General features: G+C 39.4%; 1 long non-coding RNA gene and 1 other non-coding gene across 2 annotated transcripts; one reads left to right on the top strand and one right to left on the bottom strand.

Moving 5' to 3' along the window:
* Positions 1-20,396: 20,396 nt before the first annotated feature.
* Positions 20,397-20,673, bottom strand: LOC131256233 (uncharacterized). Its single transcript, XR_009176684.1, has 2 exons — positions 20,552-20,673; positions 20,397-20,468 (listed from the first exon to the last, which is right to left on the bottom strand). It is a non-coding gene; the product is annotated as an uncharacterized LOC131256233 (long non-coding RNA).
* Positions 20,674-48,258: 27,585 nt separating this feature from the next.
* On the top strand, positions 48,259-48,365 carry LOC131257208 (small nucleolar RNA R71). Its single transcript, XR_009177221.1, has one exon. It is a non-coding gene; the product is annotated as a small nucleolar RNA R71 (small nucleolar RNA).
* The last annotated feature ends 23,724 nt before the right edge of the window (positions 48,366-72,089 follow it).

The raw sequence follows: 72,089 nt of genomic DNA, 5'->3' as shown, positions 1-72,089 counted from the left end.
AAAGATTTAAAGTTTTTAGAAAACATTTAATCTTTCCCTTTTGAGTTTAAGATCTCTCCCTTTACAAATGTGGGAGAAGTATTCTTTGGTTTAGGAGGAACACTCTTATCATAGTCTAGACCGGATCGATCGCCACATTTTCTCAATCCAGATAAGAGCTTTTCTGATTTACGATCACCTTGGGCATATTTCCAGGTTTCCTTTAAACTCAAGAGAGAAGAGACTTCATGTTTTAGTTGTTCATTTTCAGATTTAAGATTTTTAAACTATAAGGTTTTAAAATCTAAATCGCATTTTATCTTTTCAAAACAGTCTGAAATATGAGACTTTTCTAAAACAAGAAATTCATAATTTTTTTTGAGTTTAGAAATTTTCTCTTTTTGAAGTTTCAATTTCACAGCAATTTTACAACTTTCTTTGTATAGGGCATTGTAAGCATCTTGAAGATCATCTTCATTTTCATATTCACTATTCAGATTTTCTTCATTAGTCGAGTCATCATTATTTGAAAAAGTGAATTTGGCTAGAGTCATAAGGGCCTTAACATCACACCTTAACTCAATTTCAGAATCTTCTGATTCAGAAGAGACTTCAGAATCAGAGGACTCATCCCAAGTAGCCATCATACTTTTCTTTTTTGACTTACCCTTATTAGGACATTTGTTAGCCAAATGCCCATACTCATGGCAGTTGTAACATTGACTATCTTTTAATGATTTTCTAGTTTTAGGTTTAGGTTTCTTTTTATCAAATGCTTTTTGAAAATCAACCCTCTTTTTACTTTTAAAATTTTTATAAAATCTCTTTGCCAAAAGAGCCATATCATCCTCAGAGTTTTCTAAATTAGAGTTTAAATCATTTTCATGAAAACCATTTTTAGAAGTTTTTAAAGCTATAGACTTACCTTTTGGAGCTTTAAAGGTTAACTTATAAGTCTGTAGTAAGCCAACTAATTCCTCAACTCTCATATTGTCTGTATCACGAAGTTCTTGGATTGCGTTTACTTTAGAATTGAACCGTTCAGGAAGTGAACGTAGTATTTTAGCACATATCTTGCTTTCAGGAATTTTATCGCCTAGACCCCACATAGATTTTACAATGTCATTTAATCTGGTATAGAAGTCCATGAACATTTCATTTTCTTCCATATGTATTCCTTAAATTTAGTTATGAGGATTTGTATCTTAGATTTCTTGACAATTGAAGTACCCTCGTGCGTCATTTCTAATATATCTCAAGCATGTTTTGCAAAATCACAGGATATAATTCTTTTGAATTCATCCGGTGATAGTGCACAAGTAATTGCATTTAGTGCTTTAGCATTTGCACTACTCTCAGTTTTCTGAAGTGTGGTCTAATAAGAAAAATATGGTGTAATTTTCATAGATTTTGAACCATCAATCCTGGTTACTTCAGTGGTAGGAGGGGTCCATTCATTCACTGTGGATAGCCACACACTTTCATCCATGGATTTGAGGAAGATCCTCATCTTGGCTTTCCAATAGGCATAGTTGGAGTCATCAAAGGGTGGAGGCCTAGTGACTGATAGGCTATCAAAATTTGATATCTTTTATATAGCTGAGATCGTTAGCTCAGGAATTAAATCCAAAGAAAAAGCAATAAGAGCGAGCTATTAGGCTCTGATACCACTTGAAATGGCCAAGCTATATGTCCTAGAGGGGGAGTGAATAGGACTATGCCAAATTTTAAGATAAATACAGTGGAAATATAGAAAGATAGAACTGAATAAATAAATCAATTCACACTATTGAATGCTAGCTCAAAATATTGATTGTTCTAAGGACAACCATGCACCATAAAAATGGCAGGGCAACCTTACTAGAACAAATAGAGAAACTGAAGCTCAAAGCAATAAAGAGATAGAAAAAATATAACGCTGAAATGTAAATCTAAATTATTACAACATTCCCCACTGTGCTTGAAATGTAAAATTTACAACATTCACATCCACAAATAGATTCCACAATTCTGAATGATAAAAGATAGGAAATATAAATCACACATCCACAGCACAAAGAATTATAGTGGTTCGCCTATGTGTTTGTAACACCTAGTACTTTTCAGTACTCAGGTGTTACCAGGAAGACCAAATAATTCATTTTAAATGGGATATAATTGTATGTATATATTATAATACAAAATAATTTTACAATTATTTGTAATAATATATATGTTACTTAAATCATTTGTAATAATATATATGTTACTTAAATTATTCAAATTAAGTATACTATTTATTTCACATTATTTAAACTATATATAAAATAAATTGTATGTCAACACATTGTCATAAAATTTACGTATATTGATTAATATTTACATTTTTAAATTTAAACTACGTATTATTGTATTATATCATATATAAAAAATATACATCACTTAGAATAATTAATGTTTATAAAGTGTAAAAGAAATACACACACACACACACACACACACACACACACACATATATACTTATAGGTAATTATAACAAAAATTAAATTTAATATACTATTCAAATAGTAAGATGTGATGGAGTCCTTAGACACACAAATGATCTCTTTGGGCGTTTTGACTGTTGATGGTCGAGATGGAACTAATCCGGCCGCTGATTGACGCAATCGACAATAAAGGACCTAAATTCTATTAGTATGGCCCACCTAAGTCTTGGATCGGCCTCATTCTTTAGGCTGGACCCTAATTTAACCCGTCAAGGCAAATGAACGGGATGGATTGCTGTTGGACCAACTCTGTGGGCCCCACTTTCGATGTGCGTGCTCGGCCCATGTGTGCACTCGCCATGCACTGGTCTAAGAGACCCAGTCGAATCGGGTCTGACCGATATTTCAAAATAGGAGAGATTTCTCCCTCCCTTCTCCCGCGCCAGGCGCATGTTTAAATGAACGCAGGACCGTCCGTTTGTAACCTTTGTGGCCCACCATCTTAGACCCACACTCAATCCAAACAGTCCATGTTGTAGAGGACCCAAACTTGTGCAACTCTGCTTAGTTTCATGTGATTCCTCACACACGTGCGAGCACAAATGCCGGCGAAAACACACTGATTGTGTTTCTTTCCCTTCCAAAAATGGAAAGTCTCCACGCTGGTAATCCACGTGAGATTTCCTCCTCCAATCCCGACTGTCCAGTGCAAGCAATCTTAACCATTCGTTTCTATTCACACGGATTTGGGTTTTCGGTGGAAAATCGGCACCCAAAAACCAAACCGTGACCGGTTTTATGCGCCAACTGTTTCTTCTCTGACATGGAATGAATTCGGACCATTTGTCGTCAATCCGACGGTCCCAGGAGCTATGGCAAGCAATATAATGTGGGTGAATCGAGCAGCGATGAGACCCAAATGCATTCCTTGTAGTCGCACTAAAAAATGGCCGCCATCTTCTTCCTTCGAACCCACCAAGAAAATGTTGTTAGAGCTCCACTCCGACTATCCCCCAAGCTCCATTACACCCCCAGAAATTCTCCCATGCAGTCGGATTGAAGAAAGAAGCATTCATTAGAGATCCGCCATTAATGACGACCATCTTCTCCGCCGTTCCAACTGAGTCAGACTCAGTTCGGGATGCTGTTTTCAGGCTCTCACCATCTGTTGATGGTGTTGGGAAAGGAGATTGGAGAAAAGAAAGGAAGAAAAGAGGAAGAAATGAAGAAGAAAGAATAAGGAGAGTGGTGCGGCTGTTGCACCGCTCGAACACAACCAACTCAAACCGGGCCGAATCTGGACTGACTCCAGATCGAGTCACACGTGGGACTGATTCAGTCCAGGCACCGCTGGTCCTTTGCACGTCCAGGGTTGGTCATTGATGTAAGCCTACCATCCAGGGTTATTGTGTCCAAATGGTTTTGAAGGATGGTCTTTTATCGCATTATTTTGACACTCGCCCTATTAAGCCTATTTTGATAATTGCCCTATGTGGCTTGTTTGATATCGCCCTATGTAGCTTTGTTCTAATATTTTTTTATATGGGTTAGATGTTTTATACTGTGTAACCATGCGATGGTAAGCCCCATATACTGTAATATGATTGGCCACTAGTCAATGGGTTTCCATTAAACATCCTAAGATGGTAGCCTCATGAGCCGGGGATGGTGGTAATGGGACACTATGCCTGAGTTGTCGGCCTACGCTGGGCCCTGCGCTCCCCGTAGTGACCGTGAGCTTATTCTAAAATGGCTGATTGTAATTGGACTAATGATGGGTTGTCAAATCATGCACGCATAGCATACTACGACGGCTTGGATTATTATGCCCATACGATTACGTTGCGAGTTGCGCTAATGACCAGCCGATCGATTTATGATGATGACTTGGATCACTCATGCCTATACGATTACGTCGCATGTTGCGCTGATGACCAGTCACATCCTTGGGTGATGACCCCATTGCTTGTCTGAATGTTTTTCCTGGGGCACCGACCGTCCGGATGATTTACCCGGGTCAATGATTGTATTCATGCATCCATGCACCTAATAAGACTGCATTTACTCTGTTTTAGTTGTCTGGATGTTTTATACTATTTCTTACCTAATGCGGCGGTGTGTAATCTTGAGAGAAATTCACACTGAGTTGGTCACTCATCCATCAAATATACAACTGTACAGGTAGTACAGGTGGCTTTAGTGATATATATGTTTAGACTTGATAAGGAGCAGGGTACGATTGTCATGGATGCATGGCTATATTTACCTAGAGGAGCTGCGTGATCTTACGACTTATATTTATATGCTTTCCGCTATTCTTCATGTATTAAATTCTTGTAAATCTTGTACTTGTTAAATTCAGAGACATTGGTTTGTATAAGTCATTATGGGCAGCTTCTTGTAAATTTGAATGATAATGAAATTTTTCTTTATATTGATTTGTCCACACTATGCTCATTTGCTTACTCTGATGAAGGAAAAAAAATGTACACTCGAATTTGACCATCCTTTAAAGCTAACACTCGGGTTTTTAGGACTCGGGTCATATACTCGGGTCTTGAAAAGTCCAGGCGTTACAAGTTGGTATCGGAGCATAGTTTGGACAAACTTGGCCTTGGGAAATGATCTTATACAAGCCTTAATTGTCTCAAGTTAGGATGTTGGAATTAGAAATTTGAACTTAGGTGAATTTTCCTTAGACTTAGAAGAACAATTGCGAACGTAGAAACCCAAACTTAGGTCCCCTTAGTAATTACTAGAACATCCTTTGAATTTGTGTGAAATTCCCTTACAGTAAAGGGAAATTTGAGAAGATAGAGACTTCAACCTTATGCTCCCTTGAAATTTTAGGTTAGGCCTTTAGATGTTAACTTTTGTATAAATCCCTTAGAATTAGGAAGAAACGAAAATGTAGAAGCTCAAATATAGGCTCCCTAGAACATTGTTTGGAGAATTTTAGAACTTAGAAATGATCTTAGGTTCCCTTGAAAATTTTAGGCTTAAACCTTTTAACTTAGAAGTAAAAACTTGGTTCCCATGTAAACCACCAAAACTATTATTTGAACTTAGAATTAAACGTAGGTCCCTTTAGAAATTATTAGAATAACCATTTGAACTTATATGAATCTCCTCTGTAGCTAGGATAATATAGGGACTCAAAATTTTAGGCCCCTAGATGATTGTTTTGGACGATCATAAAACTTAGAAATGATATAAGGTTCTTTAAAAAAATATAGATATTCAATGTTTTAGGTCCCTTAAGAAAGTTGTTGGAAAATCTTAGAAACTTCAAACTGGACCTAAGTCCCTTTAACATTCTAGGTTAGCCATTTGAACTTAGAGACAAAGCTTAGCTCCCCATTATAGAATATCAGAGTAGTTGCTTAAACTTGGAACTAAACCTAAATATTGTAGGAGGACAACTTGAGAACATAAGTACTTCAAACTTTAGACCCTTGAAATTTTTAGGACTAGACCTTTAGACTTCAAACTCATGTAAAGATCCTTGGAAACTATTAAGTTAGCCATTTGAAATTACGAGGAATTGAGAACATAGTGATTCAAAATTTTAGGCCCCTAGGAGAGTTGTTTGAATGACTGGAGAGCATAGAAATGAACTTAGGACCCTTAGAACATTTAGTCATTGAACTTATGGAAAGTTCTCTGTAAAAGTTATAGCTTTGAAAATATAGATACTTCAAAATGTTAAGCTCCCTGGAAGATTGTTTTGGTAACTATAGGATGTAAAAATGTGTAGGTTCCCTTGAGAGATTTTAGGTTTAGTCATTTGAAATTAGAAACTAAACTTAAGTATTGTGGATGTGCAAATGGCCACTATGATGTATAAAAGGACCAAACCAGAACATTTTTATACTTAACTTCCAAATGAAGATTTGCTAGAAATTCAGGATATGAAATTCCTTGAGATTTCATGGTTAGGGATAACGTCATCGTAGTAATCAATCAAATGGATTGAATTTAGGCTTCGTAGGAAATTCCTTATCCACCACATTGCACGCTAGGTTGAACATGAGCACTTCCTAAAATCTAAGGAATTAGGCTAGCAATTGTTGTTTGAATTTCTCAATACATCTTTTACTTAGAAGTAACATTTTCCACAAATTTTAGCATGCAAGAATTAACTAGAGATGAAGTTATATGATCTTAGGTAAAAGTTTCAACCCTAGGCTAGGCATCTTGAAATTAGATTAGAAATCTTAAATAAACTCGGCAACCTTTAAACTCAGGTTCCACGTAGAAATCTGTCTTGAGATTTCCAAGTAGTACTTAGATAATCAGAGTGCGCATTAGAAGCGTAATGGGCCACATAGTTTTATCTGTCGTGAAATTAGATGATCACATGATAATTCCCAAGGGTCTAGACCAATCGGGGTCGCGGATTGATGGAACCATATATATGGAAAGCTACATGGTTTGGCTCAAGTTCTAAGTCCTAGCAAATCTCAACGATCTCGTTGCCCTGATCAAGCAAAGGATCGAGATTTAACAGGATTGTGAATTGATACCAAAATCCTCTGTCCTGCAGGCAGGAGATCGACGTATCGGGCTCAAACCCACTACAACCATTTGTCCATGACAGCTCGAACACTGAAAAATCGTATTGCACTTTAGGTAGTGGGGAACTATTAATAGAGATAAACAGGGGTAAAAGGAAAGAAAAGAGATGGATATTGGCCACCAAAATGAACTTATAATCTTAGTAATCTCGTTGTTGGCCAGCATTAGAATAATTTCCAAGCTCTAGTTAATACATAAATGATTTACGACATTTAGTAGAACCTAAACACACCAGTCAATCTACTAGATTATAGGCATAAGGGTCGTGAAAACTTTCGATGTTGCTTGTTGAGAATATATGAAACATGATTTAACACTTATACATATGTGAAATAGGGTAAAATGTTTAGGATAACTAAATCACTCACAATGCAAATAATCGAACAACGTGTTACCAAATCTCGAGGTCGAGATTTTCTTTAAGGGGGTAGATTGTAACGACCTCAGTTTTGGGCGCTTCGCGGCATAAGTTTAGAAAAATAATGGATATTATCATCATCCCTAATAATAATAGAAGCACTGAATTTTGAGGACGAAATTCTCTTTAAGGAGGGTAGATTGTAACACCCCGTACTTTTCAGTACTCAGGTGTTACCAGGAAGACCAAATAATTCATTTTAAATGGGATATAATTGTATGTATATATTATAATACAAAATAATTTTACAATTATTTGTAATAATATATATGTTACTTAAATCATTTGTAATAATATATATGTTACTTAAATTATTCAAATTAGGTATACTACTTATTTCACATTATTTAAACTATATATAAAATAAATTGTATGTCAACACATTGTCATAAAATTTACGTATATTGACTAATATTTACATTTTTAAATTTAAACTACGTATTATTGTATTATATCATATAGAAAAAATATACATCACTTAGAATAATTAATGTTTATATATGTGTAAAAGAAAAATACACACACACACACACACACACACACACACACACACACACACACATATATATACTTATAGGTAATTATAACAAAAATTAAATTTAATATACTATTCAAATAGTAAGATGTGATGGAGTCCTTAGACACACAAATGATCCCTTTGGGCGTTTTGACTGTTGATGGTCGAGATGGAACTAATCCAGCCGCTGATTGACGCGATCGACAATAAAAGACCTAAATTCTATTAGTATGGCCCACCTAAGTCTTGGATCGGCCTCATTCTTTGGGCCGGGCCCTAATTTAACCCGTCAAGGCAAATGAACGGGATGGATTGCTGTTGGACCAACTCTGTGGGCCCCACTTTCGATGTGCGTTCTCGGCCCATGTGTGCACTCGCCGTGCACTGGTCTAAGAGACCCAATCAAATCGGTCTGACCGATATTCCAAAATAGGAGAGATTTCTCCCTCCCTTCTCCCGTGCCAGGCGCGTGTTTGAACAAACGCAGGACCGTCCGTTTGCAACCGTTGTGGCCCACCATCTTAGACCCACACTCAATCCAAACTGTCCATGTTGTAGAGGACCCAAACTCGTGCAACTCTGCTTGGTTTCATGTGATTCCTCAAACACGTGCGAGCACAAATGCCGGTGAAAACGGACTGATTTTGTTTCTTTCCCTTCTAAAAATGGAAAGTCTCCACGCTGGCAATCCGCGTGAGATTTCCTCCTTCAATCCCGACTGTCCAGTGCAAGCAATCTTAACCATTCGTTTCTATTCACATGGATTTGGGTTTTCGGTGGAAAACCGACACCGAAAAACCAAACCGCGACCGGTTTTATGCGCCAACTGTTTCTTCTCTGACACGGAATGAATCCGGACCGTTTTTTGTCAATCCGACGGTCCCAGGAGCTACGGCAAGCCATATAATGTGGGTGAATCGAGCAGCGATGAGACCCAAATGCATTCCTTGTAGTCGCACTCAAAAACGGCCGCCATCTTCTTCCTTCGAACCCACCAAGAAAATGTTGTTAGAGCTCCACTCCGACTATCCCCCAAGCTCCATTACACCCCCAGAAATTCTCCCATGCGGTCGGATTGAAGAAAGAAGCATTCATTAGAGATCCGCCATTAATAGCGACCATCTTCTCCGCCGTTCCAACTAAGTCAGACTCAGTTCAGGATGCTATTTTCAGGCTCTCACCATCTGTTGATGGTGCTGGGAAAGGAGATTGGAGAAAAGAAATGAAGAAAAGAGGAAGAAATGAAGAAGAAAGAATAAGGAGAGTGGTGCGGCTGTTGCACCGTTCCAACACAACCAACTCAAACCGGGCCGAATCTGGACCGACTCCAGATCGAGTCACACGTGGGACTGATTCAGTCCAGGCACCGCTGGTCCTTTGCACGTCCAGGAGGAGGAAGGAAAAAGAGAAGTCAGTGAGAGAGAAGGAGCAGAGAAAGAAGAAAAAAATGGGGAAAGAATAGGTGCGGCTGCACCATCACCAAGCTGCTGCACTAGCTCGACTCGAGCTGAGTCTTGCGTCTGGCCCAGTCCAGACATTTCTAATTTCCAGCTTATTGAAAACAGAGAAAGAAGAGGAGAGAGTTAGGGAGAGAAGAAGACAAGGTGAGAGAGTGAGTTGTGTAGCTAGCGAGTCGACTCGACTCACCTGAGTTGAGTTGGCCCATCCTTGAGTCGAGTCCAGCTACCTCTGGACTTCCCAGAAGCAGAAATGAAGAAGGAGAGAGAATGTAGGGAAGAGTGGTTGTGTTGGGCCGGTCAACTCGGTACGAACCGAGTCATCAAGGTGAGTCAACCTTTCCTCTCCATTCTAGCCTTGTTCCGATGCACTGTTATCATTTGTTACCATTGTTGTTATTTGGATTATTAATATTAGATATGGTTAGCCATTAGTAGACCATTATGCTAAACTAGTTATTACAAACAAATTTCAATTATTAAATATTAGTATCCTGTTTATTATTCTTAAATATTCATTTTGGATAGTCGTTGGTGTCACCACAATGATTATTTTGCTACATTAACTAATATTAATTATAATACTAATGTTAACAATTATTTTTTAATTATTAAATTAACATGCTTACTATTTCCATTATTAATAGGATTGTTAAATATTAAGATGCATGACCATTAGTAAATTATCCATTCTAATGATAGTTATTATATACAAGAAATTAAAATTAATGCATTGTCTTATCATAGATAGAATATTATAATATTAATTATCATCATAATAATTATTAACCAATATTAACTATAACACTAATGTTAGTAAATATTTTATAACTATTAAATTAACATTATAAATAATTACACACTACTAGGGTTCAACCTTAAAAATCTAGCCTAAACCCAAACTCTAGGATGAAGACCCTAATTCCACATTAAAAACCCTAAGATAGATGACTCAAACCCTAGGATATGATCTTAAACCTAGGAAGTGTGTGGAACTTGGATCTAATGATGTACGCTCATGATCTGTGGTAGGATTCAATTCTAAGGGCGCAAGCACTTAGCGACACTAGTAGGCGATTCAAAGTCTAAGGTGATGATTCTTCCCCTTGAGCTTTCTATCTTCTCATTAGCTTAAGTTATAGTTTTTATTAAAAATTATAATTGATATCTCTCTCTTAGAATCACATGTGTTAGCTGGTGGAAATTGAATTGCTATATTGCCTGCTTAATGTTCATCCTGTATATTTGTTCATGCTTGTGGATTATTCGTGTATTGCTTATGGACTTTAAACTGATACATTAGTGGAAAACCCCCACCTATAAATGTACACCCATACTTGGGATGTAACCCGACTGGTTGTGATTAAAATGGACCTTCGACTTAGTGGTTATTGAGTGGTGGTCTAAGTGGATCATTGATGTGGGCCTACCATCCAGGGTTATTATGTCCAAATGGTTTTCAACGATGGTCTTTTATCACATGGTTTTGACACTCGCCCTATGAGGCCTATTTTGATAATTGCCTTATGTGGCTTGTTTGATATCGCCCTATGTGGCTTTGTTCTGATATTTTTCCTATATGGGTTCGATGTTTTATACTGTGTAACCATGCGATGGTAAGCCCCATATACTGTAATATGATTGGCCACTAGTCAATGGATTTCCATTAAACATCCTAAGATAGTAGCCTCATGAGCCGGGGATGGTGGTAATGGGACACTATGCCCGAGCTGTCGGCCTACGCTGGGCCCTGCGCTCCCTGTAGTGACCATGAGCTTATTCTAAAATGGTTGATTACAATTGGACTAATAATGGGTTGGCAAATCATGCACGCATAGCATACTATGACGGCTTGGATCATTATGCCCATATGATTACGCTACGAGTTGCGCTAATGACCAGCCGATCGATTTATGATGATGACTTGGATCACTCATGCTCATACGATTACGCCGCGTGTTGCGCTGATGACCAGTCACATCCTTGGGTGACGACCCCATTGCCTGTCTGGATGTTTTTCCTGGGGCACCGACCGTCCGAATGATTTACCCGGGTCGATGATTGCATTCATGCATCTATGCACCTAATAAGACTGCATTTACTCTGTTTTGGTTGTCTGGATGTTTTATACTATTTCTTACCTAATGCAGCAGTGTGTAATCTTAAGGGGAATTCACACTGAGTTGGCCACTCATCAATTAAATATACAACCGTACAGGTAGTACAGGTGGCTTTAGTAATATGTGTGTTCAGACTTGATGAGGAGCAGGGTACGATTGTCAGGGATGCATGACTGTATTTACCTGGAGGAGCTGCGTGATCTTGCGGCTCATATTTATATGCTTTTCGTTATTCTTCATGTATTAAATTCTTGTAAATCTTGTACTTGTTAAATTCAGAGACATTGGTTTGTATAAGTCATTATAGGCAGCTTCTTGTAAATTTGAATGATAATGAAATTTTTCTTTATGTCGATTTGTCCACACTACATTCATTTGCTTACTCTGATGAAGGAAAAAAATGTACACTCAAATTTGACCTTCCTTTAAAGTTAACACTCGGGTTTTTGGGACACGGGTCTTGAAAAGTCGGGGCGTTACAGTGTTCACCAACTGTTAAACAACAGCCACACAGAATGCTACTCCACTCCTAATATCCTCACACAGGGGATATTAGTGTTCACTATCAAATAGGTTTTCACAGGTTCACCCAAAACCTTCACAATTGTGTCTTTTTCAAAGGGCTTACACAATTCAAAAACCCTCACTTCTGAGTTTTCTGGCTCTCCTCAGATAACCAACAACTTTGAGATTTTTCTGGCTTAACCTCAAATAAAACCAAACAATGCAAATTAGATAAATTATAAAATACCTGATTTTCTCCTTCGTTGTAGCAGCCAAGAAGAACCAAGTGGAGTAGAGATTTGAATGTCAAAGTTCAAAGTTCAATGTCCAATAGTCACTTTATAATGGTTCTAGGTTCTAATAGATTTTAAATTAAAATCAAAGGGCTAGCTGTAATTGATTTTGATTACAGAAAAAGGAAAACAACAATTCCTTTTTTTAGATTAGATTGAAATATAAGAAACAAAATCAATTAAGAAAGCTAAAGAAAGATAATATCAAATATGCAAACTTAGCTTATATGGAGCACCGACTTATCTCTCAGAAGACCGAATTAATTTAGCTTGGAGTTCTTTAATTTCCATGTATAATTCTAAGATTCGTGCTCTATTTATAGGTGAGCAAATCACGCTTTTGACTGGTCTAAGGACCTCTACGATTGGTCGTAAAACCAACAAATATTTAAAAATTTGGGCGCGATAAGATTTGGTAGTTTCACGACTAGTCGTAGGTTTCCTTCGACTGGTCGTAGGATCCCTTTGACTGGTCATAGGTGGCCAAATTTTAACGCTGTTCTTTGAGTCGTAGGTCTACAACTGGTCGAAGATGCAGTCGACACTGTTCCTACGACTGGTCGAACAGTCCCCAGGACTAGTCGAAGCCTAACAAAAAATTTCTGATTTTTGTAACAAACTTAAGACTGATCCAGGAAATGTTTAGACAGGTCGAAGTAGTGCTAGGACTAGTCGAACAAAGTCTAGGACTAGTCTTAGAACAGATCAAACTCACTTATATAAAACATATGAATTATGTATCCAAAATGGCCTACTCTAAAGGTCAACCTAAGGTCAGTCATACCTTAATAGTGAAGTAAGGACATTGAAACTTTAGAGACGAGTGACCTTTGAAAGTAATGGAGCTTGAAGTCTTGATGTCGTTTAAACTTGAGAGCTTTTTGAGATCTTGAGATTGAACTTGAAAGCTTCTTGAGATCTTGAGGTTGAACTTGAAAGCTTCTTGAGATTCTTGACTTATGAACAGTGCTTGTCAACCTAAGTTGATCTTGAGTAGAACATTGTTCTTCACAGATGCAAGCTTCATAACAGTGTCTTTGGCACCACAAATTTGACAACACAAAGGGCTATAAACTATGACACTTACAGAAGGCCAGAAAGACTCAATGCCTTCTTTGAATATTTCCTTCATGATTTTTGTTAAAGGTTCTTGAAACCCACGTATCACTTTTATAGGCTGGTCAGATTGATGGATCAACATGCCGATTCCGAAGGGTCGTGCATTTTCTGAACAGTCGCAGGGATTCCGAAGGGTCACGTTCGATTCCCAACAGATTGCGTGGAGGAAGCAACATCAATACGACTTCCTGAAATGACTGCAGTAGTTGTGGCTACTTTATTACAAGGTCGTTGTTGTTATCTTATATGGATCGTGGTTGTTACGTTATATGAGTCTGGTATGTCATAACATAAAACACGATATATAAAGTAACAAACATGATCCATAAAACATGGTTCACGGTTCTTGTGTTATATTGGTCATTGTTATAAGGTTATATGGGTCGTGGTTGCCATTTCTAGTTTCAACGATCCAGTGTGCATGTGAACCACGATCGGTTTGGTTTCTGGACCGAATTGGCTTAAAACCCAATTACCATTCTATGTCTTGTCATTCAATGGTCAAGGCTTTAATTCTGAAGGGTCACGCATGATTCTGTACAGTCGCTGGTTCCCTATGGATTGCGTGGAGGAAGCGACATTAACGCGATTTCCTGAAAAAACTGTGGCGATTGTGTAACGCCCCGGATTTCGAGGGTCGAGCAAAGCTCAACTCTCGAGATCTAACGCATCACTTATGCAACATAGGTAATGAAGTTTAAATGTTGTCCATATTAGTGCATTAAACATGAGTGGGATTATACTAAATCATTATATCATACTCCAGAGGTAATTTGATTAAGCAAGCGGAAGTCTGTAACATACATATTTGAAAAAGTGATTTACAACCTCCAGAGTATACGTATGTAACTGAGCTGAATGTTTACATGTATTGTTTCCAAAAATTACAAAATGGTAAAAACATAAGGTGTCCAACTATTCCATAACCCTGTAATCCCGGCGTCGCAGCTCTAAGTCTATATAGACCCGCCTGAGAGCTGCACGTAGGAGAACTCCTCCTCGTTTACAAAATTCGGCTTCGTCGCGTAAGACACATCGTTATCTGTAACTAAAATAAGGTTTGGTTGGTGTTTTAAAACACCATCCTAGAGTAGGAGTGAGTGATTAACTCAGTGGTACTATAAGGCAAAGGTTAATATGTTATCAATTCAGTCAAGTAGTAATGATAAAGCAATACAACAATCACTTCCTAACTACTCTTGTTAATGTAGGAATGATATGCAGTAATGATGCATGCCCTCGCTTGTACTCCCTCAACGACTTCATCTCACGATTGCACATGGCAAACTCCCTAAACGTACGCTTCCTCGCCAAGGCAATGCAATGTGGTGCATGGTCGTGTTAGCCAAGTAATTGATTAGGCTTGTTCATACAGCAGATTTGGGAAGCTAAGGTACCTCCCTTTATATCATTAACTCAAACGGGGATCCATCTACGGTCGTCAATCCTAGTTAATCACATACGATAGGCAAGTTGTAGGACATCACCCCTAATGAAAGTAGTGGATAGGCAAATTCAATTGATTATACTCAAGGTCACTACGGGAGGCTCGTCACCTAAACGTAGGCTGACAGCTCAAATACAATGTCCCATACCACCGTATTCAGCTCACGAGTTTGGGTTGCTCACTGGTTACTACAGGAAGGCTCGTCACCCCAGCGTAGGTCGACGGCTCGACCATAGTGTCCCATACTACAATGCCCGGCTCATGAGTCTTAGCGGATCATGGTATCATGATTGAAACAGGCTTTACATTGGTAAGTGGTACCTTAGATTCAAGAAATATCGTCTATACATGGTAAACACACAATAGGCCAATCGGGTAATTTGACAAGTTTGATTGGTACGAGCGCACTCTGAATTATTCGACATGGAGCGCGTAAACACTCCATGTGGCCTAACCACTGTCGACAATCACCATACAGCTCGGATTCACCAAACATATCTAATGTGGTGAGACTAGTTGGCCACTCGATCGAAAATTGTTACCGATCGCCTGGACTACGTATTAGTCCTAATCATACTTAAATACAATAGGTACTCATATGTGATAGTAAAAACAACATTTAATAAACAATTCAAATATAAATTCCATTTGAGCATTTGAACAAACACATTAAACATGTTATTATACATATGCATTTCATCCATGAATCACGTGATAGCAATTTAAATTACATGAAGGAAACTATAAATATTGATAAGGTAGTTAAGAACCCTATCTCAACACCCTCATTAAATACAATTCATCAAGAAATTTCTCATTCAGACATTTTATCAAACACTTAGACTACACATTTCTACATACATAAAATAAATTAGTTATAACATATATTATGACAAATCCTTTCACAAAAGAGTTGTCATACGTACAAAAAACATGGATTCTAGGTTAATAGTTATGGCAAGCACAAATCATAATTGCACTTTCATTCAAACATTTCAACAAACACATGGAATGCATATTATATTTACATAGTTAACACACATGTATAATTTATCGAATACATCGTAACTAAGATCATATGGCAGTAATCAAGTCAGACATAAATCATTAGCTTACATTGAAAGCCTTGAAAACCATAACCTAAATGTTTATAGTCCACACCTTTCGTCGGATTGCTCGTTTCGAACTCGGTTCGAACACTATATTCCCGTAAACCGAACGTTAGACACCTAAGCAACGAAATAGGTTAGCTATTTCATAGATTCCTTTATTTGGATTCCTAAAACAAGATTAGGGTTAGGATTCCTTACCCAAATCACAGTCAAAATAAGTTGAGTAGCGTAGTAAAGAGGCGATCTAATGCGTGTAGTCGTGGGAGAGAAACACTGCCACGATCTCCCAAACTCTCACTCTTCTCCTCCCTCTTTTCTCCTATTTTCTCTCTTCTCTCACCTAGGGTTTGAGAAAATTCGTATAAGGGAGAGAAGGGGTGGTTTAAGGGCCTTATATATGCTCAAAACTGATGCCAATGGCCCCAGGGCCATGGTATACTTGGGTTATAGCCAAAGGGCAACTATTTTTGACGAACGGGGCCCATCTGGAGGTCCATTGCTCACTTGCATTATAAAACAAGTTCCCTGACCTTGGATCTAAGCCAGATTATCATTTCGGTCCATTCGGATTAGCGGATCAACTGTGGAGGACCTGTATCAGTTCAACGATCATCGTCACTCTATCAGGGCCACAAGTATACGGATAAGAGCAGGAAAATTTTTCTGATCCATGGGTAAAGTTTGGTCAGAATCTGATGGTCTGAAGTCTTTAATTTCACCCACAAGCGAACAACCCAATTCACTTAAGTTTTGGTTCATTTTCTAAAGATATTCGTGTTTCTCACACACTTTACTCAGGGCTCAAGTTGTGCATTTTTGGATATTGTTTGAACTCGATTCCTGCGATGGTTGTCAAGCCCAATAAGACAGTCATAACCTTATAATTTTGTGGTAATTAGACTTTCGACGCACGGTCCAGGTCCGATTCGGAGTTTCAATGTGCTCCCGGGAGCAACTGGGTTTTGGGATTTCTCTTAGGTTTTTAGGTATTTTTAAGTTAGCGATTCTAATGGTTTTGGATCTTGCAGTTCGTATGATAGTGGTTCATGCTAATTCACCAATTAATTTAGTTCAGTACTTAATTAATTTTCGTCTAATTTCTACAGAATTCAGTCCTTAGTGATTTCTGCCTGAGGTGATACTCGGGTCTTTGTACGGATTTTTCCGAGACGTTACAGGTTGTGGCTGTTTCGTTACAGGGGCCATGGTTGTTATGTTATATGGATCGTGGTTGTTACCACTACCAAAAAAGGGGCAAAGGCTACGGATAAAAACTGTAGCTAAAGATTTATGGCTACAGTTATCATCCGTAGCACGACCATAGTCGTAGGTGTCGTAGCCATAGGTCTAAAAGCTATGGCTACAGATTTAATCCGTAGCTATAGATATCAATAGCTACGAATATAATCCGTAGCAATACTTTCTGTAACAAAAAGTACAAACAGCTACGGATAATATTTGTAGCTAAAAGTATAACTAGATCCGTAGCTATATGCCAAAGTTAGATATAGCTACGGTTTTAAATATAGGGCCACGGTTAATAGCCGTAGCATTTGCTGATTTTTTTAAAAAATAAAAAAATAAAAGGAAACAATAATGGGGTCTCCTACCATTGCCAGTACATATGCCCCGATAGATCAATTCATATAAAAATTCCAAATTCAACAATAAAAGAAACCAGTGCATGCACAAAAAATATGATTTGGTTTTTCTTTCCTCTTCTCATTAACCATTGTTTGGATGATCAGATCTTCTAATCTTGGGAATCTTTGAAGCATCCTTAGTCAAACTTTAAGCATGCATCATACCGATGGCTTGGATGACTGACCAAAATTACACATATAAAGAATGTTGCACCTCAGCCAGTGTGACATGGGCCAAAACTCATGCTGGTGCATTCATACATCTAGTAAATACTTTTTTTCCTATTCCTAAATTCCAACTCTTGATTACCATTGCCATTCCTCAATTCATCATAAAAATTTTAAAGGCACATGAAGAGAATAAAGCATAATGTAATTAAAAAAAGGTCCCTGTACTTTGCATTTCATGAAACAATACAAAACAACAGTAGTACAATGAAACAAATACCCAAAACAACAATCTATGAATCTAAGAACCCTACCATAGTTTAACTAAAAGGAACCATAGAAATCTCGAATTGAGGAAATGTGATCCTGATGGGAGTGTTTTCACTTACCGGTTAGCAATGAAAGAGAAGACGACGTCGTTGGGGAGGCCAGAGATGAAGAGCCGACAAACGAAACTGCAGCTTCTGGTGACAATCATCTGAAGCATTTGATCCAGTTGCTCTGGCTTACACTGGAGGCTCCATTCCTCAATGTCTATATCTTGCCAACAGTAAGGCCCTGAAATTGCTATAGCCCAAGACTTGCAGACCAACAAGGATTTTCAAATATCATGCACCCATATATTGATCTAACAACTTCTATGTCACACCTGTAATACTTGCCAATCAAGCTAAGGTGTCAATATCATAAGCGTATTTTCTATTTCCAGTAGTTTATGTTGATAACACAAGGATAAATTTGAAGCAAAACTTAAAAAAGAAGAAACAATAAGATATATATATATATACACACACACACACACACACCCCACTAAAGGGAAATCTCACCAGTGAGTGATTGAGAAACAAAGTTATAAGCCACAAGCGAGTTAGCTAGAAGCGCAGCGGTAAGTCACAGCTTTTCAGCAATTTCACTTACCTGTAAATAACTTACACATGAGACTCACTTTCAGGTAATGCATTTACAACTCAAAAAAGTTATAGGCATCCAAACAAATAGTGAGTCAGGCTCAGGTTAGAAATGGCTCATTTAAGTAAATGGGTTGGACTTAGGTTGAACTCTACCTGACTTGAGCCACCCATATTGCTCATTAATGGGTTGAGCTAGTGACCTGAACTGGCCCAGAAGATCTGAGAATATATATCTGTGGGTAATAACAATTGCCCCTTCATTCTGCTCATTCATAACCAGCCACTATGCACATGGCCTGTTATGACTAGTTTATGATACCATGGTTTCAATGCTGGCATGCATTTTATGAGGAAACCCAAACATATCAAATAGAAATTAAGAAAATCTCCATGATACTGGAAATGCTCTATTTTATGAGGAACCGCACTATTTTATGAGGAACCCAAACAGAAATTACAGTAAGTGCTAAATTCTGTAGTGGAAATCTTTTTTGAGATAACATATATTTGATTGATGAAACAGCCAAAGAACAACTGTGAGATCCAAATCGATGGGAAGCACACCATCAACAAATTGAAGCAAGAAATTTTCTAAAATTGAAACAAGAGTCTCAAATCTCATTTACCTGTTTCTAAAAGCATAGGGCATACAAAATATCTACAACGTCGATTTCATCAATTCCTCATTAAGTGGAACAAAATTGGGCTTTCCCTATGTAGTACCAGAACTTCAAGAAACAAATATTTTGCCTCAGTTCATTGATCATATGTTCAAAGTAGGTACATGAAGCAAAAGTAGAATCAGAAACAAGACCTTAATGATATGGTTGTTATGAATCTCCCAGTAAGTATAGGTGACAAGTCTCCATCTGCAATTCTTTGAAAATATGGATCCAAATCTGGATGAGTAGCCAATGGTACACTAGAAATATGAAATAGCTTGATGTTCGGACACAAATTGCATACTGGCGTTGTCAGTAGCAAGTCGCTACTAGACGGTGCTCTGTGGGCCATTCACTTGTACTTTTCTGTCTGGAGATCCAAGGATGCAGGTTATAGAAATATATATAATCAATCAGTTTCTTACTTCAAATGCTACAGAATGTTACACAAAACATAAAATGCATATTTGAAAGCAAAGAATAACTTGAAAGAAAAAATAATAATAATCTGATAGTATAGTTAATGATCTAACATTTTCTTATTCCTTGGTTAATGTGTTCTGCTCCATTGATGAAGTCAATGTACAGTTGCTGTCTCCAACAAGAACAAGGGGCTGAGAACAGGTGGCCAATGGAAATGGTGTACAACCTGTTTCTATTAAGGAATCCACCTTTAGTTGAAATGATTGGATAGACCATCAATGTCGGACCACGATCAAACGGAAACAAAGAAGTAATCCTTAGAATCAAATCTATCTGATTTGCAACAGATGAGATGTCATTGGCCTCCAAATACTCTACCCCTTTCGAATTTTCAGCATCATAACTGTTTGCAGTAAAGTTGTCAAGAATCTGAGTCACGGACTGATAGGTAGTTTCACAGTGAACTCATTAAAGATGTAGTCTAATGAGGAATTGTAGATAAACTATGCCAATAGAGTTTGGTTAACTTTCCTTTTTTTCTTAGTTTACTTCAAGTGTAGTCCATTATTACTAGATTTACCTGATTGCTCTGTGTTCTGAAGTCCTCTATAGACAATCTTGAATCAAGAACCACTATATCATAACTTTCCATCTGGGGAAAATATAGGCCCCTCCTTGTAGTATGCAAGGAAAATTGGTGGCAATGGTAAATACCAGCTATCAAAAGATAGCTACCTGCAAAGAAAACTTCCAATTCTACCCTACAGAGGTGTCAGGTACCTTCACATTAATGTGGCATTCAAAAGCCTTTGGGTTTGGATAACAAGCATCCACACCAAACAAATATGCTGCTCTTAACTTTAATGAAAGAAAAAGAAGAGGAAAAGATAAGTTCTAAGTCTTTGCCATTTCAAATGGGTGGCTGAGCATTTCTTATTAGCAAAAGATAATAAAAAATAGAACCATAACCTCCTGACTAAAACAAATTGATAATTTATTGCAAACTAATCACTAGTTGCCCTGTTTGTATGATCACCTGATCAGTTCAGATTATTTCACAACAGATCCGAGTTAAGGTTTAGAGAAGAAGCTTATCAAACGAACATCACACATATAGTCACTAAGGAATTGTCATTTTCTTTCCTTTTTTCCCATTTTCTTTATTCTAAGCTTGTTAACAAGATAAAGGTTGTTTTGATGCATGGAGTTCTATATCCAACAGTCATATCCAGTTTTTATGTTTTTGTTTCAAGATCAAACATCTAGAAGCTTTATAAAATAAAATAAAATAAAAATCAACTTTTTCAAATATATCAAATGCTTTATGGCATCATTCCAAAGGGTTATTTAGGTCCAATTACATCAGGAAATCAATTGCATTCAAGAAAAATTAAAGAGTTCTTGGAATGGGGATTTCTCTAATATAATTCCCTATTTACAATGGATTTGTTGGTGGAATGAATTTCAAGTGAGAATCTTGCTTTAAGAAAATAACAACAATAGAATGAAAATCACAAAGTAGAACGGCACTGCTGCCAGTAGAGTAGCCACCACTACCAGTAGAGCAACCATACACCCTGCAATCTGGAAATTCAAAAATCACAAAGAATTCGCATTTGCAAATTATTAAAAAAAAAAAAAAAAAAACCCAACCACTAATAACAAATGCACATTCTCAACAAATCAAAAACCCAAATTGTGGAATGGTAGTTTGATTGTTGAGTTCTCAAGGCCTATTGGAATAATGGATTCCAATTGTGAAAGCTGCAGTGTATCTCCACCAGAAATCCTGCAGTTTTTACTATTGGGACTGGATGATATGATACTTGTATTCATCCAATCCTTTGGTCATTTACAAGGGTTGGATGGAATTTGCACAGAATAAGTACAATTCCATCACCTAATCCCATGTCCCATACCACCTAATCCTCCTTAACATGGCACACATACTGCTATTCCAACCATCCAAACTGTGGGGCACACTATGGTGGAGGATTTCTTGAAAATCACACTATGTAGCAATCCTAGCCATCTGATTGGTGGGTGGTTAAAAGAAACACAACAAGTATTACCAATTCAACGACATACATCAGATAGTTATTAGCATTTGCTCAGTCTTACTCCACCCAAGATCAGCTCAATAGTTTGGCTAGTCTGAATTTCCATACATGTGTATGGTGGAAGAGATCATCATTTTGAGATGGTAGTGAACTATAAAATAGGAGTCTAGCCCCTAGTAGTTGCAGTAAGGAATCATAATCACCCTCATATTTGCCAAAAATGTCAGAAAAAAAAACAGTCCCGATTACATGAAACGTTGTAGATGAGAGGGGCCTCTCAAAGAATCTACTAAGTGTAGAGCTGGACACAAGCCTAGCCAACTTATACAAGATCTAACTTGTAGAAGTCAAAACATAGACTAAAAATAGATAAGTAGGATAGCTAGGACTGCTTAAGTTGCTCAAGAAGCAAATTGAAAATAGATAATTAAGATGCGAGATGCAAGGCTTCATACAATCCCAGGATGACAAGCGAAGATTAGACTAATGTGTTTCAACAAATTCTAAATATAACAAATCATTGAAAATATTAAAATTAGAAAGGCACTTCCTCTTTTTTAAAGAAACAAAAGGTACTTTCTTTTTTTCTTAAGGGAGAAGTACTTTTCTATCAAAAGACTTAAACAATTAAGAATCCTTTATGAATTCATATGTACATTAGGTCAATTGTTTAAATGTATAATCATACAACTAAAGAATCTGTTGAGGGTCAAATATTGCATATCAGACCCAGTTATTGCATGGATTTACAATCATTGATACAGTTTAATAGCCTGATTTAATCGTGTTTCTGATGCAGAGTGTATTTACAAGCATGAACTGAAAAAGGGTGCTTAAACCATGGATTTAACGCTCTGATGACACCCAAGGCAACGGACGGACTCCAGGGGACCAAGATCGATGGAATTACACACCAAGGATCCGAAGAAATCAAGCCATTCACGTTAAAGAGGCCCGATAATGGTGAAAAATGCAAGATCACATAGTTCACGCCATCTGATTGGCTCAAAACTTCATACATGGCTTGAGGGCCATAAATTAACTGTACATATCAAATTTCAGCCCTCGGATCACTATAGAAGCGCCCCAACTGATAGATCAGCCCATAAACCATTAATTCTGGCCCGCCTGATATCTGGATATACTCCAATTTTGGTCTCAACCCATTAAATTAGATGGGAAACCAGATGGACGATGTGGATTTATCAAAAGAAGCAAGGCAGGTCCCACTTTACACGTGTGTGTGTGCATAGCACACGTAGAAAAAGCCGCATCGAGCCAACAAACGCGAGTCAGCAGTGCTGACCCACGTCTCCTTCACAAATACCGCAATTGCCGTTTCACGCGGCAAAACAGACGGACGCTGTCCGTTTTTGCGGACGCTAGTGGGCCCCACACATTGTCCCAGTGGACAATCCAAACCGTCCATCGTGTAGAGGGCCTCGACTACTACAAAACCTTGCTGAACTTTTAGACCCATGCAAGCACACGTGTGCGATATAGAGGCCACAAACTGGCGGTCCCGCGACATTCAAAATGATTTTTGAGGTGATTTTTTCTCTAAGCCGCGTCAATGGACGTTCAAAATCACCCATTCTTGACTGAAATTTCATCTTGAATCTAATGGATGGGGTGGATTTCCCTGAAAATACCTCTGTGGGACCCACCGATCACGTCAGCGCCGGACGTGCGAAAGGCTATACACGTCCGCGAAATCGGATTTTTCGAGCAGTTGTGGCCCACCATCTTTGATCATATGGCAGATTTGAACCGTCCATCGTGTAGGTCAGCCAAAATACTTCCAAGAGACGCTGATTTTACAGAAATAATGCAAGGAACGCGAGAGTTATGAAGCCTCGAACTCGGCTGCGAAAAGGCTTTCGCTGCGCGTGCGATAGCTTCCCAAATCTGATTTCCACCACTCCAAAAGCTATAAAAAGAGTTCCAAACGTGGAGAAGAGGGTGTGCTTGAATAGGGGACGTCAGATAGAGAGAGAGAGGTGGAGAGAGAAGTGTTTGGAATTTTTATGTATTTTTTCTTTATTTTTCTTCTTTTTTCTATGATTATGTTAGGCTAAATCCCTTAGCTAGGGCTAAGAGGTGAAGCTTGTGGCGTGATGGGAGCTTCTAAAGGTTTGATTGAACTGAACTGATTGACTTTGTTTTGATTTAAGAAATTCTTTTAGTCATTAATGGTTTGTTGTGATTTAAATTACAGTAGATCTGTGATGGCTTGAATAATTCCTTTCCTTTTATTTTGATGTTCGGAAACCCTGTTGTTCGCCATCGTCTCATAGAAATGGTTGGATGATGGGATCCTTCCGAACACTCATACATCTTTTGGTTGGTTATGGATTGGTCTAAGTTCTGTTGTTTACCTTGTCTCTTAGGCATGGATTTGTGATGGAATCATACCTAATTCTTATACCTTTCATCTCTTGAAAACTATATCAAGTAAGTTCAGTATAATATCCATGAAGTAGGCATAAGATCTCCCTGATCTCTACAAGTGGATCCTCTGAATCCCTAGTTCACTTTCTCTGAATTCTTTAAGTTTAAATTAATATTTCACCATTATTCCTCAAATCACAATTGGTTTAGATTTCATCTTAGCCTAGTTCTAGATCTGGTTATTTTTAGATAACGTACAGGTTTCAGTCCCTGTGGATTCGACCTCGGTCTTACCGAGTTTATTACTACATCACAACCCTGCACTTGGGGTGTGAACAAGTTTTTGGCGCCATTGCCGGGGATTGACGGCTACGTTTCCTGAAGATAACTGGTTTTAGGATTAGTTTAAGATTAGGACCTTTCTGATTTTTAGGATTTATTTTAGAATTTTCTAATTCTAGGTTTTCCTTTAAGTTTTAGAAATCTTCTATTTAAATAAACTTTCTATTTTTAGATAGTTTTCCTTTTTTTAGAAACTAACCCAACTTTCTTATTTTGTAGGATTCTGAGATAGGTTTCTAAATTGGTAATTTCTCTCTTCCTTACTATTTCTAGATTAGGATTCCTTTTTAGTAAGTTTCTAATTCTAACTCTTTTAGAATCTAATTTTATTTCCTATTTTATATTTAGAAATTTTCTATTTTAAGACTTTCTGTTTAGAAACTAACTTTTCTGTTTTGTAGGCTTATTAGAAATTTCTAAATTCGGTACGCTCTTTCTAAATTTCTACTTTCTAATTTAGGAATTCTTCCTTGTTTCTTTTTATTTCTATATTTCTCTTCTTAGGAATTTTATAGGCTTGCTATTCTTAGAAACTAACTTGTTTTGTTCTATTTTACAGGTTTCAATTTAGGGACTCCAATTTGGTAACTTCCTTCCAACCCTCTCTCTGTTTAGATTTTTATTTCCCTTCTTAGGATTAGGTTTAGAATTTGATTGAGGGCTGCGAGTGTTTCATGCCCAAGTGGGCTCGTGACAACACTCGACGTCTCTTGACTGAAGGAGGATTAGTTAAGGGGTTAACTGTCCATCGTAGGACTAGACACCGCTCGAAATCCCCTGAGTTAATTGAGGATATGGCTGAAAATCAACCTCTTCTACCCCAACCTAGGGTAGAAGATCTTCAGGATGAGAATGAGGTACATCAAGCACCCCCGCCTCGTACCTTACGAGATTACTTACAACCGGCGAGGGTGAGTACGCCCTCATGCATGGTTTTTCCTGAGAATGAAGGACACATGGATATCAAGCCAGGGGTGATCCAACTCCTCCCTAAATTTCATGGGCTTGAGTCAGAGAATCCTTACTTACATTTAAAAGAATTTGACGAGATCATAGCTACCTTATACTTTCTTAACGTGTCTGATGACACGGTCAGGTTGAAACTCTTTCCCTTTTCTTTGAAAGAGAAAGCCAAGACGTGGTTACATTCACTACGTCCTCGATCAATTGGCAGATGGAATGACATGACAAGGGAGTTCATTAAGAAGTTTTTCCCATACCATAAGACGAACACCCTAAGAAAGTCGATCATGAACTTCGCCCAAAGGGAAGATGAAACATTCTTCCAATGTTGGGAGCAGTTCAAGGATCTTGTCAGTTCATGCCCACAACATGGTTTTGAAACGTGGCGCATCACGAACTTTTTCTATGATGGACTGACATCTCCCATGCGCCAATTAGTCGAGACGATGTGTAATGGGGAGTTTATGAATAAAGGAGTCGATGAAGTGTGGGATTACTTTGATAAACTTGCTGAGAACACACAAACATGGGATATCTCCCATAGACCTAGTACTACGTCTAGGCCGACTCACTCCAAGGAAAGGGGTGGAATGTATCTCCTGAGAGAAGACGATGATATTAATGTTAAGGTAGCTAATCTCACTAAGAAACTCGAGGCCATGGAATTTAAGAAGGAAAAGGCTAAGGAAATTGTTTGTAGCATCTGTGGTTGCAACATTCAAACTACTGAAAACTGTCCAACTATCTCTGCCTTTCAAGAGGTATTAAATGAGCAATCCAATGCTGTAAGCAATTACCAAAGACCTTTCAGTGGGCCCACCTCTAACACATACAATCCTGGCTGGAGAAATCATCCCAACTTCAGTTGGAGGAATGGACAAACCGCTACACCTCAAGGTTACCTAAATCAAAATCCAACTCAAGAGAAACCTCAAGAGGATTCGGTTCTGAAACATTTTTAAAAGCAAGAGCTTTTCAATCAGGGCATACTACAGGCCTTCCAAGACCTTACAAAAGCAATACAAGGACTTAAGGCTGAAAATACGATTGGGAACAAGGGGAGCTTCCCAGCTCAACCCTTCCCAATCCTAAACCGCAATATGAAGTTAGCGACCCAAGCTCTTCAAATCAGATGGAGCAAGCTAAATCCATCACCACTCTTAGGAGTGGAAAGATTATTGACAAAACCATTCCGGTTAGGGCTGAAAAGCCTAAGGACCCGGAAGTGGATAAAGAAGATGGATCTAGCCATGCCCCACCAGAGTTAGAACCGGAACCTCAAGGAAAGCCGGTTGCTCCATTTCCCCAACGGTTGGTTACACTAAAATCGCTCTCTAACTCTCAGGATATTCTAGAGGTTTTGAAACAAGTGAAGGTCAACATTCCACTACTTGATGTCATGAAACAAATACCTTCATATGGCAAATTCCTGAAAGACTTATGTACGACCAAAAGACGGCAAAATATTCAAAAGAAAATCTTCCTGACTGAGAAAGTGAGTGCCATCCTAAAGCAAGATGTGCCACAAAAATTCAAAGACCCTGGTAGCCCAACCATATCATGTGTAATTGGGGACCATCGAATTGATCACGTACTTCTTGACTTAGGAGCGAGCGTTAATCTTATCCCCTACTCGGTATATAAACAGTTGGGCTTAGGTGAATTAAAACCTACCTTAACCACACTACAACTTGCTGATCGCTCTGTTCGTATACCAAGAGGGATAATTGAGGATGTGTTGGTCCAAGTTGATCAATTTTACTACCCAGTTGATTTCATCATCCTGGATACCGAACCCATCGGTAATACGAGCACTCAGATTCCCGTCATTCTTGGTCGCCCATTCCTTGCCACTTCAAATGCAATTATCAATTGCAGGAATGGTGTCATGAGTATGTCTTTCGGGAATATGACATTAGAAATGAATATCTTTTTCAACACGGCCAGACGGATAGAGGAAGATGACGATATCCACGATATTAACATGATCGATACTTTCGTGGATGACAGGACACCCCTTACCTTATCCTCTGATCCTCTAGAGATGTGCCTGGCCCACTCCCATGAGTTTGATGATGACATAATTAGGGACACGTGTGCCATGCTTGATGCGGTACCGGTACTTGAAGTTAACCGGTGGAGGCCACAATTTGAAGAGTTACCCCAAACTGATGAAGTGTCTCTACCGTCTAACCTCAAGCCACCGAAGCTTGACCTAAAACCTTTGCCCTCTGATTTAAAATATGTATACTTAGGTCAAGATGAGACATACCCGGTGGTGATTTCTGCCCACCTTGAGAAAGAACAAGAGAGTATGCTCATATCTACTCTCCTGGAGCATAAGGGAGCACTTGGATGGACAATCGCGGACCTCAAGGGAATCGACCCCTCGATTTGTACTCACCGCATATATCTTGAGGATAATGCGAAGACCGCTCGGCAACCACAACGTAGACTAAATCCAAACATGAAGGAAGTGGTTAAGGCCGAGGTTCTTAAACTATTGGATGTGGGTATCATATACCCTATATCTGATAGTCAATGTGTGAGTCCAACTCAGGTGGTTCCTAAGAAGTCCGGGATCACCATCGTAGCCAATGCCAATAATGACTCGTGCCGACTAGAGTCACTACTGGTTGGAGGATGTGCATTGACTACAGAAAATTAAATACCGTCACGAGGAAAGACCACTTTCCTTTGCCCTTCATTGATCAGATCTTGGAAAGGTTAGCTAGTCATTCCTATTACAGTTTCCTTGACGGGTATTCGGGCTACAACCAGATAGAGATCGCCCCTGAAGATCAAGAAAAGACTACGTTTACATGTCCCTACAGCACCTTTGCTTACCGAAGGATGCCGTTTGGACTATGTAATGCTCCTGCCACCTTCCAGCGATGTATGATGAGCATATTTTCTTACATGGTGGGGCAATATTTAGAGGTCTTCATGGACGATTTCTCTGTCTTCAGTCCATCTTTCAGCGAGTGCTTGGAAAGTCTTAAATGCGTGCTGAAGAGATGTGAAGAAAAGAACTTGGTACTTAATTGGGAGAAGTGCCATTTCATGGTTCAGAAGGGAATTGTCCTTGGACACATTATTTCATCCAAAGGAATCGAGGTGGATAAGGCAAAGATCGATCTTATCTCTAACCTACCTCCACCCAAGAACATAAGGGACGTGCGATCCTTCCTAGGACACGCCGGGTTTTACAGAAGATTCATAAAGGACTTTAGTCTCATCTCTCATCCTCTATATAATCTACTTCAAAAGGATGCACCATACGAGTGGACTGAACCATGTCAGGAAGCTTTCACTAAGCTTAAGGGCATATTGACTAGTGCACCCATCATACAGCCACCTGACTAGAGCATTCCTTTTGAACTTATGTGCGACGCGTCTGATTATGCTCTTGGGGCAGTTCTAGGCTAGAGAAAAGATACGAAACCCTACGTTATTCATTACGCAAGTAAGACTCTAAATCCTGCCCAAGTAAACTACTCGACTACGAAAAAGGAACTCTTAGCCGTAGTGTTCGCCTTGGACAAATTTAGGTCCTACTTGATTGGATCTAAGATCATTATTTACACTGATCACGCAGCGCTTAAGTATCTTCTGTCTAAGAATGATGCTAAGCCCCGCCTGATACGATGGATCCTCCTACTCCAGGAATTTGACCTAGAGATAAAAGATAAAAAGGGAGTAGAGAACGCAGTGGCTGACCATCTTTCTCGCCTTAATCCCTCTGATTCTCTTGAAACAACACATATCAATGACATGTTCCCCGATGAACAATTGTTCAGAGTCTCCCATTCACCTTGGTTCGCTGATATTGCTAATTATCTTACCACAGGTTCCATACCGACACATTGGACTGCGCAAGATAAGAAGAAAATTTTCACCAAGGTACGTAACTTTTTCTGGGATGATCCGTATTTGTTTAAATATTGCCCAGACCAAATTCTGAGGAGATGTGTGCCAGACGATGAGCATCAAAGTATCATCTCCTTTTGTCACTCACAGGCCTGTGGTGCCCACTTTTCTACTAAAAAGACCACGGCCAAGATTTTGCAGTGTGGCTTTTACTGGCCCACTATGTTCAAGGACACTCACGAGTTTTGCAAAGCTTGTGAGTGTTGTCAAAAATTGGGAGCATTGTCCCGTCGAAATATGATGCCTTTGAACCCCATTCTTATCATCGAGGCATTTGATTACTGGGGCATCGATTTCATGGGGCCATTCCCCAAATCTTTTGGGAATTTATATATTTTGCTTGCCGTAGACTATGTCACTAAATGGGTCGAAGCGATTCCATGTCGAACTAATGACCATCGCACGGTCATTAAATTCCTGAAAGAAAACATCCTTTCCCGATTTGGAACGCCTCGAGCTATCATTAGTGATGGGGGCTCACACTTTTGTAATAGACCATTTAAGAGTTTAATGAAGAAATACGGTATCTCTCATAAGGTGAGCACCCCATACCACCCACAGACAAGCGGGCAAGTTGAGATTTCCAATAGAGAGATCAAACACATTTTGGAAAAAAACGGTCAACCCTGACCGTAAGGATTGGTCAATTCGATTGACCGATGCCTTATGGGCGTACCGTACTGCTTTTAAAACCCCTATTGGAATGTCTCCTTTTAGACTTGTCTATGGGAAAGCTTGCCACTTGCCTATGGAGTTGGAACATAGAGCCTACTGGGCGATCAAAAGTTTGAATTTCAATTTGGACAATGCTGGCTCGCTACACAAACTTCAGTTAAATGAACTCGAAGAAATCCGGAACGACGCTTATGAGAACTCGAGAATTTACAAGGACAAGATGAAGGCGTTTCATGACCAACATATTTTACGAAAATCATTCACGCCAGGCCAGAAAGTCCTCTTGTATAACTCTCGATTACATCTCTTTCCGAGTAAGCTTCGATCTCGTTGGACCGGCCCTTTTACTGTTATCACTGCTTACTCTCATGGGGCCGTCGAGATAAGAGACCCCGACAATGGCAAAGAATTTAAAGTAAATGGACATCACTTAAAGCCATTTGTCGAGAAATTTGATTCAGAGGACATGTCCATACCTCTGACTGATCCTGTTTACCAGGATTGATCTCCTAGTCTGATGGAGGTATAGGTAGGATTCCTATTTTCATAGGAATAGGATAGTTTCCTTTATTCTGTTTTAGGATAGACGGTGAACTTCGCGCTCCTGGGAGCCAACTCAGCTTTTCTTTCTGTTTCATTTTCCTAGTTAGTTAGTTCAATGTTTGTGGGTAACATTGCTGCAAACCCTCACGAGACTACAACTCGTCCACTAAGGGCAACCTAGGGGTTTAAAGGCTTGTTGCATATGCTAAATGCAATCGAGAGCACCTGTGAAAGTGGTATAGATAGGATCTGTTTTGTGATTTTATTTTTGGTTTTGTTGATTTCTCTCTTGTGCTGACTCGCTTTTACGTTGATATTTTTGAGAAAGCCTCTTGATTCTCCATCCAGGTACTATCTTTCCATCACTCCTCTTATATTTTTATTGTCCCATGTGCATTGCATGCTTTTTTTTTTTTTTTTTTACATTGAGGACAATGTAGATTTTAGGTTGGGGGTGGGAGATTAGGTTTCGTAATCAGCATTTTCTTGGTCTTGAGCAAAAATTGTGAAATTTTTATTTTTTTTTAATTTTTCTGGACTTTCTTATGAATTCGAAGGGATTTTGACGGCCATTTAGGGCACTTGGAATTTCAAGATACGTGATGTTGGTAATTTAAGACGCTTGGATTCAGTATCTGTTGGATTTCATAGTTAAGTTTAAATTGTTAATCCAAAATTAGAAGTTGTAAACATTGATTGAGTTATGATCTCACATGTCACATCTCGCTTTCGCATTAAGGTTTCAGCTTGATATTGAAGGATTTACTTGGTACTCACTAAGATTGAAAGGAACCAACCTGAGAAATTGAAAGGATTGGGCGAATGGTCTACACCATAGGTTTGCTCCCTATAGGTGTAGATTTAATTCCCTATAAATGATATGTGAAAATTTTGGGTGTGCAGTCTTCATCATAGGTTTGCTCCCTGTAGGTGAGGATTTGATTCCCCTTCTTGGTGTCACTTTTAATGGAAAAATCAAAAGCTGAAGGAATGAAAAGATGATCTGTGAGACAAGTTTTGGTTATCATGAATCTTTTTATTGGTTACCAGTGATATCCTGAAATAGAGAAGTGAATTTTAATGATGATAAGCTGATATTATACTGTATGCTCATAGATCTCAATGATTAGAATTTTTTCTAATTAATGGAATAATACTTTGAACTTGATTAGGAAGTTTACCGTGCGCTTGAGTTTAGGAGAAAGTAATATCCAACATTAATTAATCTGGGAATTCTCATATCTGGATTATTCTACAAAAATTACTCGAGTTTATAGAAATTATTCTGTAATTCTCAACTTACTTTTCGCATATTTTGCACGGGACTAGCAAAATGCTGGTTGGGGGTTGTGTTGAGGGTCAAATATTGCATATCAGACCTAGTTATTGCATGGATTTACAATCATTGATACCGTTTAATAGCCTGATTTAATCGTGTTTGTGATGTAGAGTGTATTTACAAGCATGAACTGAAAAAGGGTGCTTAATCCATGGATTTAACGCTCTGATGACACCCAAGGCAAGGGACGGACTCCAGGGGACCAAGATCGATGGAATTACACACCAGGGATCCGAGAAAATCAAGCCATTCACGTTAAAGAGGCCCGATAATGGTGAAAAATGCAAGATCACATAGTTCTCGCCATCTGATTGGCTCAAAACTTCATACATGGCCTGAAGGCCATAAATTAACCGTACATATCAAATTTCAGCCCTCGGATCACTATAGAAGCACCCCAACTGACAGATCAGCCCATAAACCATTAATTCTGGCCCGCCTGATATCTAGATATACTCCAATTTTGGTCTCAACCCATTAAATTAGATGGGAAACTACATGGACGATGTGGATTTATCAAAAGAAGCAAGGCAGGTCCCACTTTACGCGTGTGTGTGTGCACAACACACGTAGACCCGAGCCGCACCGAGCCAACAAACGCGGGTCAGCAGCGCTGACCCGCGTCTCCTTCACAAATACCGTAATTGCCGTTTCACGCGGCAAAACGGACGGACGCTGTCCATTTTTGCGGACGCTAATGGGCCCCACACATTGTCCCAGTGGACAATCCAAACCGTCCATCGTGTAGAGGGCCTCGACTACTACAAAACCTTGCTGAACTTTTAGACCCATGCAAGCACATGTGCACGATACAGAGGCCACAAACTAGCGGTCCTGCGACGTTCAAAACGATTTTTGAGGTGATTTCTTCTCTGGGTAGCGCCAATGGACGTTTAAAACCACCCATTCTTGACTAAAATTTCATCCTGAATCTAATGGACGGGGTGGATTTCCATGAAAATACCTCTGTGGGGCCCACCGATCACGTCAGCGCCGGACGTACGAAAGGCTATGCACGTCCGCGAAATCAGATTTTTCGGGCAGTTGTGGCCCACCATCTTTGATCATATGGCAGATCTAAACCGTCCATCGTGTAGGCCAGCCAAAATACTTCCAAGAGACGCTGATTTTACAAAAATAATGCAAGGAACGCGAGAGTTATGAAGCCTCGAACTCGGCTGCGAAAAGGCTTTTGCTGCACGTGCGATAGCTTCCCAAATCCGATTTTCACCACTCCAAAAGCTATAAAAAGAGTTCCAAATATGGAGAAGAGGGTGTGCTTGAATAGGGGACGTCAGATAGAGAGAGAGGCAGAGAGAGAAGTGTTTGGAATTTTTATATATTTTTTCTTTATTTTTCTTCTTTTTCCTATGATTATGTTAGGCTAAATCCCTTAGCTAGGGCTAAGAGGTGAAGCTTGTGGCGTGATGGGAGCTTCTACAGGTTTGATTGAACTGAACTGATTGACTTTGTTTTGATTTAAGAAATTCTTTTAGTCATTAATGGTTTGTTGTGATTTAAATTACAGTAGATCTGTGATGGCTTGAATAATTCCTTTCCTTTTATTTTGATGTTCGGAAACCCTGTTGTTCGCCATCGTCTCATAGAAATGGTTGGATGATGGGATCCTTCCTAACACTCATATATCTTTTGGTTGGTTATGGATTGGTCTAAGTTCTGTTGTTTACCTTGTCTCTTAGGCATGGATTTGTGATGGAATTATACCTAATTCTTATACCTTTCATCTCTTGAAAACTATATCAAGTAAGTTCAGTATAATATCCATGAAGCAGGTATAAGATCTCCCTGATCTCTACAAGTGGATCCTCTGAATCCCTAGTTCATTTTCTCTGAATTCTTTAAGTTTAAATTAATATTTCACCATTATTCCTCAAATCACAATTGGTTTAGATTTCATCTTAGCCTAGTTCTAGATCTGGTTATTTTCAGATAACGTACAGGTGTCAGTCCCTGTGGATTCGACCTCGGTCTTACCGAGTTTATTACTACATCACAACCCTGCACTTGGGGTGTGAACAAGTTTTTGGCGCCATTGCCGGGGATTGACGGCTACGTTTCCTGAAGATAACTGGTTTTAGGATTAGTTTAAGATTAGGACCTTTCTGATTTTTAGGATTTATTTTAGAATTTGCTAATTCCAGGTTTTCCTTTAAGTTTTAGAAATCTTCTATTTAAATAAACTTTCTATTTTTAGATAGTTTTCCTTTTTTTATAAACTAACCCAACTTTCTTATTTTGTAGGATTCTGAGATAGGTTTCTAAATTGGTAATTTCTCTCTTCCTTACTATTTCTAGATTAGGATTCCTTTTTAGTAAGTTTCTACTTCTAACTCTTTTAGAATCTAATTTTGTTTCCTATTTTATTTTTAGAAATTTTCTATTTTAAGACTTTCTATTTAGAAACTAACTTTTCTATTTTGTAGGCTTATTAGAAATTTCTAAATTCGGTACGCTCTTTCTAAATTTCTACTTTCTAATTTAGGAATTCTTCCTTGTTTCTTTTTATTTCTATATTTCTCTTCTTAGGAATTTTATAGGCTTGCTATTCTTAGAAACTAACTTGTTTTGTTCTATTTTGCAGGTTTCAATTTAGGGACTCCAATTTGGTAACTTCCTTCCAACCCTCTTTCTCTGTTTAGATTTTTATTTCCCTTCTTAGGATTAGGTTTAGAATTTGATTGAGGGCTGCGAGTGTTTCATGTCCAAGTGGGTTCATGACAACACTCGACGTCTCTTGACTGAAGGAGGATTAGTTGAGGGGTTAACTGTCCATCGTAGGACTAGACACCGCTCGAAATCCCCTGAGTTAATTGAGGATATGGCTGAAAGTCAACCTCTTCTACCCCAACCTAGGGTAGAAGATCTCCACGATGAGAATGGGGTGCATCAAGCACCCCCGCCTCGTACCTTATGAGTTACTTACAACCGGCGGGGGTCATGGTTAGAATGTCATATGGGTCGTCGTTGCCATTCCTTTTTTCAACGATCCACTACCCAGTGTTAGATGATAACCATGATCCAACATGGATAAAAAATGCGATCCAATGTATATGTGAATCACGATCTAACTTGGAAGATAACCATGACCAATTACTATTCATATCCACGACCCGTCCTTGCAAAATGGCCGCGATCCTTTGGAAATAGCGCCAAACACTATACTTTTCAGGGGAGGACATTAAAACTCTCTACTTCACCGTAATCCCTTGGGCAACGAGCGCGATCCTTCAGAATCCACGTGACCGTTCAGAATCAGTGCGACCCTTCGAAATCTACACCTTGACTATTAAATGACTCGCTACTTCCCCGCAATCCGTTGGGTACCGAGCGCAATCCTTTCGAATCCACGCGACTGTTTAGAATCAGTGTGACCCTTCAGAATTAGTGCCTTGACCATTGAATGACTCGCTACTTCTCTGCAATCCGTTGGGCATCGAGCACGATCCTTTGGAATCCTCACGACCGTTCAGAATCAGCGTGACCCTTTGGAATTGGCATCTTGACCATTGAATGACCACCCTATAAGAGCAGTACTTCATCCACAAACCAATCCCAACCTTGTTGCAACAACATTCATATTAATGTAATTTCTTCAGTCTTCCATTAAAAATATAATGGAGGAGAAAGTGGAAGAAGCCATCAAATCCCTATCACCTCCTTCCTTTAATGGTGATTTCGTCTCTTTCTGCATGGATTAGACGATTTTCTTGCAGCTCAACCACCTCCGCAGGAAGTTCTGAAGACGATCTTCGCATCTCTTTCTGTAAGACCCGTGTCCTAGTCCGTACCATTCTGTTGGATTCCTCGGTCCTTCCAGTCGAATTTCGGTAACCTTCACACCGCATCCGACGATTGTGCGCAATAATAAGCTGAGTCCTGCATATCAAAGACGGCTCAAACCGAAACTTGTATCTTAGCGATCACGCCGTCGCCGCGGTTCTAACGCCGTGACTCGCGCACCAAACCAATACCCAAGCCAGAAGATGTAGGCCAGTGTTTGTTTAGAAGAAACGCCGCGCGTTGTGAATTTTGAGGGAATCTCTACGTCATGTCCTATCAATCAATCAATCAATCAATGTCAAGTACAACCATACCTCAAGTACAAGCCCCATCCCTCCCTTTTCAAAAGTCAACTCTCTCTCTCCCCTCACCATCCCTCTTTTACCCCAATTTCAACCATAACCATACCTCCCATCACCTTTTCTTACAACCACCACATCACCCATCCTTATCATCCCATCACTTCTCTCTCTCCCTCATTTCTCAAAAATCTCTCCCAAGCACCATCCCACGTCCAACCTCCCTCTTTCCCAAACCACAAGTGTGGCCCACCCTCTCATCTCTCATCCACACCATCAAAATCCCATCAACCTCCATCAAAAGTGAAGGCAAGGAGCATAGAAGGCTAAGGGAGCAAGGAGGAGGCCTAGAGGTGGGTGATCTTTGAGTTCCTACCGTTGATTTCATGATTTGAGGGCCCACTTGTTAGTGGGATCCATTTCGATGTATGTGATGTATCAATGGAGGGCCCATAGTGGCGAGGTCCCTCCTCTCTATCACCGTATCTCTCTCTCTCTCCTTTCCCTAGAATGAAGTGGGCCCCACCAAATCATGTTAAATCTACTCCATTCATCAATGGTGTGGCCCACCACATTTTAGGCAAAATCCACCGTCCGGTGGGAAGTCCCACCTGCAAAATATATATATATATATATATACACACAATATATTATATTTATATTATGCTTATATATAAATACACATATATGTAGTTGGTGGGCCATGTCCATGTGGGACCCACCACAATGCATGTGTTTATTCATGTCGTCCAGCGTCCCTGGACAGTAGACGGGCGTGGCTAACATGGAGTGTGTATATTGACGTGGGTGTGTACTAACATAAAATTTATACATAGCTTTTGAGGTGGGCCGCACATGTAGGCCCCACCTTGATGCAGGTACTCAATCTAAGCCGTCCATCCTTCTCCCCAGCTTAGTTTAGGCGTTGAGCCGAAATTTAAGGGCAATTCGATTCTCGGGCAGGCCATACCTTAAGAAGCAGTATTATTACCATCCAAAACCCACATTGTTGTTTTACTCGCCCAATCCTAATGGATATTGGACTCTGTTTGACTGTATCGAGCTGGGGAATACAATGAGCGAGGCAGATTTCCTTGATGTGGGCCCCACCTGTGAAAAACCACAGAAAAACTGGTTTTAAAAAAAAAGCAGCAGCAGCGCTGCTGCTGTCAGAGGCACGCAGGCGCTGCCTACGCCTGGCAGACGGACGGGCTGGGCCTCACGGCCCCAGATGTGGACCCCACCTGATGCGTTTCGAACATCAACGCCGTGCATTGGGTGGGCCCTTAGGGTAGTGGCCCCCTTGCCAAAAATCAGCCGTATACGAAACTCAGGTGGGCCATACCATCTAAAATCATGTGAGGACATGCCTAAAACATATAAAACCACTCGGTGGGGCCTACCTGAAATTTGGATGCGGCTGAAACCCTCAGTCAAGTGGGACACACATAATGGGTGGACTGGATTTGTGAACCACATTACGGTGGGCCTCAGGCCTACCCCCAGGTCCACGTGACCTTATAAACAGGCTGAATGACAAGTAAATATTACGGTGCCCCCCCCCCCCCCCCCCATTGACCGTGTGACCTTATAAACAGTTTGGGTGGCGAATGAACATTCCAGTGGCCCCTATTTCCCCTGGTCCACGTGACTTTATGAATAGATTGGATGATAAATAAATATTACGGTGGGCCCTACCCTGGTCCACGTGACCTTATGAACAGTTGGATTGAAAAATAAACATTATGTTGAGCCCTAGGTTGGGTGGAAAATAAACATTATGTTGGGCCCTATGTTGGGTGGAAAATAAACATTATGTTAGGCCCTAAGTTGGGTGGAAAATAAACATTATGGTGGGTCACTTATGTATGTATTGTGTCCACACCTTTAATCAGTGTGGACCTCCACCATGGAATATGTGATTTATCTATGCCTTCCATCCCTATGGGACCTACCATGATGCATGAGTTTCATCACAACTGTCCAACCATTTTGGAGATTATTTTAAAGCCATTGTTGAGGCCCATCTTAATGTGTTTGTGGCCCGCCCACTAAGGCCCACTTTGATATATATGAGACCACGGTTTGAGGCCCATTTAACGTAATGGAGGCCCATGGGTCGAGGCCCAATGGGATATACATAAGACCCATTATAATATGTTTCCACCGTGGTTCTTGTGATGATCTCGATGGCGGGCCGTGCCTTGGAAGCAATGTTGGTTTGACGTCCACATTGTAGGATGATGTTGGTTAAATGTCCGCATTATCACTCGCCCTAAGCCCCATTGATAGGCCCATACTTGTAGTGAGTAGGCCGTTTAGGCTCATATCCGTTATGCACAAGCCCATCACCCTATGACAAGTTTAGTATAGATTCATGATTCATGATCATACGCATCATATGTATGTCTGATATGACGAGTGACTGATCATAGCATATGCCTTTCAGCGGATTGTTTATAGGCTCCCTAATAGGCGGAGTTGCCTTACATGAGCATGCGGCGCACGTAAGATTGTTGCATGTTTGGTAGGGTGATTCATGCACTTACATTTGTGTGATCATGATTATTATATGCCCTAGCGACATCAGGGCTAAAGCCTCCACAGACACATCGTGGGTGGCTGGATTGAATACCAAAAATGTTTGGTTCTAGAATATGGGCGCCATAGATGTCCCTGGGTGAAAATTTCTAAACCCGATGGTACCAGAGGATGACTCCAACGTCGAAACTGAGTGAATATATGAGTGCATGAGGGCCGAATAACAAGAGGCCGTGTCTCCCACTGTGTCGTGGTCGGTTGAAAAGGGGTGTGACCTTACTCACTCGAGGGTAGGGGGCAATACGAGGCTGAGTTTGACCAGCTCGTGAATGGGTCCACTATTGACATGCCGGATAGGTATTGGCAGACTATGAGCCAGGCGGATAGTGAGGTTTCTTACGCTCACTTGGACTGTGCGGCTAGGAGAGTGGCAGTGCCACTTAGAGTGTATTAAACCTCGGTGATTATCCAGAGTGAGAACTGTACTGATATATGATGAGGATTGGCATGCTTGAGTTGCATCTCGCATCGCATGGCCATGTTATGGCCGATAGCATTCATATCTTGCACCGGATAGCCTTGGTACGGCTGATTGCATTCATGTACTCATCACCATGATTCCGCATTACTCTGACCTTATATTCTGAGCATGCTTATATTGCGCACACACTTACAATACCCTCTAAGCTTTCTATAAGCTTATGTATGATTGATGCGTGCAGGTGACTCCAAGATGCAGTCGTAGCATAATAGTAGTGGGAGCATGCAGTCGAGTTTTTGGAGTTTCCATTATTTGCATTATCTTGTATTTCCTTTCAGACGCATTATACTTAAAAGTTTTTTATCATAGTGGATTTTGTGATGGTGTTCTTGTGGTTATTGTTCGTGGGTTATGCTTATGGTTATACTCATTATAATTAAACTGATGATTTGAAATCCTCCTTGTAGCATCCCAGGATCGGAACCTGGTGTATGGGTGTCGAGATCCGAGAATGGGGTTCTACGGAGGCTGTCGGTGCTGGATTCGGCGATCGAGAATTTTGTGAGCCCGGATTACAAGTTCGGGGGGTGACAGAAGTTGATATCAGAGCATAACTTGGGAATAACTAGGAACAACATCACATGTTTGCTATGAGTTTAAGATGATTAGGTTCCGAGTGCGTAACCTTCCGATTGGAATTCCCTAACGTGTGATTCTCAAGGTTGATTGGCGTCCTTATTCTTCTTATAGGACATGCCGCCCAGGAGAGCGACCTGAGCGCACCCCGCTCCACCACCTGAGGCTCCAGCTTTACCACCTGCACCTCCCGTTCCACCTCCAAAGATCCCTGCTCCCCTGCCTGAGGATGTCGTTCCTCCACACGAGGCCGGTGAGGATCCGACCGTGCCTGTGAGTGCCTCGCATCTACAGCAAATGTTGAAGGCTGTGACGGCTGCAGTTCAGGGGCAGGGTAGGCACCCAGTTGTTTCTCCAGCCCAGGCCGAACAGGAGCGCGCGAGTGCCCTTCTTCAAGAGTTCAGACAGCATGATCTCCCGCGTTTCCAGGGTGAGCTAGATCCGACTGTAGCCGAGAGATGATGCTCCGATGTGGAGAAGATCTTTGATACCATGTCATGTACGATCGAGTAGCGAGTCCGGTTGGCAGTATTTCTTTTTCAGGGTGAGGCCGAGCACTTGTGGACCTCTGTTACCCGTGTTGCTGGACCTGATTATGTCTGGACATGGGATGACTTTATCCACCGATTCAAGGAGCAGTACTTCCGTAACTACATTCGTCGTCAGAGAGCACTGAAGTTCGAGACTCTAGTGTAGGGGGACATGACCGTAGCAAAGTATGCGGCCCGTTTTGTGGTGCTATTGAGGTTCGCGCCATATATGGTTGATGATGAGGGGCAGAAGGCCCACCGTATTGAGAACGGCTTATGTTACGGACTTCGAGGCCATGTGATTGGGCACGAGCTCCCGACTTTCCAGGCAGTAGTGCGAAGGGCTCAGATTTATGAGACTGAGTGGGTCGGCTCACAGAGCGACCGAGATCAGAGGAGGGGTCAGAATCGGAAGAGGCATGCTAATTGTTTGCCTCCAAGTGCAGAGGTTCATAAGTAATATCCTATGAATACAGGGTTGATCCCACAAGGAGATGAATTGTGAGAAGGAAAAAATCAAATGCAAAACAAACTAAGTAATAAAAACTAAACTGATGATTTGATTTTGGGATTTTTGAATGGATGTAATTCAACTGAATAAAAAACACCCGAGCTTCAAAGTTCCACACATAGGTTAATGTTCCAAAATCATGATGACTTGGATAACACAACTAGGATCTGAGCACTATGGTCAGCCTAATCGGAAAATAAAACACTTTAAATATTTTAATAAATGATATAAAAGATTAGAAAATAATGGATTTGCACCATTGACATATATTCTTAAGCGCCAGTGATTTTAAGTATTCAATATCTATAGGATAATAAATATCAAAGAAATATAACAGGTTGAGAACATCTCCTATCTAGGAAATCTGATTAATCTAGGGTAAGCCTATCCATCAATGTGGATCTCATATGATGGAAACATATGGATCTTACAAAAGGATTAAAAACAAAACCTAAATAATAGATAACATGCATACATCATTCTTCTCATCATTAAAATAATCAATCATCATAACTTAAAGAAATATTATACTCATGTGCTTCCCTTCTAGCTTGGGCTAGAGGGAACTTAGAAAAACATAATTAAATTGCAGAAATAAAAAGTAACAAGAAAGAAAAAAGAAAAATTGCAAATAGAAAAGATCTAAAAGGAAAGAAACAACTTATAAAGCTTTAATAAAACTAAAAACTCTTAAAAAAAACCTAAATATTGCTCTTGAATGCTTCTAATGATGTTTAAGAATGCCTTAGGAGGCCCTATTTTTAAGTAGGGAACTCCAATTTTCATACAAAGTTGAAAACCCTAGAAACGCCTCAAATACACGTATTTTTCCAAAATAGACTTCTCGCCGCATAGTTCGTTTAAAACAGACTTCCTGCTGCGCAGTTTTCCAAAATAAACTTCACAACTTTATAATACACTTTTTCAAGACGATTTCAGGATTCTTCACTTCAAATCTTCAATTTTCTTCATTCCTCACTTGGTTTTCTTGGATCTTTAACATGTGAATTCTTCAATCTTGATCTCCTAAGATCCATCCCTTGCCTTGGTGATTTTCGAGCATCAAATTCTTACTTTTTAGCACCCTTTTTCAATCCAAGCTCTTAAATTCACCTTGCAACACATACATGAGTAAAATAGAATATTAAGATGATTTATGTTCATAAAACCAAGATATAAATGGAGAAAATTATGCAATATTTGAGTCTCAACACACCCCCCAACCAGCATTTTGCTAGTCCCGAGCAAAATAAGCGAAGAAAAATAAAAATAAGAATAAAAATTAATTTTAAAAATAAAATTAAAATGAAAAAAATTCTAACTACACCACTTTCACAGGTAATCTCGATTGCATTTAGCATATGCAACAAGCCTTTAAACCCCTAGGTTTCCCCTAGTGGACGAGTTATAGTCTCGTGAGGGTTTACAGAAATGTTACCCACAAACATTGAAAATAAGAAAAATATTTCAACACTATAAAATTTATACAATTATGCCTCCATTCATCATATGAATTCCAAAACAAAACAATTCTTAACCTAAGTCTGAAGTTAGTTAGAATCTCAATTTTCTAATCCATTACATCCTTGAGTTCAGAGACCTAATCAAAATTTAGAATAGTTATAACCCAATATCCTTAAGTGCTTCGTGACACTAGTCTAACTTTGAGAAATATGCATGTTCCCTATCCTAACTCCTTTCAATCATCCCAAGAATATGAAATCTCTAGTTATCTCATTTTTTTATGACATTTCTTCTTTTATCATCATATCCTCATTATTATAGACCACCCTTAGATGAAGATTCCCATCGGGTTTACTTCATAACCTAAGGTATCGTACTTGTAATGGTAACAGTAACGGATACTTAGGTATTCTTATTCCGGATTACTGACACGATTGTTATGGTCATTGCATTCATGCTCTATAATAAAAATTCCTTTTTTCCATCACTCTTTTTTTTCCTTTAATATTCTCTCTTTTAAACATATATCAATGGTACTAGTTCATTCAACCTTGTTTGAATCAAAAGTCGTTATTCTAGTTCACATATCATATTCCTCACTTAGTTAGCTAGGGTGTATTGTGAATTCAGTACATCAAATCACAACTCACTTTAAACTAGTGATTAGATAATTGAACTCAAGTTTATAATTTTTAGTTGTCAGATTCTTGACTACTATCAACCTAGATTAAGTATTAAATTTGCCTTTGGAATTCGCAAAATATCATGTTCACATTCTTGTATATAAAAATATTATTTTGAAAATGTAGAAATTTTTTTTTCCATAAACCTAAAAAAAATAAACTTAAACCTAACTGAAACCTAAAAATAATAAAAAATAATAATAAAATAAACTGAAACCCCCGAAAAAAAAAAACTATCACATGGATGACTATCCACACCCCCCAACCAAAAATCTACATTGTCCCCAATGTAATGATAATGTAATGCAGAGATCAATAAAAATAAAAGAAAGGGTGGATAGTACCTGCCATGAAAAACTCACCTGCTATGTGACACTAAAAAAATTGAATATGATATAAATCATACACAAATGCTCCGTCAGATCAGGAGCATCATTCTGAATATTCTAGCTCATGAAGAGGGGCGGACTCCTCTCCCAAATGAAAGTTTTCCACATAAGGCTTCAATCTCTGACCATTAACCTTGTACACATTGCCATTACATGGATTCTCAATTTCAATAACCCCATGAGTATAAACATTCTTCACAATGAAGGGGCCTGTCCATCTTGTTCTTAACTTTCCCAGAAAGAACTGGAGACGGGAATTGTATAATAGGACCTTTTGCTAAGGTTCAAAATTCTTCCTCAGGATATTTTTGTCATGAAAAGCTTTGGTCCTCTCTTTGTAGATTTTAAAATTTTCATAGGAGTCTCTCCTCAACTCCTCTAATTCATTTAACTCTAATTTCCTTTGTCCACTTGCTTGATTCATATCAAAGTTTAATTTCTTTATTGCCCAGTAGGCTCTATGTTCCAATTCCACAGGCAAGTGGCAAGCCTTCCCATACACCAATCTATATAGAGATATTCCAATCGGGGTCTTATAAGCAGTCCTATAAGCACATAAAGCGTCAGATAGTCTAAGGGACCAATCCTTCCTATCTGGCCTTATAGTTTTCTCTAAAATGTATTTGATTTTCCGATTAGAAATCTCATCTTGCCCACTCGTTTGTGGGTGGTATGGGGTGCTCACTTTATGCTTGATGCCATATTTCTTCATCAAAGCCTCAAATGTTCTATTACAAAAGTGAGACCCGCCATCACTAATGATGGCCTTTGGAGTTCCAAATCTAGCAAAAATATTTACCTTGAGGAATCGTATGACCACTTTGTTGTCATTGGTCCTACTTGGAACTGCCTCAATCCACTTTGAAACATAGTCCACACCAACCAATATATAAAGAAATCCAAAAGAAGATGGAAATGGACCCATAAAATCAATACCCCAACAATAAAAAATCTCCAATAGTAAAATTGGGGATAAAGGCATCATGTTGCGCCGAGACACTCTTCCCAACCTTTGACATCTATCACAAGCAACACAGAGAGCATGGGTGTCTTTAAACATGGTGGGCCAGTAAAAACCACACTGCAGGATTTTTGCAGTGGTTTTCTTAGTAGAAAAATGGCCACCATATGCTTCCATGTGACAAAAAGAAATAACACTTCGAACTTCATCCTCTGGGACACAACGTCTAAAAATTTGATCAGTCCCATATTTATATAAATACGGGTCATCCCAGAAGAAGTTCCTAACCTCAGTTTCAAAATGCTTTCTATCTTGTGACTTCCAATGATATGGCATTTTTTCCGTTACAAGATAGTTTACTATATCCGCATACCAAGGCAATTTGGAGATCACAAATAATTTTTCATCAGGGAAAGTGTCCTGGATATGTATCTCTTCAGTGGAATCATCTAACACCAATCTAGAAAGGTGATCGGCCACTACGTTTTCTACTCCTTTCTTATCTTTTATCTCTAAGTCAAATTCTTAGAGTAGGAGGATCCATCTCAAAAGTCTCGACTTTGCATTCTTCTTAGATAACAAATATTTTAAAGCCGAGTGGTCTGTGAAAATGACCACTTTGGATCCCAGCAAGTAGGACCTAAACTTATCTAAAGTAAAAACTACTGCAAGTAACTCTTTTTCAGTTGTTGAGTAGTTCACTTGGGCCGAGTTTAGAGTTTTACTCGCATAGTGAATAACGTAGGGCCGTTTATCTTTCCTTTTACCCAAAACAGCCCCTATGGCATAATCACTTGCATCGTACATTAGTTCAAAAGAAAGTGTCCAATCTGGTGGACGCATGATAGGTGCAGTGGTAAGGGATGATTTAATTTTATTAAAGGCACTTGCACACTCATTTGTCCACTTAAATGGAACATCCTTTTGAAGAAGATTAGTCAAGGGTCTAGTAATGGCACTAAAATCCTTGATGAATCTTCTATAAAAACCAGCATGTCCTATAAGTGATCTAACATCTCTAACAGTTCGGGGGATAGGTAGATTAGCTATAATGTCAAGTTTTGAGCGATCTACCTCGATTCTATTTTTGGAGATAACATGGCCCAAAACAATTCCCTTTTGAACCATGAAATGACATTTCTCCCAATTTAAGATAAGGTGTTTCTCTTCACACCTAGACAAGACAAGAGATAAATTGTTAAGGCATTCCTCAAAACTACTCCCAAATACAAAGAAGTCGTCCATGAAAATCTCAAGAAACTTTCCAACCATATTTGAAAAAATACTTAACATACACCGTTGGAAAGTTGCTGGGGCGTTACACAATCTAAATGGCATCCGTTTGAAAGCAAACGTGCCAAATGGACAAGTGAATGTGGTTTTCTCTTGGTCTTCCAGGGCTATCTCTATTTGGTTATATCCAGAATATCCATCAAGAAAACTATAAAAGGAGTGACCTGCTACCCTCTCTAAAACTTGATCAATGAATGGTAGAGGGAAATGGTCCTTCTTTGTGACTTGGTTCAATTTTCTATAGTCAATGCAAACACGCCAACCAGTGGTGACACATATTGGTATGAGTTCATTATTAGAATTCTGCACAATAGTTATTCCAGATTTCTTTGGGACTACTTGAGTTGGACTCACCCAAACACTATCGGATATTGGGTAGATGATTTCCACATCCAATAATTTGATCACCTCATTTTTTACAACTTCCATCATGTTTGGATTGAGACGCCTTTGAGGTTGTTTAATTGGTTTGGCGTCATCATCGAGGTGGATCCGATGGGTGCATATGGAAGAGCTTATACCTTTAATGTCAGAAATGGTCCAGCCCAAGGCTCCTTTGTGGTCCCTTAGAACTTTCAACAATTTAATCTCATGATCCTTCTCTAAAAATGAAGAGATCACCACAGGATAAGTTTTATTTTCACCTAAGTATACATAAGCTCATTTGGTAGTGGTTTTAAATCAAGTATTGGATCATTGGTTGGTGATGGCAGAGGTCGCAAGTCCTCGATAGATAGGATTTGAGTGCGCGGTCGCCATTGGTACGTACCAATGTCCTGGGTGGTAGTGCTCTCATTATCATCAGAAATTTCAGCAAGCACTTTTTCTAAATCTGAAATTTTCAAGTCTCCAATGACTTGAATCAATTCCTCAGTCAGACTAGGTTCTAATTCCTCTTCTTCTATCAAGCAGTCCATGAAATTCAACTCATGGATCTCATTATTATCAATGGGCTGCTTACATAGATTGAAAATATTTAGCTCTAGAGTCATGTTACCAAAAGACAAGTTCATCATTCCATTCCTGTAATTTATGATTGCATTTGAAGTTGTTAGGAATGGGCGGCCTAAAATGATGGGAACTTGAGCACTAGCATTTACACATGGTTCAGTGTCTAGTACAATAAAATCCACGGGGAAGTAGAATTTCTCCACTTGGACTAGCACGTCCTCTAAAATTCTCCTTGGTACCTTAATAGAACGGTCAACGAGTTGGAGTGTAATCGTGGTTGGTTTAAGCTCGCCTAACCCCATTTGTTTGTAAACCGAATAAGGTATTAAGTTGACACTTGCACCCAAATCTAGCAAAGCATGCTCAATTTGAAAATTCCCAATAATACAAGGAATAGTGGGACTTCCCGGGTCTTTGTATTTGGGTACAACCCTTTGTTGAATGATAGCGCTCACTTTCTCAGTAAGGAAGGCCTTTTTGTGCACATTTAATTTCCTCTTTACAGTGCACAAGTCCTTGAGATATTTAGCATATGATGAAATTTATCTAATGGCATCAAGCAGAGGAATATTGACAGTAACCTTTTGGAGCACATCCAACACCTCTTGATATTTCATGGGGACAGTTGGATTCCGAAGTCTAGATGGGAACGGAACTGGAGGCTCATATGACTTAGTCTCTTTATCCTTTTGCTGTTGCGGCTCTTGAACCATAGCCGGTTCATCATTTTCTTGAGACAGTGGCTCATCCTCCAGTATTTCTACCGGTTGCATTATCTTGTTATCGACCTCTTTTCCACTTCTCAAGGTAATGAAGGCCTTAGCTTGTTCATGATGTAGTTCACTTGGATTTGAGTCTCCAATGAAATGTGTGTTTCAAGGGTTTGGCACAGGTTGAGAAGGAAGGATGCCTTTTTCCCTAGCATTTAGTTGAGTCTCAATCCTAGCAACAGCTGTCTTTAATTCCTGATTTGATTGGATTAGAGACTGATTCATTTGAGCTTGAGAGTTCATGAATGTGGTCAATGCATCCTCCACAGATGATTGCTTTGGCAGGGGCACATATGGTGCATTGTTAGGTGCCCCAAAGAAGTTATTTTGTGGAGGCATTTGAGGTGCATTGGGCACATTAATTTGTGGTCCATTCCTCTAACTAAGATTCGGATGGTTACGCCAATTTGGATTGTACATGTTTCCTAATGGTTGCATAACTGACCTTTAGTAATTATTTATAGCATTTGCTTGATCATGCTCATGCGTGATATTTTGTACAACTGAGATTATTGGACAATCCTTTGTGTCATGGTCTATACCACCACAAATGCTACAAAATTACCTAAGGAAGTGTTTGCTTTAACCATATCAATCTTCCTAATTTCCAAGGCTTCGACCTTTCTAGCCAATGTAGCGAATTTTGCATTAAGGTCGTCTTCCTCTCTTAGGACATACATTCCCGCTTTCTCTCTAGGAATGGGTCTAGTTTGGTCTGATTTAGCAGAGACATCCCATGTCTGCGTATTCTCTGCTAACATATCTAAAAATTCCCAAGCCTCATTATGATCTTTATCAAGAAAGGTTCCACCACACATCATCTCTATGAACTGACGAGTATCCATGGTGAGCCCCTTTCGAAAAGCATCAATCACGTGCCATGGTTCATAACCATGATGTGGACAAGTAATTAGAATGTCTTTGAAGCGCTCCCAAGCTTGAAAAAATAGTTCATTCCCCTTTTGAGAGAATGACATGATTTCTTGTTTTAATGTTTGTTTTGTGCTCGGGAAAGAACTTTTTCAAAAACTCTCTACTTAAGGCTTGCCATGAAGTGATGGTATTAGGTCTTAGAGAGTTGAGTCATGCTTTGGCCCGATCCTTTAGAGAAAATGAGAATAACCTAAGCTTAAGTACATCCCTATTGCCATTGTTTACTTGTAACGTTGCAATTACTTCCTCAAAGTCCTTGAGGTGCAAGTAGGGGCTTTCAGAATTTAAGCCATGAAATTTTAGAATTAATTGAATCACAACTAGTTTAAAATCAATGTTCCTGTGTGAGCAAGGAACACTATACAAGATGGTAAAGTTGATCTCTCAGGGTGTAAATGTTCACGTAAAGTCCGTGGTTGGTTTAACACATTCCTATGAACTTCATTTTCATCCTCAAGAGGAGGATTATTTTGATTTATAGTTGGATCTGGTAGATTTGGATTTGGGTCTGCCATGGAATCCAAGTGATGTTGAGTGCCTCTTCTAAGTGAATGATCAAGGCCTGGAACTAGTCCCCCTTCAGAGGAGAGTCGATTGTTTTGATCCCTACTCCAACGGGACATAAACCATCCACACCACACAACAAATACCACTAATTCAGATAGCAAGTATGATACTTAAAATAAAAATAAAAACTTAAATCAACAACCCAGGTGGCAGGGCCAACCATGAGGGTTCAGTCCACAAAGCAAAATAAATCAACAACCCAGATGGCAGAGCCGACCATGAGGGTTCAGTCCACAAAGTAAAATAAATCAACAACCCAGGTGACAGAGCCGACCATAAGGGTTCAGTCCACAAAGCACAATAAATCAACAACCCAGGTGGCAGAGCCGACCATGAGGGTTCAGTCCACAAAGCAAAATAAATCAACAACCCAGGTGGCAAGGCCAACCATGAGGGTTCAATCCACAAAAAAAAAATAAATAAATAAATAAATAAAAGTAAAACTAATGCAGAAATTAAACTATGCTAATATGGAAAATAGATTCAGCGGATGATCTTTATGATCAAACAGCAACTATAGGACAACCGTAACACTTGGGTAATAAAATCCCAAGTAGGGCAACCTTATGTCATAGTTAGTACTTGAAAGAACCAACTGAATTTATTTTCAAAGAAAAAGAAAATAAGAAAAAAATTAAAAAAATAAAAAATAAAAAAAATCTATAGAAAATCTAGAGGGTTTAGAAGGAAACTTACCTTAGCTATCTTGCACAGATCTGATCTATCTCAGTCTTTCCCCGGCAACGGTGCCAAAAAACTTGATTGCTTGCCTCCAAGTGCAGAGGTTCATAAGTAATATCCTGTGAATACAGGGTCGATCCCACAGGGAGATGAATTGCGAGAAGGAAAAAATCAAATGCAAAACAAACTAAGTAATAAAAACTAAACTGATGATTTGATTTTGGGATTTTTGAATGGATGTAATTCAACTGAATAAAAAACACCCGAGCTTCAAAGTTCCACACATAGGTTAATGTTCCAAAATCATGATGACTTGGATAACACAACTAGGATCTGAGCACTATGGTCAGCCTAATCGGAAAATAAAACACTTTAAATATTTTAATAAATGATATAAAAGATTAGAAAATAATGGATTTGCACCATTGACATATATTCTCAAGCGCCAGTGATTTTAAGTATTCAATATCTATAGGATAATAAATATCAAAGAAATATAACAGGTTGAGAACATCTCCTATCTAGGAAATCTGATTAATCTAGGGTAAGCCTATCCATCAATGTGGATCTCATATGATGGAAACATATGGATCTTACAAAAGGATAAAAAACAAAACCTAAATAATAGATAATATGCATACACCATTCTTCTCATCATTAAAATAATCAATCATCATAACTTAAAGAAATATTAAACTCATGTGCTTCCCTTCTAGCTTGAGCTAGAGGAAACTTAGAAAAACATAATTAAATTGTAGAAATAAAAAGCAACAAGAAAGAAAGAAGAAAAATTGCAAATAGAAAAGATCTAAAAGGAAAGAAACAACTTATAAAGCTTTAATAAAACTAAAAACTCTTAAAAAAACCTAAATATTGCTTTGAATGCTTCTAATGATGTTTAAGAATGCCTTAGGAGGCCCTATTTTTAAGTAGGGAACTCCAATTTTCGTACAAAGTTGAAAACCCTAGAAACGCCTCAAATACACGTATTTTTTCAAAATAAACTTCTCGCTGCATAGTTCATTTAAAATAGACTTCCTGCTGCGCAGTTTTCCAAAATAAACTTCACAGCTTCATAATACCCTTTTTTAGGACGATTTTAGGATTCTTCACTTCAAATCTTCAATTTTCTTCATTCCTCACTTGGTTTTCTTGGATCTTTAACATGTGAATTCTTCAATCTTGATCTCCTAAGATCCATCCCTTGCCTTGGTGATTTTTGAGCATCAAATTCTTACTTTTTAGCACCCTTTTTCAATCCAAGCTCTTAAATTCACCTTGCAACACATACATGAGTAAAATAGAATATTAAGATGATTTATGTTCATAAAACCAAGATATAAATGGGGAAAATTATGCAATATTTGAGTCTCAACACATGCCCCCTCCAGTAGCTCCCAGCAGCATCAACGACCATAAAGGTACAGGAGCCACCTACCTACTAGAGCACCAGCAGCCCTAGTAGCACCTCCAGCGCCACCCCAGTAGCCATTTGTAGGGACCTATTTTAGATGCGGTGGGACAGGGCACCGCCTGTCTGAGTGCCCTCGCCCTCATCTGCAGCAATCGAGACAGTAGCCTCTAGCGCAGCAACGACTTCAGTAGTAGCCTCTAGCACAATAGTGACCCCATCAGCAGCGACCGTAGCCACCTCAGCCGCTGAGACCCCAACAGCAGCAGAGACAGTAGTACAGGCCACCGTAGAGGCAGCAGCAGCACCAGGGACATCAGAGGGGACAGGCACCTCCCCAGCCAGCTCAGGATAGATTTTATGTGGCTCAGCAGGATCCACAGTCATCCGAAGGAGTTGTCGAGGGTATACTTCCAGTCTCTTCATGCATCACCAGAGTATTATATGATTCTGGTGCTTCGCACTCAATCAAATCTGAGGATTTTTATCGATCAACTGGATAGCCAACAGAGTCTACTGGTAAGGGATTGACCGTATTGACACCCTTGGGGAAGACCACAGTATTGGGCCTTATCTGTTCGTCTTGCCCCGTGTTAATGGGAGAGATCTTTTTGCCCGCTGACTTATTCGTGTTGCTGATGTCAGATTTCAATGTTATCTTGGGCATGGATTGGCTTGTCGAGTACCACACCATCTTGGACTGTTCCGCGAGGACAGTCACGTTCTGCATACCAGGTTTACTGCAGTTTCAGTTTATCGTCGAGCCTAGATGAGAGTCGTTGTCATACTGGATGTCCTACGCCGTCAAGGAGCCTATTACCATTTGTATTGATCAGTGGCCAGTTGTTTGCGATTTCCCTGACGTATTCCAAGAGATTCTGGGATTATCGCCGCACCGTCATATTGAGTTCCAGATAGATCTTATGCCTAGTACTGCATCGATCTCGAAGGCCCCGTACCGTATGGCACCGATGGAGTTGCGTGAGCTGCAGCGACAGTTGGACGAGTTGCGTGAGTTGAGATTCATTCGTCCGAGCAGTTCACCTTGGGGAGCGCCGATACTCTTCTTCAGGAAGAAAGATGGTTCGTTGAGGCTCTGTGTGGATTACCACGAGCTCAACCGGGTCACAATCAAGAACAAGTACCCGCTCCCGAGGATAGACGACTTATTTGATCAGCTGCAGGGTGCACAGTTCTTTTTGAAGATTGACATGCGTTTTGGTTATCATCAGATTCGTGTCTGAGAGGAGGACATCCCGAAGATGGCTTTCAGGAAGCGTTACAATCATTTTGAGTTTCAGGTCATGTCCTTTGGGCTGACCAATGCACCCGCGGTCTTCATGCAGTTGATGAATGAGGTCTTCCGTCCATATTTCAATCAGTTTATGGTGGTGTTCATCGACGACATTCTGATCTATTCGAGGACCCGTGAGGACCATATGCAGCATCTGGAGATCACTTTGTAGACCCTCCGTGCTCGCCAGTTATATACGAAGCTGGAGAAGTGCAAGTTTTGGCAGGAGGAGGTGAGATTCCTCGGTCACGTGATGACGAGGGAAGGTGTCGTAGTGGACCCCTCGAAGGTTAAAGCAGTGCGTCAGTGGGGTCAGCCTACGACTGCGTCCGAGATCCACAGTTTCCTTGGTTTAGCGGAATACTATCGACGTTTCATTGAGGGCTTCTCCCATATCGCAGCCCCATTAACCAGGTTGACTTGGAAGGGCGCAGAGTTTATTTGGAGTGACGCCTGTGAGCGAGCATTTGTGGAGCTGAAGGACTGTCTGTCGTCCTCTCCTGTTCTCAATCTTCCCTATGGGAGTGATGGATTTATTGTATTTACCGATGCCTCACGTATTGATTTAGATGTTGTCCTGATGTAACACGGCAGGCCTGTAGCCTTCGTGTCTCGTCAGCTCAAGGTTCATGAGCTGAACTACCCCACGCATGATTTGGAGCTGGCCGTAGTCGTCTTGCACTGAAGGTGTGGAGACACTATCTCTATGGGGTTAGGTTTGAGCTCTTCTCCGACTACAAGAGCTTGAAGTATCTATTCTCTCAGTTCGAGCTGAACATGAGACAGAGATACTGGATGGAGCTTCTAAAGGACTATGATTTTAACCTCCAGTACTACCCAGGCAAGGTGAATGCTGTGGCAGATGCCCTCAGCCGTCAGGCACGAGGGCTGGTGGCACATATGATGATTCAGGAGTGGAGGATGCTCAAGGATATAACAGAGTATGACTTCAATTTTGGTCTGCAGTCTTCTATCGTTCAGCTATCTAGCTTGTCGATTTAACCCTCCCTTGTCACAAGGGTGATCGAGGCTCAGCAGACAGATGAGTCGTTATAGGATTATTAAGCAGAGGTAGCATCTGAGAGTCAGACTGATTGACAAATTGGTTCTGATGGTGGACTTTGCTTTAGAGGCCGATTGTATGTCCCGGATATTCCTGAGTTGCGCAGAGATCTTATGACCGAGGCACATCGATCGTGATTTTCTATCCACCCTGGCTCGACGAAGATGTATCGTGACATGAGGAGACAGTATTTTTGGGTGGGGATGAAGCGCCAGATCGCTAGTTTTATGGCCGAGTGTGACACATGCCAGCATGTCAAGGCCGATCATCAGAGACCCCCTGGTTTATTGCAGTCATTGAGCATCCCGACATGGAAGTGGGAGCACATATCTACAGACTTTATTATGGGTTTGCCGAGGACTCAGGAATAATCAAGACCATCTGGGTTGTCATGGACCATCTGACGAAGTCGGCACATTTTCTTGCGATTCGTGCGACTTGGCCTTTAGACTGGCTTGCAAGGTTATTCATCGAGGAGATTGTGAGACTGCACAACATTCCAGTCTCGATCGTTTCTGACCGAGATCTGAGGTTCACGTCTTAGTTTTGGAGGAGCTTTCAGAGAGCTATGGGCACTAATTTGCAGCTCAGCACCGCGTACCTTCCGCAGACCGATGGCCAGACCGAGAGGGTTAACCAGATCCTTGAAGATATTCTTCGGGCCTACGTGATTGACTTCGGGGGTAGCTGGAATGAGCATCTACGATTGGCTGAGTTCGCATACAACAACAGCTATTAGACGACTATTGACATGACTCCTTTTGAGGCACTGTATGGCAGACCATGCAGATCTCGAAGTTGTTGGACCGAGGTTGGAGAGAGGCGTCTCTTAGGTCCCGAGCTCGTGCAGGAGACGTCAGAGGTTATCGATATCATCAGGCAGAGGATGCGCACAGCTCAGAGCACGCAAAAGAGTTTTGCTGATCGCCGGCGTCATCCCTTGGAGTTTGATGTAGGGGACCACGTGTATCTCAAGGTCTCACCCATGAAGGGCGTAGTTCGATTTGGAACGAGGGGCAAGCTTGCCCTGAGATTCATAGGACCTTTTGAGATCACTGAGCGCATTGGCACCGTGGCCTATCGGCTTACCTTACCATCTCAGTTGTCTGGCGTTCACAACATTTTCCACGTCTCTATATTGAGGAAGTGTGGGTCAGATGTAGTCCCTGTTATTGATTGACAGCCGTTGGAGGTTCGTGAGGATGCTTCTTACATTAAGCAGTCAGTTCGTATCCTTGATCGAAAAGAGAAGGTCCTCCGGACCAAGGTCATTCCCTTGGTGAAGGTTCAGTGGGGTCACCATTCCGTTGATGAGGCGTCTTGGGAGCGCGAGGCCGAGATTCGAGAGCGTTATCCCCACCTCTTTGATGATTGACTATATGTTGTATCTTGTATGCAGTCTTCGATTTTATATAACGATGCCTTGCTTCCTCTTCTATTATAAGTTATGTTTTCTTGTGATGATTGTGTAAATTTCGAGGATAAAATTTTTATTTGGAGGGGAGAGCTATAAGACCTGTGTCCTAGTCCGTACCATTTCGTTAGCTTCTGCGGTCCTTCCGGTCGAATTCCAGTAACATTCGCACCGTATTCAACGATTGCACATAATCCTAAGTCGAGTCCTGCATACCGAAAACGGCTTGACCCGAAACTTATATCTTAACGATCGCACCGTCGCCGCAGTTCCAACGCCATGACTCGCGCACCGAACCGATACCTAAGCCAGAAGATGTAGGCCAGCGTTTGTTTCGAAGAAACGTTGCGTGTTACAAATTTTGAGGGAATCTCTACGTCATGTCCTATCAATCAATCAATCAATCAATGTCAAGTACAACCATACCTCAAGTACAAGCCCCATCCCTCCCTTTTCAAAAGTCAACTCTCTCTCTCCCCTCACCATCCCTCTTTTACCCTAATTTCAACCACAACCATACCTCCCATCACCTTTTCTTACAACCACCAAAGCACCTATCCTTATCATCCCATCACTTCTCTCTCTCCCTCATTTCTTAAAAATCTCTCCCAAGCACCATCCCACATCCAACCTCCCTCTTTCCCAAACCACAAGTGTGGCCCACCCTCTCATCTCTCATCCACACCATCAAAATCCCATCAACCTCCATCAAAAGTGAAGGCAAGGAGCATAGAAGGCTAAGGGAGCAAGGAGGAGGCCTAGAGGTGGGTGATCTTTGAGTTCTTACCGTTGATTTCATGATTTGAGGGCCCACTTGTTGGTGGGACCCATTTCGATGTATGTGATGTATCAATGGAGGGCCCATAATGGCGGGGTCCCTCCTCTCTATCACCGTATCTCTCTCTCTCCTTTCCCTAGAATGAAGTGGGCCCCACCAAATCATGTTAAATCCACTCCATTCATCAATGGTGGGGCCCACCACATTTTAGGCAAAATCCACCGTCCGATGGGAAGTCCCACCTGCAAAATATATATATATACAATATATTATATTTATATTATGCTAATATATAAATATACATATATATAGTTGGTGGGCCACGTCCATGTGGGACCCACCACAATGCATGTTTTTATCCATGCCGTCCAGTGTCCCTGGACGCTGGACGAGTGTGGCTAACATGGAGTGTGTATACTGAAGTAGGCGTGTACTAACATAAAAAATATATATATATATATAGCTTTTGAGGTGGGCCACACATGTAGGCCCCACCTTGATGCAGGTACTCAATCTAAGCCATCCATCCTTCTCCCCAGCTCATTTTAGGCGTTGAGCTGAAATTTTAGGGCAATTCGATTCTCGGGCGGGCCATACCTTAAAAAACAGTATTATTACCATCTAAAACCCGCATTGTTGTCTTACTCGCCCAACCCTAATGGATATTGGACTCTATTTGACTGTATCGAGCCGGGGAATACAATGGGCAGGGCAGATTTCCTTGATGTGGGCCCCACCAATGAAAAACCATGAAAAAACTGGTTTAAAAAAAACAAGCAGCAGTAGCACTGCTCCTGTCAGAGCGCACGCAGGCGCTACCGGCACCTAGAGGATGGATGGGCTGGGCCTCATGGCCCCAGCTGTGGGCCCCACCGTGATGCATTTTGAACATCAACGCCGTGCATTGGGTGGGCCCTTAGGGCAGTGGCCCCCTGCCAAAAATCAGCCGTATACGAAACTCAGGTGGGCCATACCATCTAAAATCATGTGAGGACATGCTTAAAACATATAAAATCACTCAGTGGGGCCTACCTGAAATTTTGATGCGGCTGAAACTTGGTCTAAACCCTCAGTCAAGTGGGACACACATAATGGGTGAACTGGATTTGTGAACCACATTACGGTGGGCCCCAGGCTCACCCCTAGGTCCACGTGACCTTATAAACAGGTTGAATGACAAGTAAATATTACGGTGCGCCCCCCCCCCTCTTGACCGTGTGACCTTATAAATAGTTTGGGTGGCGAATGAACATTCCAATGGCCCCTATTTCCCCTGGTCCACGTGACCTTATGAATAGATTGGATGATAAATAAATATTACAGTGGGCCCTACCCTGGTCCATGTGACCTTATGAACAGTTGGATTGAAAATAAACATTATGTTGGGCCCTAGGTTGGGTGGAAAATAAACATTATGTTGGGTCCTACTTAGAACCCACTTATGTATGTATTGTGTTCACACCTTTCATCAGTGTGGACCTCCACCATGGAATATGTGATTTATCTATGCCTTCCATCCCTATGGGACCTACCATGATGCATGAGTTTCATCCCAACCGTCCAACCATTTTGGAGATTATTTTAAGGCCATTGTTGAGGCCCATCTTAATGTGTTTGTGGCCCACCCACTAAGGCCCACTTTGATATATATGAGACCATGGTTTGAGGCCCATTTGATGTATTGGAGGCCCATGGGTCGAGGCCCAATGGGATATACATAAGACCGATTATAATGTGTTTCCACCGTGGTTCTTGTGATGATCTCGATGGCGGGCCGTGCCTTGAAAGCAATGTTGGTTTTACGTCCACATTGTAGGATGATGTTGGTTAAATGTCCGCATTATCACTCGCCCTAAGCCCCATTGATAGGCCCATACTTGTAGTGAGTAGACCGTCTAGGCCCATATCCGTTATGCACAAGCCCATCACCCTATGACATGTTTAGTATAGATTCATGATTCATGATGATACGCATCATATGTATGTCCGATATGACAAGTGATTGATCATAGCATATGCCTTTGGGTGAATTGTTTATGGGCTCCCTGATAGGTGGAGTTGCCTTATATGAGCGCGCGGCGCGTGCAAGATTGTTGCATGTTTGGTAGGGTGATTCATGCACTTGCATTTGTGTGATCATGATTATTGTATGCCCTAGCGACATCAGGGCCAAAGCCTCCACAGACACATCGTGGGTGGCTGGATTGGATACCGAAAATGTTTAGTTCTAGCATATGGGCGCCATAGATGTCCCTGGGTGAAAATCCCTAAATCCGATGTACTAGAGGATAACTCCAACGTCGAGACCGAGTGGATATATGAGCACACGAGGGCTGAATACCAGGAGGCCGTGTCTCCCACTGTGTCGTGGTTGGTTGAAAATGGGTGTGGCCTTACTCGCCCAAGGGTAGGGGGCAATACTAGACTGAGTTTGACCAACTCGTAAATGGATCCATTATCGACATGCCGGATAGGTATTGATAGACTATTGGCCAGGCAGATAGTGAGGTTTCTTACGCTCACTTGGACTGTGCGGCTAGGAGAGCGGCAGTGCCACTTGGAGTGTACTAAATCTCGGTGATTATCCAGAGTGAGAACCGTACTAATACATGATGAGGATTGGCATGCTTAAGTTGCATCTCACATCGCATGGCCATGTTATGGCTGATAACATTCATATCTTACACTGCATAGCCTTGATACGGCTGATTGCATTCATGTACTCATCATCATGATTCCACATTACTCTGACCTTGCATTCTAAGCACACTTATATTGTGCATACACTTACACCACCCTCTAAGCTTTCTATATGCTTATGCACGATTAATGGGTGCAGGTGACTCCAGGACGTAGTCGTAGCATAGTAGCAGTGGGAGCGTGCAGTCGAGCTTTTGGAGTTTTCATTATTTGCATTATCTTGTATTTTCTTTCAGACGCATTGTACTTGAAAGTTTTTTATCATAGTGAATTTTGTGATAGTGTTCTTGTGGTTATTGTTCATGGGTTATGCTTATGGTTATGCTCATTACAATTAAACTGATGATTTAAAATCCTCCTTATAGCATCCCAGGATCAGAACCTGGTGTATGGGTGCCGGGAGCTAAGAATGGGGTTCTAGGGAGGCTGTCGGTGCTGGATTCGGCGATCGGGAATTTTGTGAGACCGGTTTTCGAGTTCGGGGCGTGACACTTTCGACCCTTAGTAATCAGCGCACCACGTGATAACCATGGCCACTATAACATGATAATTAAGACCATAATCACAACACAATCACTACGTGAAAAATGGGAAAAAATGACTTATTTAGAGACGGTTTTGGACCGTCTCTAAAATTGCTTGGTTTAAAGACACTTTAGAGACGGCCTTAAACCGTCTCTAAATTTTTAGACGGCCCTTAACCGTCCTTATTATTGTATTAAAAATTTAAACGTCCGCAAATCATTTAAGACGGCCAAAAACCGTCGTTAACTGCAGATAAAAGACGGCCATTGGCCGTCTGGAATAAGAGACGGTTGCTGACCGTCTTATATGCCAAAATTTGAGACGGTCATTGGCCGTCTCTTACTGGTGGTTTGAGACTGTTGAGGACCGTCTCAATAGAGACGGTCGTTGGCGGTCTTTTCCTGGTGCATGGGACTGCCACGCTGTGGACTGTATTATGGACGGTTTTTAGCTGTCTCGGTTGGAGACTGTCAAGGACCGTCTCTATTAGGGACGGTCATTAACCGTCTCGTATGGGTAATCAGAGACTGTCATTGACCGTTTCAATTATAGACGGCCAATGGCCGTCCTTCTCACCCAATCACAATACCCATTGCCAGCGTCTAATAGAGACGGTCCTAAACCGTCTCTAATGCTCCAGTAACCCTTTACCCATAAAAAATTTATGGATTACGAAAAAAAAAAAGTTTAAAAACTCAGAAAAATAACTAACAAAGTTTAAGAAAAAAATTTAGATTTTGAAAAAAAAAGTAATTATATAAAAATCTAGAATTTGAAATAAAAATTAAGAACTTTTAATAATGTTGATAATTTTGAAAAAAAAAAATTCGATAAGAAAATGATATTTTGAAAAAAAATTTTAAAAAAATTAAACAAAATTGTAAAAATGCAAAAATATATATATTTGAAAAAGGAAAACTAGATTTTGTATTTTGAAAAGAAAAATTAAAAAGTTGTATAACAAAAGTGATATTTAAAAAATGATATTTTGAAAAGGAAAATTTAAAAAATTAAACAAAATTGTGAAAAAAATTGACAAATTGTAAAAAAATATATTTTTTTAAAAAAGAAAACTAGATTTTGTATTTTGAAAAGAAAAATTAAAAAGTTATATAACAAAAATAATATTTAAAAATGATATTTTGAAAAAGAAAATTTAAAAAATTAAACAAAATTGTGAAAAATTGACAAATTGTAAAAATATATATTTTAAAAAAGAAAAGTAGATTTTGTATTTTGAAAAGAAAAATTAAAAAGTTATATAACAAATTTCGATAAAAAAATGATATTTTGAAAAAGAAAATTTTAAAAATTAAACAAAATTGTGAAAATTTTGACAAATTGTAATATATATATATATATATATATATATATATATATATATATAAAGAAAATTAGATTTTGTATTTTGAAAAGAAAAATTAAAAAGTTATATAACAAGATTTCGATAAAAAAATGATATTTTAAAAAAGAAAATATAAAAAATTAAATGAAATTGTGAAAAAATTGACAAATTGTAAAAATATATATATATATTTTTTAAAAAAGAAAACTAGATTTTGTATTTTGACAACAAAAATTAATAAGTTTTATAACAAAACTGAGATTAAAAATTGATATTTTGAAAAAAAAACCTAAATTAAACAAAATTATTAAAAAACAAAAAAAATGAAAAAATTTTTATTTTTTAAAAAATAAAAATATATTTTGTATTTTGACAAGAAAAATTGAAAAAAAAAAAAAGGATCTATACCAAATTGAATGGATGTGGCCTACAATACACAAAGTGGGATTAAAAACATCTAAACGTGAAAAGAAAAAAGAAAAAGAAGAAGAAGAAGAGTGTTAACTCGAGGTTAAAAAAATATATATACATGTTTAAGAAACAGAAGTGCAAATCAAAGTTCCTCAATACCTTGGTAAAAAAGAAAATGGTCTAAATTCAACGGTAATATCAGATGGTTGAGATTACCCAATCTTCGTGATATTAAAATAAGTGTTCTACCCAACAGAATAGATGTGCCTTTCAACAAGTGCAGACCAAAGGAGATTGAAGCATATAAATGTTTAAAAAGAATAATACAAGTCAATATTATTCATCAGGATAGGCAAAAAGAAAATGGTCCAAATTAATCCAACAGCAATTTCAGACAGTTAAGATCATCCAATCAGTGTGACCTTTGGAGAGGTACGTACAGGTATGCCAGGTGTTGCAACATTAAGAATTGGTACCAAATGCATACATTAATATGGGTCATTCTCATGTTATCATTTTTCGTCTATTAACTCGTCTCAAAAGCAACGAGATGTAAACTTGCACAGCTTAGATATAGTTTAAGCTGCTCGTTAATTAAAAAAGAACTAGAATATAGTTTAAGCCAAATGGAATCTCAAAAAAAAAAAAAAGACGACCGACATCCATCTAATCGTACTAAGTCCACCAATCAGGTAGCAGAGATTGTTCCATGAAAGCCATTCCCTGCTCTCCACCCATCCACAATCGGCCCCTACATATTAGCTTCAAGGACTCCAAAACAGTAAAACACAATACATAAGTCTCACTAAAAATTCTAGAACTTGCAGAAACACAAGACAATGACACAAACAGAATTTTTCTCAAATGGAATTAAATTAATATCAGAGGTTAGTTTCCAAACACCACTAGTAGAATCAAACAATCTTTGACAAGAAAACAAAAGCAAACCCTACAACACCTAAAATTCAACATACAGCCTCATCAAAACAGCAAAATCCAAAGGTGAAAAAATTATCATAAGAGTGATTTCATGACCCACCTGAGATTATTGAGTTCTTATGATTCGAAATCACATCCTAAATATATGATGGAAAAATATATGGACGATGTCAATACACATAAAATATATCAAGGTGGGCCATACACGGTTAGAGTAACACTCATGAAGGAGTTATCTGAATAGTGAAATGGTACTATAAGGTCACCTCTTGGGAACTTCCCATGAGGTTAATTTGTGTGTGCCCCACCATGATGTATGTAGAACATCAACACCATGCATTTGATGTGTCCCATTTAAGTCCAAAAATCAGTCGTATACAAAACTCAGGTGAGCCATAGTATCTAAAACCATGTGAAGACATCACTAAAACATATAAAAGTATTCAATTGGTGGGGCCCACATGAGTTTTCGATGTTTGTGAAACTTGGGTTTGACTCCTCTCGGCTGTAGTGAATGGGCTGGATCTATGAACCACAACTAGGTGGACCCAATAAATGATTGTGAATGTTTTAATGGGAGGGTAACCCTCTCAACTATAATATGTGGGTGTGGCCCATCCAAGTCATGGATTGACTTTATTTTTAAGCTTGTGGCCCAAAGTCACGGTTTATGATATCCACATCGTCAATCCATTTTTCCAGATCATTTTAGGGCCCGTTTGGACAAGTAGATTGGAAGGGATTGGAAGTTAAATCCCTATAGATTGGCCGAGCATGCCAAACAAACTGGGTGATCTGATCCTGGGATATACAATCCCATGGATCTTAAGACAATCTATTGACAACACCATCATTACCTTTAAATCCCATCCAATCCACCCTAATCCAGTCAAATTTGCCTGGGACATGTTTGCTTCGAGGAATTGGAAGGGATGGGAAGGTTTAATCCTGGGATTGGGTGAGTGTGCCAAACAAACTTAATATATAGCAATCCGGGGGAATATAGCAATTCCATGGATCTTAAGACAATCCATTGACAACGCCATCGTTACCTTGAAATCCATGCCATCCACCCTAAAACCATTCAATCCCTTCCAATCCACCCATCCAAACAGGCCCTTAGTGGTTGAGTCCACAATCAAAGTATATCTAAAGCTCAAGTGGACCATACCACATAAACAGTGGGAATAATGATTTCCACCGTTGAAATCTTCCTATGGCCGACAGTGATTTTGATTTGTCATCCAACTTGTTCAATAGATCACAAATACATGGATGAAGGGAAAACTAAAATATCAACTTGATCTAAAACTTCAGTGGCCTCCCAAAAAATTTCAATGGTAGACGTCCAATTTATACTGTTTCCTATGATGTGGTCCACTTAAAATTTTTATAGGGTTCAATTTTGACCTTACGTAATAAAATTATATGTTAAAATGGATAGATGGAGTGGATAAATTGAATAAATCATAGTGGGCCCCAAGGATGCTTAGGGTATGAGGGCCATATAGGGCCTAAAAATGTCTTATCTAAGCCGTCCATATATTTTAAAATATTATTATAGGGCATGAAACCAAAAATCATCTAGATTAAAGGTTAAAGTGGACCATACGGTAGGAAACATGGAGATTAAATCACATATATTTGCTATGGTGGGGAACAGATTGGCTACTCCACCTGACACCGGCCAATGGCTGGTAGTCGGTGCTCTATGGGGCCCACCATGATGTATGTGTATCATCCATGCCGTCCATCTATTTGTTATATATATCATTTTATGAGATGATAAAAAAATGACTTATATCTCAATCTCAAGTGGACCACATTACAGGAAATAGTGTTGAATGAATTTTGACCATTAAAAATGTTTTGAGGGCCATAACAGTTTTGGATCAAGTTAATATTTTTTTCCCTTCATTTGGGTCTTTATGACCAACTAAACAGATTGGATGTCAAATAAACAGTACAATGGGCCTTAGGAGGATTTTAATTGTGAATATCCATTCATTAATTTTGTCCTGTGATGTGGCCCACCTAGGATTTATATCCCTATCATTTTTTGCATCAAGCACTAAAATGATCTATAAAAATGGATGAACCGAATGGATGAAACATTTACATCATGGTGGGGCCCACAAAGCATCGACCACCAGCCACCGTCCCATCCCCAAATTTGGGCGGGCGCTCAAAACCGTCAGCGCGCCCAACCCCCTCCCCATTTCATTTACCAGGCGCGCGCGTCCCAGCGCCTCTCTGTCTCTCTCTCTCTCTCTCTGTTTCTCTCGCCGTCCCGGTCTCTCTCTCTCGCCGGACGGCCTCTCTCTCTCGCCGGACGGCCTCTCTCTCTCGCCGGACGACCTCTCTCTCTCTCTCGCCGTCCCGGTCTCTCTCCCAGACCCGCGCCACTCTCTCTCTCCGTCCCGGTCCCAGCTTTTCCCCACCCCGACTCTCTCTCTCTCTCTCTCTCTCTCTCTCTCTCTCTCTCTTCCTCACTGGCATCATCTCCGGATCTCGTGCGGCCAGCAGCCCCTGCCCTTCATCTCTTCCCCGGCCAGGTACTCATTTGTTGTTAATGTTTAAGGTATGCACAACATGTGTTTGATGAAATGTCTTTGCGGGAGAAGGTGGATTGGAAGGGTTTGAATGGTATTAGGGTGGATGGCATGGATTTCTAGGTAATAATGGTGTTGTTAGTGGATTGTTTGGAGATCCATGGGATTGATATATCCCTGGATTGCAATATCCAGTCTGTTTGGCGCGCCCGGCCAATCCCGGTATTAAACTTTCTCATCCCTTCTAATCCCTCAAACCAAACACGTCCCAGGCAAATTTGAAGGATTAGGGTGGATTTGATGGGATTTAAATGTAATGATGGTGTTGTCAGCAGATTGTCTTGAGATACATGGGATTGGGATCAGATCACCGACTCTGTTTGGCACGCCAGGCCAATCCCAGGATTTGACTTCCAATCCCTTCCAATACCATCCAATCCCTTCCAATCCGACTGGCCAAACGGGCCCTAAATGGAAGCATATCCAGTGCTCAAGTGGGCCCACCACAGGAAACAGTGGGAATCGAAGACTCACTGTTGAAAACTTCTTAGGGCAGCAGAAGTTTCGAATCAAGCTAATATTTGTGTTTTCCCTGTCTGTGTCAGCTTATGAACAAGTTGGGTGATAAATAAACATCGCTGTGGGCCCTACGAAAGTCTCAACGGTGGATGTCATAATCCCCACTCTTTCCTGTGTGTGGTCCAGCTGAGCTTTGGATAAAATGAGGATTGCTGGTCTCTGCTGGTCTCTGCCATCTATTTTTCAACTCATTTTATGGCATGAGCCTAAATGGAAGCATATCCAGTGCTCAAGTGGGCCGTCTGTTTTGACAGTTTAGTTGGGAAACAGTGGGAAACAGTGGGAATTGAACACATGTGTGACATGTTCTGCCATCTATACTTCATGTTAGACCTTAGGAAGGTTCCAACAGTGTGCAAACTGTCCATCTCATGGGACAAAATGACAATTGATGGTTGAAAAAAATCAAACTGATAGGACAATCCTAGCTGCCTAACATTTTCCCACTGAATGTGATCCAATGCCATTTTATTTAACTGCTCGTTTTAAGGCCATTAATCTGACGAATAGGAATAACCACATCTATTTTTCTCATACATGTGGGTCCCACCTGATAGTAGACCATCGTTCTTCATTTTTTTTTTACAAAGCATGTTCTCAGCAGGTTACACCTGATGAATAGGCCAAATACTTTCAAGTTGTAGAGACAGAGGATGACAGAAGGATTGAGAAAAAATGGCCTTTTTTACAAACATTTTTAATGCCAGTGATCAAGTAAATCCTAGCCCTTATGTTCTATTCTTAGAAACTTGCCGATATTTAGATGAGGATCCATAAATTTAGGTTTATTATAAACTAGGAAATTTTCAAAAATTCTAAAATTTGCATCGTTTCAAAAAACTCTTATAGTGGGGAGATAATATACCTACAAAAGTATGGAAGATATTGGTTGAAATCGGATTAGTTTGGTGATTTAGCCTTTTCTATAATTTTTTGTAGACAACATGCTAGATGAATGGAGGACCGTAATATCTATTTACAAGCACAAAAGAGATGCACAAAGATGCACAAACAGTAAGGGGATCCAACTTGTGAGCCATACTATGAAGCTTTGGGAGAGGGTAGTGGAACAAAGATTACAACCAGAAACAAGGATATTGTAAAATTAATTTAGGGAGATCAACAATTGGAGCTATTTTTCTATTTAAACAATTGATTGTGAAGCGTAGATATTAGAGAAATATCTAGACATGACTTTCATAGATCTGGATAAAGCAAATGGTGTAGGGAGGTCTTAAATATTTAGAATTAAGAAGTCTCAAGTCCAACTAGTTGGACTGCAATTTATTGCATCCTAAACATTTTTACAGATCATTTTATAAATCATTTACATCTTTGCTATCAATTGTATTATTAAATGAAATTCAAACTCTTTGTTGGGGTTAATTGTTGGTCTGGCCCAAGTTCCTGGTAACAAATTACTCAAAGCCAACTACTTCACCGCTCCCCTGATACAGGTGCTGCATCTCAGGTGCTGCATTTGCCGTGATCAAATGATATAATTATTATTTTTAAAGATAAAAGTAGCATTATTATTTAAATGAAACCATTATTTTATTTATAGGCCCACTGTCGATCTGGTGAGCCCTCAAGTATTCGAGAAGACTCTGCAACAACTCCATCAATGGAACAAATTTGCCAATTGAGAGATATCCGTGGTCGGACTGTTGCTAGTGGGCGGATGGTGTCAGATACTACAGGCATCCCTCCAGAATGCATCAGAGTTGTAATAGATGATATCAATGTTCGCACAACAGAGTTGTTTAATGATGACAGGACATTTGAAGATATTCAATTGGGTGAAATTGTTGTCTGGCCCAAGTTCCTGATGAAAATTTGAATATTCAGTAGTTTTGTTTTACTTTTTGAACTTTAGGACATTGTATGACGAAAACTTGATTATTCACTGAAATACTAGTGAGATGAATCATGGAATATCAGAGAAACAATTTCAGATCATCAAGCTTGTTGTCATTTGTTTTTTATTAACCAAGTCACTAAAGGATTTCAATTTCAAATGTAACTGAAGTATTGATAGAACGTTATCTCTTGTTGCAGTAGGAGATGTAACAAGAATATACATTGATTGTGTATTTGAATTTTTTTAAATGCACCAACCAGAAACGATTTGAGACGACGTTCAATGATACTTTGTTAGATATGAAATTTATGACCTTTAGTTACTTGGTTAATTAAAAAGAACTACGTAGTGGCTTGATCCCAATCTGACTTTTTGGGTACGTAGACAGCCGTTCATAATGTACTAGAATATCGGTGCAGCCACAAATCTTTTTCCTCTGAATTGTAACAGACTGTATCGGTTGCATTTTTCTCTGTCATTCAGGTTGTGGCTATCAAAGATATAATATCATCTTCTTATAGGGAAACATTTAATGATGTGCGCAGGTAAATTCATTTTTTTTTTATTCCTTATATTGTTTCCCAGTTATATTTGTGTTGGTTTCAGAGTACAGGTAGCAATAGAAAGTGTTGGTCGATTGTGGCTTGTGGACAAAGGGATGAGTAACCAACAATACGAATATGGGAGGCCTTCCCTAGGTATCTAAATGCATTTAGATATAATTTTGTTGTTTTTAAATGTATTAGATCGAAATTGATCGAGCAGACCCGGATGTGCGTCGGAGCTATCCGGATGTTGAGCGGGGGTCTCTGGAAGGTGGGAACCGCTGTTATGACTATGATGAAGCTGTCCATTTCCTATGGACAGCATTGGAGTGGCATGACCATTTGGACAGGCCATGTTTATGTATTAACTCGAAATTGATGGAGCAGACCCGGATGTGCGTCGGAGTTATCCGGATGTTGAGCGGGGGTCTATAGAAGGTGGGAACCGCTGTTATGACCATGATGAAGCTGTCCATTTTCTATGGACAGCATTGGAGGGGCCTGGCCATTTGGACATGCCGTGTTTATGTACTTGATCGAAATTAATGGAGCAGACCCGGATGTGCGTCGGAGCTATTCGGAAGAGCGGGGTTCCCTGGAAAGAGGGAACCGCTATTATGACCATGATGAAGCTGTCCATTTTTTATGGACAGCATTGGAGGGGCCTGGCATTTGTGTCGGATGGCCATCTTTATATCTGTATTTGCTTTGCAGGGACCATACCCTTAACCTAAACCAAAACCTAAACTTGAACCTACACCTAATCCTAATCTTAACTCCCTAACCTAAACCTATACCTAAACTTGAAAACCCAATCATAAACCCCATCCCAAACCCAAACCCGATATCCTAAACCTACACCTTAACCTATTCTCAATTCCCTAAACCTAAACCTAAACCTAAACCTAAATCTATAGCCTAAACTTAAATCCCTAAACCTTAACCTATAACCTAACCCAAACCTTAACCTAAACCTTAACCTATAGCCTTAACCTAAACCCGTAACCTATAACCTAAACCTAAACCTAAAACCTAAATGTATTCTCAAATCCCTAAACCTAAACCTACACCTAATCCTAATCTAAACTCCCAAACCTAAACCTAAACCTAAACTTGATAACCCAAACCTAAACCCGATCCCGAACACGAATCCAATTTTCTAAACCTAAACCTTAACCTATTCTCAATTCCCTAAACCTATAGCTTAAAACCTAAACTTATATCTAAACCTTAACCTAAACCTTAACCTAAACCTATAACCTATACCATAAGCCTAAACCTAAACCTAAAACTGTAACCTATAACCAAAACCTAAACCCAAAACCTATATGTATTCTCAAATCCCTAAACCTAAACATACACCTAATCCTAATCTCAACTCCCTAATCTAAACCTAAACCTAAACTTAAAAAACAAAACCTAAACCTGATCCTGAACCCGAACCTGATTTCCTAAACCTAAACCTTAACCTATTCTCAATTCCCTAAACCTATAGCTTATAACCTAAACTTAAACTTAAACATAAACCTTAACCTAAACCTATAACCTATAGCCTTAACCTAAACCTGTAACCTATAACCTAAATATAAACCTAAAACGTAAATGTACTCTCAAATCCCTAAGCCTAAACCTACACCTAATCCTAATCTCAACTCCCTAACCTAAACCTAAACCTAAACTTGAAAACTAAAACATAAACCCGATCCCGAACCCGAACCCGATTTCCTAAACGTAAACCTTATACTATTCTCAATTCTCTAAACCTATTGCTTATAACCTAAACCGAAACCTAAACCTATACCTAAACCTAAACCTATAACCTAAACATAAACCTAAAACCTAAAAATGTATTCTCAAATCCCTAAACATAAACCTACACCTAATCCTAATCTAAAATTCCTAATCTAAACCTAAACCTAAACTTGATAACCCAAACCTAAACCCGATCCCGAACCCGAATTCGATTTTCTAAACCTAAACCTTAACCTATTCTCAATTCCCTAAACCCATTGCTTATAACCTAAACCGAAACCTAAACCTATACCTTAACCTAAATCTATAACCTATAACCTAAACATAAACCTAAAACCTAAATGTATTCTCAACTCCCTAACCTAAACCTAAACCTAAACTTAAAAACTCAAACCTAAACGTGATCCTGAACCCAAACTCGATTTCCTAAACCTAAACCTTAACCTATTCTCAATTCTCTAAACCTATAGCTTAAAACCTAAACTTAAACCTAAACCTTAACCTAAACCTTAACCTAAACCTATAACCTATACCATAAACCTAAACCTAAACCTAAAACTGTAACTTATAACCAAAACCTAAACCCAAAACTTAAATGTATTCTCAAATCCTTAAACCTAAATCTAAACCTTAACCTAAACCTATAACCTATAGCCTTAACCTAAACCTGTAACCTATAACCTAAATATAAACCTAAAACCTAAATGTATTCTCAAATCCCTAAACCTAAACCTACACCTAATCCTAATCTCAACTCCCTAATCTAAACCTAAACCTAAACTTAAAAACCCAAACCTAAACCCGATCCCGAACCCGAACCCGATTTCCTAAACCTAAACCTTAACCTATTCTCAATTCCCTAAACCTATAGCTTATAACCTAAACTTAAACTTAAACATAAACCTTAACCTAAACCTATAACCTATAGCCTTAACCTAAACCTGTAACCTATAACCTAAATATAAACCTAAAACGTAAATGTATTCTCAAATCCCTAAGCCTAAACCTACACCTAATCCTAATCTCAACTCCCTAACCTAAACCTAAACCTAAACTTGAAAACTAAAACCTAAACCCGATCCCGAACCCGAACCCGATTTCCTAAACGTAAACCTTATACTATTCTCAATTCTCTAAACCTATTGCTTATAACCTAAACCGAAACCTAAACCTATACCTAAACCTAAACCTATAACCTATAACCTAAACATAAACCTAAAACCTAAAAATGTATTCTCAAATCCCTAAACATAAACCTACACCTAATCCTAATCTAAACTCCCTAACCTAAACCTAAACATAAACTTGATAACCCAAACCTAAACCCGATCCCGAACCCGAATCCGATTTTCTAAACCTAAACCTTAACCTATTCTCAATTCCCTAAACCCATTGCTTATAACCTAAACCGAAACCTAAACCTATACCTTAACCTAAATTTATAACCTATAACCTAAACATAAACCTAAAACCTAAATGTATTCTCAACTCCTTAACCTAAACCTAAACCTAAACTTAAAAACTCAAACCTAAACGTGATCCCGAACCCGAAACCGATTTCCTAAACCTAAACCTTAACCTATTCTCAATTTCCTAAACCTATAGCTTATAACCTAAACCTAAACCTAAACCTAAACATAAAACCTAAATGTATTCTCGAATCCTTAAACCTAAACCTACACCTAATCCTAATCTCAACTCCCTAACCTAAACCTAAACCTAAACTTGAAACTCAAACCTAAACCCGATCCCGAACCCGAACCCGATTTCCTAAACCTAAACCTTAACATATTCTCAATTACTTGAACCTATAGCTTAAAACCTAAACCTTAACCTAAACCGAGAAAATATAGCATAAACCTAAACCTAAACCTAAACCTGGTAACTTATAACATAAACCTAAACCCAAAACCTTAATGTATTCTCAAATCCTTAAACCTAAATCTAAACCTTAACCTAAACCTATAACCTATAGCCTTAACCTAAACCCGTAACCTATAACCTAAATATAAACCTAAAACCTAAATGTATTCTCAAATCCCTAAACCTAAACCTACACGTAATCCTAATCTCAATTCCCTAATCTAAACCTAAACCTAAACTTGAAAACCAAAACCTAAACCAGATCCCGAACCCGAACCAGATTTCCTAAACCTAAACCTTAACCTATTCTCAAATCCCTAAACCTATAGCTTATAACCTAAACTTAAACCTAAACATAAACCTTAACCTAAACCTATGACCTATAGCCTTAACCTAAACCTGTAACCTATAACCTAAATATAAACCTAAAACCTAAATGTATTCTCAAATCCTTAAACTTAAACCTACACCTAATCCTAATCTCAACTCCCTAACCTAAACCTAAACCTAAACTTGAAAACTAAATCCTAAACCCGATCCCGAACCCGAACCCGATTTCCTAAACCTAAACCTTAACCTAAACCTATAACCTATAGCATAAACCTAAACCTAGACCTAAACCTATAACCTATAACCTAAACCTAAAACCTAAATGCATTCTCAAATCCTTAAACCTAAACCTAAACCTTAACCTAAACCTATAACCTATAGCCTTAACCTAAACCTATAACCTATAACCTAAACCTAAACCTAAAACCTAAATGTATTCTCAAATCCCTAAACCTAAACCTATACCTAATCCTAATCTCAACTCCTTAACCTAAACCTAAACCTAAACTTGAAAATTCAAACGTAAATCCGATCCTGAATCCGAACCCGATTTCCTAAACGTAAACCTTATACTATTCTCAATTCCCTAAACCTATTGCTTATAACCTAAACCGAAACCTAAACTTATACCTAAACCTAAACCTATAACCTATAACCTAAACATAAACCTAAAACCTAAAAATGTATTCTCAAATCCCTAAACCTAAACCTACACCTAATCCTAATCTAAACTCCCTAACCTAAACCTAAACCTAAACTTGATAACCCAAACCTAAACCCGATCCCGAACTCGGAACCCGATTTTCTAAACCTAAACCTTAACCTATTTCTCAATTCCCTAAACCTATTGCTTATAACCTAAACCGAAACCTAAACCTATACCTAAACCTAAACTTAAACCTATACCTATAACCTATAACCTAAACCTAAACCTAAAATCTAAATGTATTCTCAAATCCCTAAACCCAAACCTACACTTAATCCTAATCTCAACTCCCTAACCTAAACCTAAACCTAAACTTGAAAACTCAAACTTAAACCCGATCCCGAACCCAAAACCGATTTCCTAAACCTAAACATTAATGTATTCTCAAATCTCTAAACTTAAACCTACACCTAATCCTAATCTCAACTTACTAACTTAAATCTAAACCTAAACATGAAAACCAAAACCTAA

This window comes from Magnolia sinica, chromosome 9 (genome assembly GCF_029962835.1).
Source record: "Magnolia sinica isolate HGM2019 chromosome 9, MsV1, whole genome shotgun sequence".
Taxonomy (NCBI): domain Eukaryota; kingdom Viridiplantae; phylum Streptophyta; class Magnoliopsida; order Magnoliales; family Magnoliaceae; genus Magnolia; species Magnolia sinica.
This window is presented reverse-complemented; position numbering and strand designations above follow the sequence as displayed.